This window comes from Salmo salar, chromosome 02 (genome assembly GCF_965601325.2).
Source record: "Salmo salar chromosome 02, fSalSal1, whole genome shotgun sequence".
NCBI classification, from domain to species: Eukaryota; Metazoa; Chordata; class Actinopteri; order Salmoniformes; family Salmonidae; genus Salmo; species Salmo salar.
In genome coordinates, this window is record NC_138292.1 from 64,408,579 (window position 1) to 64,479,759 (window position 71,181).

At 43.1% G+C, this 71,181-nt stretch overlaps 6 protein-coding genes across 9 annotated transcripts in view; 2 read left to right on the top strand and 4 right to left on the bottom strand.

Annotated features, from left to right (window-relative positions):
* Nucleotides 1–367: 367 nt before the first annotated feature.
* LOC106589218 (RNA binding protein fox-1 homolog 2-like) lies at nt 368–33,768 on the bottom strand. Of its 4 annotated transcripts, none has more exons than XM_045707478.2 (13): nt 32,496–33,658; nt 26,076–26,126; nt 16,749–16,958; nt 16,462–16,626; nt 16,092–16,145; nt 15,815–15,907; nt 8,930–9,020; nt 8,670–8,753; nt 6,549–6,696; nt 5,649–5,685; nt 4,138–4,229; nt 3,871–3,952; nt 368–3,717 (listed from the first exon to the last, which is right to left on the bottom strand). In XM_045707478.2, the coding sequence occupies exons 1-13, from the start codon at nt 32,751–32,753 to the stop codon at nt 3,673–3,675; spliced, it is 1,410 nt and encodes a 469-aa protein (XP_045563434.1). In that variant the 5' UTR covers nt 32,754–33,658; the 3' UTR covers nt 368–3,672. The 4 variants fall into 4 exon arrangements, 3 of the variants coding, with proteins under 3 accessions (XP_045563434.1, XP_045563431.1, XP_082822006.1); XM_045707475.2 differs by lacking the exon at nt 5,649–5,685 and adding an exon at nt 6,113–6,155 and having other exon boundaries at nt 32,496–33,646; XR_014381663.1 differs by lacking the exon at nt 368–3,717 and adding an exon at nt 6,113–6,155 and having other exon boundaries at nt 3,933–3,952; nt 32,496–33,768.
* A 6,547-nt stretch (nt 33,769–40,315) lies between these two features.
* LOC123737624 (uncharacterized) lies at nt 40,316–46,098 on the bottom strand. The gene is made up of 6 exons (XM_082965872.1): nt 45,626–46,098; nt 45,040–45,206; nt 44,419–44,537; nt 42,506–42,695; nt 42,322–42,434; nt 40,316–42,221 (listed from the first exon to the last, which is right to left on the bottom strand). Exons 2-6 carry the CDS (start codon nt 45,122–45,124, stop codon nt 40,446–40,448), a joined length of 2,283 nt encoding a protein of 760 aa, XP_082821998.1. The 5' UTR covers nt 45,125–45,206; nt 45,626–46,098; the 3' UTR covers nt 40,316–40,445.
* A 9,275-nt stretch (nt 46,099–55,373) lies between these two features.
* LOC123736108 (epithelial membrane protein 2) lies at nt 55,374–58,850 on the top strand. Its single transcript, XM_045713146.2, has 5 exons — nt 55,374–55,478; nt 56,788–56,867; nt 57,144–57,246; nt 57,830–57,970; nt 58,340–58,850. Exons 2-5 carry the CDS (start codon nt 56,793–56,795, stop codon nt 58,495–58,497), a joined length of 477 nt encoding a protein of 158 aa, XP_045569102.1. The 5' UTR covers nt 55,374–55,478; nt 56,788–56,792; the 3' UTR covers nt 58,498–58,850.
* Nucleotides 58,851–59,310: 460 nt separating this feature from the next.
* On the bottom strand, nt 59,311–64,223 carry f8a1 (factor 8-associated gene a). The gene is given in 12 exon segments (NM_001139659.1): nt 59,311–59,704; nt 59,884–59,939; nt 60,514–60,560; nt 60,697–60,778; nt 60,938–61,002; nt 61,130–61,222; nt 61,602–61,722; nt 61,933–62,001; nt 63,033–63,192; nt 63,421–63,493; nt 63,672–63,718; nt 64,144–64,223. Coding segments are annotated over 12 exon segments (954 nt in total). The 5' UTR covers nt 64,203–64,223; the 3' UTR covers nt 59,311–59,622.
* Nucleotides 64,224–64,431: 208 nt separating this feature from the next.
* Nucleotides 64,432–66,824, bottom strand: LOC123736109 (uncharacterized). The gene is made up of 6 exons (XM_082965881.1): nt 66,554–66,824; nt 66,014–66,301; nt 65,463–65,581; nt 65,212–65,322; nt 64,866–64,985; nt 64,432–64,657 (listed from the first exon to the last, which is right to left on the bottom strand). Exons 1-6 carry the CDS (start codon nt 66,615–66,617, stop codon nt 64,598–64,600), a joined length of 762 nt encoding a protein of 253 aa, XP_082822007.1. The 5' UTR covers nt 66,618–66,824; the 3' UTR covers nt 64,432–64,597.
* Nucleotides 66,825–68,498: 1,674 nt separating this feature from the next.
* LOC145862322 (uncharacterized) overlaps nt 68,499–71,181 on the top strand; it is a 5,175-nt gene continuing 2,492 nt past the window's right edge. The window contains exons 1-2 of the mRNA XM_082965884.1: nt 68,499–68,835; nt 71,097–71,181. The exon at nt 71,097–71,181 is cut by the window's right edge and continues 47 nt beyond it. Coding sequence (XP_082822010.1) covers nt 71,114–71,181 — 68 coding nt within the window. The 5' untranslated portion in view covers nt 68,499–68,835; nt 71,097–71,113. The remainder of the gene's footprint in view (nt 68,836–71,096) is intronic.

The following is a 71,181-nucleotide window of genomic DNA, read 5'->3' on the forward strand; positions in this document are numbered from 1 at the left end:
CAGCTTTAACCTCCAAGCCATAAGACTCCTGAACATCTAATCAAATGACTACCCAGACTATTTGCATTGCCCCCCTCTTTTACACTGCTGCTACTCTGTTTATTATCTATGCATTGTCACTTTAATTCTACCTACATGTATATATTACCTCAATTAACCGGTGCCCCCGCACATTGACTCTATATTGACTCTGTTATTTTACTGCTGCTCTTTAATTATTTGTTACTTTTATTTTTTACTTAACACTTATTGTTCTTAAAACTGCATTGTTGGTTAAGGGCTTGTAAGTAAGCATTTCACTGTTGTATTCTGCGCATGTGACATAACATTTCATTTGAAATTGGACACCAAAATAACAACATGATCGTCACAAACCACAACAAAATATTTTATATAAAAGATTTTATATGGACATTCACTAACAAAATAGCATAATGGCAGCCAAGGGATAAACATGACAGAGGGGAAGAGATTCGTAAAAGGACAGTCACTTCCATTTGGAACCTATAGTGATTAAGAACCACCTCACTGTATATCATACAAGGAGCCAAAAAAACATGACAAGGAATGAGCCTACTCCATGGCTCTGTTCCAATATCCACACAAGTATACTACTTAGTATGAAGCACTGTATCAAGGTATGAATTCAAAGTAATATGCTGGTATGGAAATTAGAACGTTGCCATTGTGTTCTTGCCTCGTGGCGGCCATTTTGTTTTGCCCATCACTGGGCCTGAGTCTTTGACAAACAGCACTGTGCTCTTCTTTGCTACACTAGCATCCTAAGCATAAAAAAAGGGCTAGCTGCCTAGCATTCTCAATGGTGTTTAGTGGCAAAAGATGACTACTGCAACCGAATGCTGTTGGAGTCTGATCTCAAAAGACAGACAAATCATGCAAAACAGTTAGGTCAGGGGTCTCAAACTCTACTTCCTGGAGAACGACATCATGCTAATTGCCCATGTTGATTGGTTCAATAGGTTGTCAATCATTTATCCACTTTGCTCTGCGTTTCTCAATTCGGTAACCATAGAAATAGGGCATAAATAACTCTTTGGCTGTATCTTTTCAGTTATTCATATTTCAGTCCACTTTTGCAATACATGATAATAAAGTCAAATGACCAGAGAAGAAGAGTTTGATCCCTGTTGATGTCTTAGATTAGGTTCACACTGAGAAGAGTGGTACACACAGCCAGAAAACCGAAGATAAAATGAAAAATAGAGCAAACATTTCAAAATAAACAATGACTGCAGCATTTTGAAATATTGTTTCATAGTAATTAGTTCATGCCCCACATAACATTTTCTTTGTAAAACTGCTTTGAAACATTTACCATTGTACAAACCAAACGATAACACTTACAACCTTTTGTATACTTGGATCATTCAAAACTGCATGCCCTTTAACCTAGACAGCACACGAGTGCTACGCTCTTCACATCCGTTTTAAACCTTAACCGACTAATTTCAGCACTGAAATGTTAGTTGTCTTTGTCTACGACAGATCGACTAGGTTACTTCACCAGGTCAGAAGAAGTGCTTGTCAGGCCACCATTCATTCCAAGGTATTTTTGTCTACTGTAAACTTTGGATTTGGAATAAATTGTGAGGCCCGAACATTTCAGCCTTTCCCTATTTTTTTGGGGGGGGAAATACTCAATCCAATGCTTGCCAACCCCCATCACCCTATTTCAGTCTGGACCAAAAACTCCCGTTTCTTCCATTGAGAATTTTTTTTGATAGTTTAGTTTTACATGCGTTCCCGTTTTTTCGCTCCATAGATATAGAACACTAGATAGGCTGATGTCATAGTGGCATTAGTAGCAGTAAAATGGTTCCCTCCCTCTTTGAAACTACCAAATAGTCCATTCCCCTCTGCCCAAGAAAACAACAATGGAGGAAAAAAAAAAATCAGATTTCAACTAATCTTGGAGGAAATGAAAATGTCACCTTACTTTAGGAGGAAGAACAACATTTACCAATAGAAAAAATATAACAAGAGCTAATGCAACAAATAAAAAGACAGCACTTATAATAATAACCACAATAACGACAATATATTTATCATACACATGACTAAAAGTGTGCTTTTCTACAAATCTTTGGAACACAAAAAAAAGGCAAAAACAACCACATTTGGAAATAGAGTATAAGGATATAGAAATATGCACAATAGTATGGTATTTTGCATTAAATATTTTTCATATTGATGGTGTCCCTCTTTCAACGCCTGTTGACAGACTCTCACTATCTATTACCAACGTAGCTATTCTCAGGAAGACTGTACTTGATGTTTACCTGCTCTTCTAAAAGACAGAACAAGTTAGGGAAATCAATCATATAGCCAAATAAAACATCTCTATCATAACTTTTCAAAGAAACATAACTGAATAAGTATTCTAGGTCACTAGGTTCTGGTTGTTTCAATGATAGTGATATATGTCTAAGCCTAACATTCACAATGCAATAAAAAGCTAGCCGGTACCTCTATAGTAGTGATGAAATATTATATAATTCTGAGTGATTTGTGTATAGCGTGAAGTATTGTGAGAATATGATGTTGTGCACTGGAAGTTTAGTTCGGTATAATATTGTGTAATGTAGAGGGGACGTGTAGTGTTGCCCACTGTAGTGAACGGCTTACAGATATTATCTACACTGTAGTCCTAGCCCCTAGACCTCGTTTCTAGGGAAGTGGAAAATGTGTTTAGAGGTGTGCTCAGCGAACCCCTAAAACTAACAATAATAACGCAATAAAGACAACGCTATAAATCAGTAATAATAATAATAATAATAATAATAATAATAATTTGGTAACTTTTTTTCTCTCTAATTTATTTGCATAATTGTAACAATAAAATGTTTAAAGGTTCGCCATTTTCACGGACTAAGAAAACTTTGAGGTAAGGAACAGCTATGATAATCCTTTTACTGCTCAGTTTGAAGTGAGTAATTTCTAATAGTGTTAAAAAAAACATCAGTCCATCCCTCTCTCTGCAATGATGTCATTTCCTCTCTCATACTCCTTCGCCCAACAAGAGGTGACATGGAGTCACATCCTCCATTTTGTTTGCAAATTGTCTTTCTGTTCCAAAATGCTTTTGGTGCTCGGTTGCTGTGGTTTCTCGCTCATTCAGGCTCCACAGACACTGGCAGTCACAGTTCTGTCTTCCATAACTAGGCTCCACCTCCATTCTTGATGTGTGAATTGTGTATAGTACATGCCACATTACACCTTGGCTGTTATACGTGTGGTAGGGGGTTTGTCTCAGTGTTCAGTTAACGGTCCGGACACCAGTTACATGATAGGCTCTGGAGGTACGCTAGCTGGGGGCGACCATTCTGTGTCTTGTGCTGCTGAGAGTGTCGAGAGGGAGAAACAGGGGGACTATAATACAGCCGTGCAATGGAAACAAGCGGCCATTTGGTTCAAATACAAGTAATTTTTTTCTATTTTCTTTTCTTTGTCAAGGCTTTCCACCAGTCTTTAAAACGGCATTCCTATTTTTGTTTGAAGCGAAAAAGAGTGGACAGCAGGAGATTTTGAAATATAAAGGTATCCATGGTAGGCTACAAACTTGCTGCAATCTCTGTCGTGGACAGCAGAGGGAGCTCTTTTATAGATTGTTCAAACAGGATGAGAGAGAGCTCCTGGGAAATATGGTTATCTTTAGTAGGGCGCAAATCTACTGTAGCCTCCCCTGTACAGTGTGGCCTGGTAGAGAGAGGAGAGGAGGTAAGATGGCAGTTAGTGGGTTAGTGAATGGCTAGATCTTTACCATAGAAGTAGAATTACTAGAATGGACAATCTAATTCTATGATCTTTTCTTTGTTGTGGCTAGTAATGTAAATAGACAAGCGTTCTTACCATAGCTCCTACACCGTAGGCTGCAGCTGTGGCAGGGTTTAGTGCAGCGTGGTAAGGGTCTGTCGTGTACACCCGTCCGTAGCTGGAGACCAGAGATTAGTATATTACAAACCCACAGCTGTGCAACCAAACATGTTCCAGAATAGAAAGTGAAGCAGGCCCACTACTTTTCATTTGAATATGTTAATATATGTTACCTATATATATATAGTCATAGTACGGTGTGCTACTGCTTATTTTGTGTAATATATTGTGTCTATCACTCACCCATCACTGTAGGCAGCTGCTGCGGCAGCCGCTGCTCCTGCAGGACTGGCTACAGCAGTCGGCTGAGCATAGCGATACGCAGCATAGCCACCCTACAGAAGGAAGGGACAGACAGACAGAGAGAACACGGTTGTTAGTCGATTTTTATCAACTGCCTCACACAATACCCCAGGAATGAATGATAGTGAAGCTATGTTACTTTATAACAGCAGAAAAAGGAGAGAGACTAACACAAGCAGCAACAACAGGTCATCTGGTGCAACATGGCATTCAGAGAATGTAGCAGAGGCCTTTTCCCCGTGTTGGTCTCCCTCCATGATCAACAAAAAATACTAGGGCCTCGGTTTGTGGCAATGATATAGGCCCTGCATCAAGTGTGCTGCAGCTTTTCTTCATTCAATTCATCTGATCATTGATGTTTTGTTGGAGATGGAGGGAGAGACAAAGACGGGAGAAAGTGTGCATAACCTCAGGTGTGAAATCTCCTCCTTCCCATCAAAAACACTCCGTTAAAGAAAGGGGGGATGAATAAACAGGTGATCGGGATCATTATTCCTTTAATGTGGAAAAACGGATGATGAACACACAGAAGACGGCCAGCCAATCCAATTAAGGGTGAGGGGACACATACGCACTCGCATGGTCACAACCAATCACTGACGCTGGACAGCATGCACCCCAAACTCAAAACAGAGCAACACACCACTGCCTTCTAACCTACAGATCAGTACAGGACCAAGTCCCAGTATTCAGTAACACACACATCTGCTGGGGTGAGGGGGTGGGGTGGGGGGGTTAGGGAGGGGATAGGAAGAGGAGGATACAGAGAGAGGAGAAGAGAGCAGGAGAATGGGGAAGAGGAGGGGAGAGGGGTATAAGTGTGTCTGCATGCCAACATTGATTCAGTTAGCATGCCACAGGTGGAACAGATATAGGGAGATACCGGGAAGGGGTCAGAATGACTCATTAAGATGAATATCCATGTCCCTGAGAGTCTGTGGACCTGTGTTGATCCTCAGATCCTGGAGATCCTCTGTAAGCCGTCTTTAAGCTACTCAGCATCAACTTTCAGAAACCATGTCAGCATTACTGGCAAAGTGTACCTCTCATTTTGGCTCTACTTCATATCTAAGGGTGGCCGTTATAAAGACTGCATAAGAATCGTGGCAAAATCCTATATTTTTATCTGTGTATATGATTTATTGTACTATTCTTTTTTTTTTTTTTTAACTGAACAAAACGTAAAAAATGTCTATGTTATGTCTAATTCCTTTAGAAGGTAATATTGTCATTCGTGTTATAACGATTCCCTTTCTCCCCCGTTCTGCAACTCCACCCATGTCAGAATCCAGTGAGTTAGTAATAGAAACAGAAATAAAGAGGCATTTCAATCTGGGATGGTCAATAAAACACCAGTAGCAGCAGTAGCAGTCAGTCAGTCAGTGGAACGCATAGTAATAGGATGGATGCACACTGGCTGATCACACAGTGACGTGATGATGGGACCCTACCTGGGGCAATCTGCTACTAATGTCCTGAAACACTATTCTACAGAGAGAACAGAGAACAGCTATGGTCAACCTGGTACCCCACACACACAATCACACTCCACACGCAGGCAAACAACGCATAGAGCAGTCTATTCATGAATGTATTGAACTATGAGGGCGTGTAGTATAGATCCTGGAAGATTGGACGTTGCACATGGCATGCACCGCTTCATATAGCAATATGATTCATCAATAACAAAATGTGTGCAGTGTGTGTAACAGCTTATTATTGATCTGTCTAATTAAAATAATTGAATGAATAAAAAAATAAAAAAATGTGTGTTAAATTGTAAAGTTTACTACATCACCCACATATACACAGCTCTGTGGATTTGGTCCATACACACACACACACACACACAGAGAGATGGAAGGAGGGAGGGGAAAGGAGAGAATGAAAGAGCGGAGGAGAGAGGTATACTTACATAGAGGTCTGCTGCACCGTAAAACCCTTCCTGATACATCACACTGAGAGAGAGGAGGAGGAGGGGAGGAGAGGAGAGGAAAGACAAGAAAAAGAGAGATGGATAGAAGAGAAGTGATGGATGGTGATTGAGGAGTGGGAGGAAATACAAGTTGTGAGGAGGAGCAGAAAAAAGAAGAGAAAAGGGGTGGGTGATTAATATACACACACGTGCAACATGCGAGATAAAATACCACTTCTCTTGTTTGGCCAATCATAGCCCTACAAGTCATATTGGAGTGATTGTGACCACTGTGCAGTAGACCGCAATATTATCTCATGTTCATACAAAGAAATGATATTTCAGTGCAGCAACAAACTAATGCAATTAATTCAAGTGCATTTGTTATATCACACCATGCAGTAAAAGTGTGTGTGTTTTATTGAGTAACACCTACCCTGGGTATGTAGGTATAGCTTGCTGGGGTAGGGCTGCCCTGACAGCACTGTAGACCGGCCGGCCACGACCCCGGAGGTGGGCGCCCCTAAAGGTCGCTGCCGCTGTGGCAGCCTGTGCAGCCGCCGCAGGGTACGGGAAACCAGGGACTGAGAGAGACAGGCCAGAGAAATCAGAGAGAGGCAAAAAATAACAAAGAGTTAGTCTACACAAAAGAACAAACAGTCTACAGAAAAGAGAAACAGGCTATTTTGATTATGATGGAGAGCCATTGTGGGGTGAAGAGTCCTAATATAAAGGAATACATATGGGCTAGTCATATCAACATCTCACCAATCTCCTATTCTGATGAAATTAGGATTTAAGATAACAATGTTAGCATCTCACCAAAACTGATGAAATGAGGACTTACAGTGCCTTCGGAAAGTATTCAGACCCCTTGACTTTTTCCACATTTTGTTACATTACAGCCTTATTCTAAAATGTATTCAATCGTTTTTCCCCCTCATCAATCTACACACAATACCCAATAATGACAAAGCAAAAACAGGTTTGTTTGCTGAAATATGACATTTACATAAGTATTCAGACCCTTTACTCAGTACTTTGCTAAAGCACCTTTGGCAGTGATTACAGCATCAAGTCTTCTTGGGTACGACGCTACAAGCTTGGCACACCAGGATTTGGGGAGTTTCTCCCATTCTTCTCTGCAGATGCTCTCAAGCTCTGTCAGGTTGGATGGGGAGCGTTGCTACACAGCCATTTTCAAGTCTCTCCAGAGATGTTCGATTGGGCCCAAGTCTGGGCTCTGGCTGGGCCACTCAAGAACATTCAGAGACTTGTCCCAAAGCCAATCCTGAGTTGTCTTGGCTGTGTGCTTACGATCATTGTCCTGTTGGAAGGTGAACCTTCGCCCCAGTCGGAGGTCCTGAGCACTCTGGAGCAGGTTTTCATCAAGGATCTCTCTGTACTCCGTTCATCTTTCCCTCGATCCTGACTAGTCTGCCAATCCCTGCCGCTGAAAAACATCCCCACAGCATGATGCTGCCACCACCATGCTTCACCGTAGGGATGGTGCCAGGTTTCCTCCAGACGTGATGTTTGACATTCAGGCCAAAGAGTTCAATATTGGTTTCATCAGACCAGAGAATCTTGTTTCTCAGGGTCTGAGAGTCGTTAGGTGCCTTTTGGCAAACTCCAAGCGGGCTGTTATGTGCCTTTTACTGAAGACTAGCTTTCGTCTGGCCTCTCTATCATAAAGGCCTGATTGGTGGAGTGCTGCAGAGATGGTTGTCCTTCTGGAAGGTTCTCCCATCTCCACAGAGGAACTCTGGAGCTATGTCAGAGTGACCATTGGGTTCTTGGTCACCTCCCTGACCAAGGCCCTTCTCCCCCGATTTGCTGAGTTTGGCGGGCGGCCAGCTCTATAAAGAGTCTTGGTGGTTCAAACTTCTTCCGGTTAAGAATGTCTGAGGCCACTGAGTTCATTCATTGCTGCAGAAATGTTTTCGTACCCTTCCCCAGATCTGTGCCTCGACACAATCCTGTCTCGGAGCTCTACTGACAATTGCGTCGACCTCATGATTTGGTTTTTGCTCTGACATGCACTGTCAACTGTGGGACCTTATATAGACAGGTGTGTGCCTTTCCAAATTATGTCCAATCAGTTGAAATTGCCACAGTTGTACTCCAATCAAGTTGAAGAAACATCTCTAAGATGATCAATGGAAACAGGATGCACCTGAGCTCAATTTTGAGTCTCATAGCAAAGGGTCTGAATACTTATGTAAATAAGGTATTTCAATATTTTATTTTTAATACATTTGCAGAAATTTCTAACAACCTGTTTTCCTTTGTTATTATGTGGTATTGTGATGTTATTATGGGGTATTGTGCGTAGATTGCTGGATTATTTAAAAAAAAAATCAATAATTAGCATAAGGCTACAACGTAACAAAATGTGGAAAAAGTCAAGAGGTCTGAATACTTTCCGTAGACACTGTAAGCTAACAATGTTAGCATCTCACCTATACAGATGAAATGAAGACTTAAGCTAACAATGTTAGCATCTCAAAACATCAGCTGTGTTGATGAAATTAGTCTAACAATGTTAGCATCTCACCTGTATAGAGCTCTGGACTGTACATGGCTCCAACCATTGGACTCAACTTCCACCCGGCTGTAGGGGAGTTGGCATTTAGTAGCCCTAATGTAAATTTGAGGAAAAAGAGGATAAGAACTATGAGTAACACTCAACATCTATATCTCAACAAGTTAAACAAACTATGCAATTACACTGATCACATGCAACTACACAGGAACTACATTGCTACTACCGTATTGGTCATATTCAGTAGTTATAACCAGCAATATTATCTTTACCATAAGGTAGAGCGGCGAGCCCCTCTCCTCCATTAGAATATGGGGTGACCATTTTCTTATTGGTCATCACCCTGGCTGTGGCGTTGTTGACCTGGGTGTCAGAGAGAGGTCAGAGGTCAAGACAACACGACGAGGGGTCACACCGGACCTGAGGGACAACACACGCCTGCTCCATGCACAAACAACATGGGCTCCTCCTGTATACCAAAACCCATAGAAATAGAAGGAATAGAACAGGCTTGGAACCTCTAACCCTGGAAAACTGACTATTAAACTCAAGGGTACACTCTCAATATCTGCCTGGTACTGTGATGTAATAATTTCCATGATAATGTAGACTATTCATTCAAATAATGCCAACTGATGTTGTGATGTGGCTCATGCAATTGAATGTACTGTATTTTTTGTAATGTCAGTTTTTTTAAATTGTTTAAATCACAGCACAGATTGATGGGTACACTTCCTGCTTTTACTTACTGCTTTGGTCTTATGGGTACACGTGCAATGACTGACAGTCCACCCATTATGCCATCACTGACTTGAATGGGGACATCCGTTCTAGTCATTCTATTTCTATGCCCAAACCACACAGTACAGGCACCAACATAACCTTCAGTACTACCGGAACAAATAGGCCCTAGATATTTGAAATATGAGTGCTTCAATACACTTAGAACTGGTTATGACTTTACTAACTCAGATTATTAATACATATGTAACTAACGCAAATAAATTGAGATTAGTAAAAAAACACTAAGTTTGTACTTGCCAACATTTATCTGCTACTGTGAGTCGTATGAATTGAAAAAGTGACAGTAGTGTCTACGCTTGGATAAGAGGTTCATTTTTCTGATGTAAAGTGATAGTAATTGATTGATACATGCGTTCTTTTGAAGGAAAAAAAACTAGGAATTTCTGAGTATTCACAATAATTTAACCATTGACAGCCCACACACACACACACACACACACACACACACACACACACGAAAAAATAAAAAAATAAAAAACACTTCAGATTAAGGCATTCAAAAAAAATCCAAGACCATTCCAGGCATTGCTACCTTTAAAAAGAGGGAAAAGAGAGGGTGAAGAAAGCTTCTGTTGAACACGATGCAAAACGTTTCATCACTTGAACAGGACATACACAGATTACACACAGCCAGTCAATCAAGAGCCCATCACATGACCAGAAGGTGAGCCAAACCAGCCAATCAGCAAGCATCAGATGCAGTATATATAGACCAATCAAAACATTCTGGCAGCCCTCCCAATCAAGTCACACACATCATACAGAGAGGGGGAGAAGAGAGAGCGGGATGCAGGAAGAATAGCCAGTCCACATTAAAAGACATGGGAACACATAAATGATGGGAGGTGAAGAGAGAGTGAGAGAGAAAGAAATGCAAAAATTATTTTTCTCATGAACAAAAAACAAATACCAAGATGCGGAACAAACGAATCAAAACAAAGAAAAAAACGTCTAACCGTTTGCCTACATATAAGATCCAATACATGAGCTGGGATAGAGAGAGGGATGAGACAGAGAGAGGACAGAATAAAGAGATAGAGGATGGGGGGATGCAAATGTCATTCCTCAAAAACCAAATCAAACCATGACCGTGAAACACTGTCAGGCATTGCAATTCAGTGTCGCACTACAAATAACTGGAAGCAGACGCCAATATAACACACCATCCAAAACCAAACTATTGCTCAACATTTTTAAAAAGAAACTCCGGGCACATAATCCAATTAAATACAATCCTATTGAGAGTCAGATGTGATACTGATGATGGTTTCAAGATGATCTTCTCTCTAGCGGTGGTCTCCATTTGTAACTAGTTTGAAGTATTTTATGTACTCTATATCAGTTGCATATCCTTAGCTTGTACAAAGTGTCATTTTACCTTCGTTTTAATGTGAAGAAGAGACTACTCTCTGCCCTTCGACATCAACAACTACAGCCAGCGCACAAAACCTACTGTCTAGTTACCAAGACTGAATTCTACAACAACGCATTCATGCTTTATCATGCCAATCCACTACTAGTGTACCACGCTATTGAATCAAAGCAATCTACCGTTTGGTATTCACTAAAGAAAGGTAGCGAATACATAACAGAGATGACAATGGCACTATATGATACAGACGACAAGAGATAGTCAACCATGCAGTAAGGAAATAGCTCTTGTTTGAATGCAGTTAGAATGAATGCATAAAGTGGTAGTCAGTTGAGCTTGCAGATGCGTTTTATATCAGGTTATCTTAATGTTACAGAAAGAGTCTGGAAGGCCATGCGGTCAAATGCCATTGGTTTTCTAATCAGCATTTTATTCGCCAGCTCCACAATCAATCACAGGATTAGCCAATCTGATCCTTTCGATCTAACCCTGCCGGGTCAAGGACACTTATCGTATTTTTTTGTGTGTAGGGTGCACTTTATCTTTATTTGGCGGATGGGGGGTGGGGGGGGGTCATTCAAAAATGATGCCATGTGTACACAACTTACCATTGCTGGGGAAATGGTGTGAGGACACGCGAACGGTTACCGTGGAGACTGACAACAACACAGAAATCATCAGGGGGAAATAGAGAAAATATAATAAGAAATTAACCAAAACAAAAACAACCAATGAGGTGATGAAAAGCAACCACCCCCACCCTGAGGTACACAGAGGAAGTGATGTCATGAAGTGATGTCACAGATGATTGGTCACCTTTTGACATAAAGCTGACCTCTATTGATGTAACTACTACAAATACCCAATACAACTGAGCAGATACAGCCATACACATATGGGAGACAGAAAGGGACAGTTGAGGGATCAATCTAGAAGCCTATGGGTCAGGGAGAAGTCACTGCCCAGCTTTCACTGATATTATAACAACTTTTCAACACATAAACAGTGTTGGGGGTAACACCTTACAAAGTAACGTGCTACAGTAATAATAATACTTTTTGTGGTAACGAGTAATATATCAGAGTTACTGTTCAAATTGGAGTAATAATATTAGTTATTTTTGTTATCATTCCCTTCCTATTACATTTATTGATCCAAATAAATGTGTGAGATTATTATTCTCTCTGTTGGTGCAATATATATACAATTTATAAAAAAAATCCTCTCATCATGTTCCTGTTTGTGCATGCACACACTACTACTAACTGCTTAAGTGAGGGCGATGGTAAAATGGCAGAAGCGTCTAAAACACTTACTTTCCCAGCCTGGAAGTACTCCCATTAGTTTAATTTGGTAGGACAAGATGACAAGAATAACACAGTAAAATGTCAACTCTGCCCAGGTGAGAAACACCTGACTTTGCTGCTGAAGATGACTGTGGGCCTACCTCATTCAAACAACCAAGGTTTGATTCTAATGGTTCAGGAGGACAGGCTGTAACCCAGGGATAGCTGAACCAGCTCGTAGCTGGGTATGTAGTAGGGGAAATGCTGCCCTTATCCACAGTAGATATTGTGTCTGTCATTATTAGGCTAATTGTGTTGGTGCATAGGCCTACGTAGGGTAACGTTGACATTGTTTACATTGAGTGAGGAAGCGCAGCGTTTTGGGGTGTAACAAAAGTAATAAAGAGAAGTGTAACTAATTACTTTTTCCAGGAAGTAATAAGTAATTCATTAATGTTGAAAGAAGTGATAGATAACTTTTTTTGTGTAAAAAACCCAACGCCGCACATAACAAAAATACTCTATTGGAGTACACTTAAAAATGAGAATGGACAGACGGAGAGAGGGGTATATCGACTAGGCTTGGGCAGTATACCATTTATACCGTATACTAGGGTATTTGGAAAAAGCCACAGGATGTTTTTTTCAATACTCTCAAAATTATTTATTTGAAGTTTTTGAATAAATTGGAATATTTGCAGTAACTTTTTAAGTTAATACCTGCAGTCAACTTGTGCAATACGTTCGGCGATAATGCAGATTTTCACCGGTCACATTATTTTACGTTCTGAGGTTTACCGCAGTTCCTCAGAACAGTTGAGCCAGTCAAGTGTTTGTTTGTAAATGGCAGAGGTGTGGACTTGAGTCACAAATATGATGACTTGCAACTCGACTTTGACTTCAACACCAATGACTCGTGACTTGAGCCTTATGACTCGACCTGACACCCTCCCCAAGCCCAAATATTAAAAATGCTGTTATTAAAAAAAGTGTGCAGCGCATCAACTCTTCAATTAACGGATTACAGTTTGAATCGGACAGCAGCCAATCAAATTGTGCCAGCTGAGGAAAACGTTGTGTGTGGCAGTGCAGAGGAACGTCGGCGGGTGAATTCAGATGGAGCCCTTGGAAAGATGATACCCCAAATTATTATTTTCGGATATAAAGACGACGCTGTATCAACAAAAAATGAATTGCAACTTGCAAAACATGCGGGAAGAAAATTACAGACGGAGGCGCAACAATTTCCAAAGTTGTTCGACATTTGAAGCTGCACAAAGAACGGTAAGTCGTGGCTAATATAGCCGACAGCTATATATTTTCTTACTTTACTGGTGTCTCATGTAGGCTAAAGTAACGTTAAATCAAATGAGCCTCCACACAGTCAGTCAGTGTGGGATCGGGATCATTGCACCCAGATTGAGCTACAACTGGCTAGGCAGTTGGTAGCCTAAATCCTGCCCGATGTTCCTAAAACAAGGTTGGGCGATTGTGGTTGGGCGATTGTGTACCCATGTATTTCCATGGAAATATAACGTTTATTTGGAAAGTAATAAATATATAGTTATTTTTAAAAGCATTCATGATTTGCGTAAATGTAATATACTAACTATTACTCTTGTTAAAAATATGAAATGGTATTACATTTGGTGAAGAGCACATTATAACTTGTTTAGGACTCGAAACTCAAAGTTCAAGACTTGAGACTTGACGGTCTTGACTTGGGACTTGAGTGCTAAGACTTGAGACTTACTTGTGACTTGTAAAACAATGACTTCGTCCCACCTCTGGTAAATGGCACAACACGAGACAGCGAGAGCTGGTGAGACCATAGCGTTGTATATCTATCGGCCAGTCACTGTTGTGCGCCGCACGAGGTAATGAAGTTACGCTCATACAATTCACTACGAAATGTTTGCCATCAGATATCTTATAACGGCTTTCTGCCGTGTGTGAGAAGTCAAAGAGCTCTTGGTTAGTTATCTGTACAGCTGTGCTTCCTACTAGCAGGGTTTTTCCTCCTCCGTTCTTCTCACCTCTGCTGGATCTTCTTTCAGAAAAGCATGCATCACAACTTTGTTCATTTGCACAATGTCTCTCGTTCACCTTCGCTTGTACAAGACCACACGCAACGAAAATGACATTCGGTAGCTACGAGCTATGACTGTATAACTTTATGAGCTGGATTTGCCGGTCTTTGCAATTAGTTTGTTGTTAGCATTCTAGTAATCGACGCCTAATGGGCTTTTTGTTGCGTTTTTAGTGCCCCTTGTGTGCTATGCCGGTAATACCGTAAATCCTGGGATGGCAGGTAGAACGGTATGAAAATCTGGATACCGCCCAAGCCTAATATGGACAGCTGTGGAGGGTCACAAACAAACACAGGTTGATATAAGGGGAGAAAGACAAACAAGGATAGACAGACCGACCGGCATGAAGATAGAGAAAGAGTGGAGAAAGAGATGGAGCAGAACAGAAAAGGGGGGAAAGGAGAGGAAGACAGCCGTATTATCGTCACTCTCCCCATCTCTCTCTCTCCCCCTGTATTTCTCTTTCTCACCCACACGTTTAGGCCCACATTCACACAACAGAGGAGTGCATAACAGTTGAGAGCATGCAGAAGAGCTCGAAATAAAGCATGGATCTAAAACCAGGAGCCAAAGCAATGGCAGAGCATGAGGTGTTTTCCTTCCAAGATCTTCCAGGTCATGCTGACAAAGAGAAACGTAGAGGCATCGCAGCGAAACTCATTCCCATTACACCAGGTATTACTCTTGGAAAAGGGGGATGCAAGTGAGGGTATGAGGTGTGGGCTGCCTTTATTTAATGAGTGATATATAGACCCCAAAAATCACCAGTGAATCTATAAGCAGCAGATCAAACACTTCACCACCACACTCCCTCAGGGCAGTCTCATACCAATACCTGCACCTGCCAACACCTAATGCATGCAGCAATGTCAACATACAGAAACGTAATCAAACTACTTCAATACTGTGCACTGACTCACGATCAAGCACACAGGTATCTGAATGTAGGGGAAAGAAAAGGCGACAATCTTTTATGATGTCACATCACCTGACCGGTCTTCTGAAACACGATTGGTAGCCCATGCAAGAGAATCGCTCACAAACACAAGCAAGCATGGTTGTTTCTCAGAAGAAGAAAATAAGGAAGAGAGGAGAGGGAGACGTCCCCTCTAAAATAGTGAACACCAATAAAGCCCGGATTCTGATCGTGGAAGTGATGATGGATATAAAGAAGGGGTGCAGCAGAGAAAACAAGATACTCCCTCTCGCATGCTGTGTCATAAGCAGCGTCCAGAGGTACAGTGTGTAAAGGTTTCATGTGAAAACACTGTTCCCAGACCATTTTGTTGCCAAACCACCCAGCATGCTTTGCAATTCAGGCAGACCCATAAAGCTGAAGATCAAAACGTGCAAATGGACAGTGCACGAAACATGACGTGATGTAAAACCAAGACATCGTGCGCATCAATCTTTCTGTGAGGCACCACCGCACCATGCTGGAAGGGGGTTATTATAACACTAAACACAAACAGACTCCCCGAAACCATTTGAGACAGTTCAACTGGAGATGGAAGAGCATAGTAAGCCAACCGGACCTCATTTCACTGCTGAACATGGGACAAAGACGAAAAACAAAATGGCCACTGTTCTTGGAGGGTAAATTACCTCAACCTTGCGTCCTTCCACCAGAGTTCCGTGGAGAGCGGCTCTGGCCTTCTCAGCGTCCGCGCTCGTCTCAAACGTCACAAAACCAAAACCCTAGAGGGAATGGTGTTTAGGGTTGGAAAGAGAAGGGGATGGAGAGAAAATGAGAGGGTTGGAATATAAGAGAAGGATAAGGGAGATGAAGAAATATGCGTGAGCTATGTCCATTCTGTGCAGAGTATTATGTAATGCAACTTAAAATGAACAGGTTTGGTATTTTGATGTGTACATGTCATACCTTCGATCCTCTCTCGTTGAATATGATCTCTACATCAAGGATCTTTCCAAATTGCTGTAGAAAAGGGGGGGGGGGGGCAGCATCAATAAGCATGGCACTGCAAACTACTGCATTGAAAATGAAATACAGAAATTGAACACAAGGCGTCAGTATTGTACACGACATATAAACTAGCAGAAATCATGCTGTACTTTTTAATGATCAGTTCTATTCCTCTTAATTCTCTGCTCTTTTTCCTGCTTTACTAAAACACTCACTTAAAAAGTCCTAAAATGGATGTAGCAATCACAGATTGCTCCTTTAAATCACTAACTAATCTAGAATGTCAGGGTTGTGGATGGTGAAAAGGACAATATTCCTGGTCTCGTACCCCAAACATCTGCCGGAGGTCAGGGTCTCTGAAGCGGAAGGGAATGTTGGAGACGTGGAGGCGTTTGGGGGTCCCCTTCTCGGAGTCGTCCCCTACGGACCCCCCGCCACCACCTCCTCCTGTACCCACCAACTGGTTATCAATCTGTGACGACACATCTGACTGCTGTGAGAAAGAGAGAGAGAGAGAGGGAAAGTAGGGATTTAATAGACACTTACTCCCTCATTCACAGCGTGAAACAAACTCACTTGTAAAGTTTGTGCAAATAAAAACCCCAACAAACTCACGTGGGTCGTTAAGCTGTTTGGGACGCTTGTCGGAGTGTTAAGGCCTGCCTGTCCGGCCTCCACCGACCCCTGGATGGCCCCTGCGGCGTACAGACTGGCCCCGTACTCCAGGGCCAAGCCGTTCTGGGGGGGAGGAGGGGGAGGAGGGGGGAAGGCGGAGAAGGATGGGGGGATGAGACCCTCTTGACCACCTGCTGCATCCTGAGAGCCCTGAGGATGGGTGGGAGAGAAAGAGAGCGAGAGGTGAGTGGTCTTAAGTAACTGGCTGGCTATACTCCACCGTATTCCTTTACCGACAGAAAGCCAGAGGGAGAGCCTGAGAGAACGTCGCTAAGGGTAAGACCACTTTCCCCAAGAGGTTCAGTTTAAAAGGCTTACAGGCACGGATATTATATTTCCATCCCCCCGGTGTGTGTGTGTGTGTGTGAATGTGTACTGTTGTCCATTAAATATTCACTTCAGCCCCATCTATTATTGAGGGGGTCAGCAGCTTCCACACAGAGAAGCAGCACAATGGATGGCGACGCCCACACACAGACACACACAGAGACACAGACACACACAAACCTCAACACACTAACTCTGACACGCAAACGCCCACATGCCTAAACATTCAAAGGCTGACTGTTGGATAACGGCTGTGCTATAATCTAATGCCCACAACTACCCGAAATACCCTCATAAACACACACACCACAGTGCATTCCTGGCTTACTGGCAGAGGGGCATCGCTACCCTAAATGGAAATGGTGAGAGTGCTGAAAGAGATGACAGAGAGACAAGAGGAGGAGAGGAAAGGGGGTGGGATATGGAGAGGGAAAGGACAGGAGATGTGAAGACTGACAGAAAAGTCCTGCTACTAATCCATGAAATACTAGATTCAACGTGTTTTATCATTTACTATATCAGACTGCTAGAAACAGGTTTGGCTTAGATTGTTGACAACATATAACTATATATAGTCTCCAAATGTTTATTGAAAACAAATACATTTGCACAATGAGCTCTTGTTGTCTCTCAAATACATTGTTAGTTGTAGGTTAGCTAGCTAGCAAATGTTTTACCATATCAGCATTCACATGAAATGAGTCAAAACAAGACACGATATCACAGCCGTGGTCTCATGTGGCTCAGTTGGTAGAGCATGGCGCTTGCAACGCCAGGGTTGTGGGTTCGACTCCCACAGGGGACCAGTACGAAAATGTATGCACACTACTGTAAGTCGCTCTGGATGAGGGCGTCTGCTAAATGACTTCAATAACAAGAAATCTATCAGAATGTCAGCTTGTTGTCATTGTTGATAGCTAGCTGACTATTTTTGTGACGTTGTCTATAGATAATGACAAGCATCAGTTGATATAATAATAATGGTGTGATATCTAAAACACAACATCTGTCTGTGTGTGTGTGTGTGTGTGAGATGGGGTGAAGCGTTTCCCTGCTGTGTGGTACAATACATCCAGAGTCCCTGAGGGAGTGTTAGGACAGAGTGTGTGTGTGCCATCTGTTTAAGCTCCTGACCTTTCGCTGCCTTGCACCTGTGACAAGCTGGGGACACTGGGCAAGCCTGGGTCCTTCTGACTCTTACAGACCAGAAAAATAAAAACAGGGCAACCTCCAAGCCCCTTCCCCAAGCCCCTTCCCCAAGCCCCTTTCCCAAGCCCCTTTCCCATGTTTCTAACCGTGGGTTGTTCTATGTAGACTTGGAAAAAACAATGCAGCTAAAATATTGGCAAATAATATCCCATTCTATTCCCTTGCTTTGTTTTTCAATTCTGCCAAACCGAAACTGAAAAATAGAGCAACCTTGAGCTTTCCATTTTAGCTGAACGACTGCATGACCTTTCAAAGAGAATATTAATGTTCCATTTTCCACACAGGCCATACACAGCCCTGATACTGCACAGCATGGGTATCTCCCAAATGGAGCCCTGTTCCCTTTATAGTGCACTTCTTTTGACCAGAGCCCTGTGGGCATCAACTGGAATGGTCTCCTGGTCTGTCAGGACCGCCTTGTTATGTGATTTAGACTAAGATGCTTTGTCATTCTCTCTGGATAAGAGCATCTGCTGAATACATACATAGATTGCGTAACGAAGAGAGGGATGGCTGAGAGAGGGATGGAGAAAGAGAGGGACGGAGAAAGAGAGAGAGATATTGTCACTGATGTGGGGTGTCCTGTAGACAGATATGTGTCACGCATCTTGTCAGCACACACTTGTAAAGGCGCGTGTGTGTGTCCCTGATTGTGTAAGCTTATGCCGTCAGTTCAGCGGAGCCCGTGATTCAGAGGCAGACGCTGCAGCGGACTTACTTTCGGGTCAGTTAGCACCGGCTAGCTAGTGTGTTTGAGGAGCCTGGCATGTTAGAAAATGCACTCCTCTGCCCTGTCTGACTGCAGCAGTGTCACTGTGTGCGCGTGTGTGTAGATAACTGCAGCTAACCAGGCCAGATCTAGGCCTTTTGACATGAATAATTACTTTTCAGGGACCTCTTTGTCTAATGGGTGTATGGCATAAGTCTACAGTCTAATTCTAAAGAACTGGAGTGTATGAAGAGTAGGGATAGGTGGCATTCAATGGATACTACTGAACTGTAGATGATGCAGGAATTGAAAGGTGCAGTTCTGTTGTCAGTACATTAGAGACGGAACTTAACAGTATACAATTCAAAATACTATTTCTTAAATTCTTGGCACGTTTACCAGCGATCTTTACATTCCTAACATAAAGAACTGCAGAAGAAACCCTTCCCTTCCTTCCTTGTTAAATAATTCCATCCTCCTAAGCCGCCCCCTCTCCCCATCACTCTCCTCCCTCCCACTCTCTCTCCTCCTGCTGCTGCTGTTCTCCCTGTCCTCCCCCTCAACTCCACCCTTTTTTTCCCTCCCTCGCTTCATTAAATCCAGACGGGACCCTTGCATCCACCCCCCCAGTCAACCTCGCTGCCAGGCAGCCTCGTAGCAACAGAACATTAGCTCGCCCCGTAAACTCCTCCCACTCCACATCTCCTTATAGGGTAACATGTCTGCTTGTCATGAAGCCCCTCTCACTCCGCCCCCACATCCATTTCCTTGTAGGGACTTATGCATGCTCCCGATTATCACGTGCACACCACGTTCTCTGTCATCTCTCCTGTATTGTGTCTGGTATTAATGGTCTGTTGGGCTCCAGTGCAACTCTTTATGAAAAGGTACACATTCAAGACAGACATGGTTGACAAGATCTGTCGGTCAATATTGCTTTACCGTACCGCTTGTCAACCATGCAACTATGCACGCAACCCCAGACAAACAAACAAACAAACAACACACACACACGAGTCTATTGACACTACATATGACGTTCCTCCTCTTCTAACACATTGTCATTGATCACGGAACTAGTTTGTCTTGTTCAGAAGACAGGAAGTGCTCAATACCAATCTGAGTCTCACATGGCCAACGTGTCCATGTGTGTACATAAGCTAGTGCCTAGATGACTGTTGTACTGTCAATCACACTGTGCACTGAGTGGTTGGAACAAGGCTTGTCGGGATTTCACATCCTCCCCTCTTTGGAAAGTGCATCATTAGTTTTCAATAGCAAATCAGTTTAGCGCTGCCAGAGAGTGGATACAAATGAACATTCAAAATGGACCTCCGCAAAGAAGACTTCCACGATCCCAATAGTAGAACGGTTTTGCAGTGTTAACTGGGCCCATTAAATAATCCATTATTATTACATTTGAAGCATGGCTCAGGACATTGTGTATCCTTCATGCCCATGTGGGCCTGAGCAAAGTTGTTACACTTCCTAGCGGCACTTCACGCCTACCTCGATCAATGAATGATCGTCATAGCAACAACACTAATAGACCATTTTGAAGAAAGGGGGCAGAATCATAAATCACCGGTACTGCCTTCGAAGAATGTCAAGAGCTTTTGACCTCCATAGTTTAAGAAAATGTGTGTGTGGTGAGCCAGGTAGGCGTCCCTCCCATGCCTTAGGGCACACGCTTGGGTGGGGCTCTGCAAATATTTCTCAATTTCTCCAACCCTCTCTCTTTCTCTCAGTGCTAGGCTATCCCTATTAGCACAAAGAGCTCTGTAGTAAAAGCACACCTTAAAACAGAAGCTATAATTTACTGTGCCAGTGCTTCTCCAGAATTTTTTTTTAAAAATCCCCCTTTCAAGTGAATTACAACTTTGGATCCACAGAACTGCGATGTCAGCGATTCAGCATTCTATTACGTCACGCAAAAAAATAGCTTTATCCAGTGAGCTATCCATCTCACTGTCTAGATTATATGTCCACACCCATCTACCTCCCTTATCCATATATATTTCCCTATCAGTCCATCTGTGTATAATCTATCCTTTAGGAACAACTATGACTCCTATGGGCCTTCCTGCAAAGACAAAAGGTGGGCTGTCTGTCACCTTTCATTTCAATTTACATTCTTCTGTTTCCCCTCTCTCTGTCCCATCCCCCTCTTTCTGGGGCTCTTAAAGGAAAACATTGAGATAACAGCTGCTTGGGCCCCAGGGAGAGGCACAGGGAAAAGAGGTCAAACAGTAAAGGGAGCAGGATTCAAAAGGTACTGCTGAAAGAAGTGTACAGGCCAACGCATGAATGCAGGCAGAGCACTAACCAGGGTCGTCACTCAGACACGGGTGGAACACACAGATGGGACCACTGAGTCACCCCTCAAATATAATGATATGACGATAGTCTGACACACACACGAGAGTCTCGACCTTCAACAGTGTGTGGAGAGAGAGAGAGAGTGTCTCTCAGAGAAATAAGAGAGTGAGGGTGTATTGGTTGAGAAAAAAGAGAGAGCAAGACAGCGAGAGAAACAGAAAGAGAAACAGAGAGAGAGAGAACTGTTCTTGGGGCACCTGTCCCTTTCGCTCAGAGCATAGAGGGATACGTATACACACAGCTGCAGAATTTCTTTACCGCCCATTTGCTCTCCTCCCTCCTATTCCCCCTCTCCTATTCCCCCTCTCCTATACGCAAACATGTCTTGAGGTTTACTCAGACCCCGAGGATAGTGCAGGCTAGAGGCCTGTACGTACACGGTAGTCTTATTCTCACACACGTACACATCCCTTTCCCTGTTCTCCAGAATTGCAGGAACAAATATTCCCGTCCATATGTGCTCCATATAAACATAAATGCTACGAAGCATGAATTGAGAAGCCAGAGTGCAAATGTAGCCAGTGAAAGTATCTGTTAGCACTAGAGGCCCAGGGCAAGAGAACAGATGCCATGACAATACGGTACTGCAAAGCTCACACAGCATATTATAATACAGATTCTATCTTCAAAGGCTCCCATCTCTGTCCCTCTCCTAGTTCAGCGCAGTATTCCAGTGTTGATTTCCTATTTACCGACGCTTCTGACTGATGATTGGGTGGAAAGCCATGCATGAAATGGCCTCACTAGCACACCGCTCAAGTAAAAGGGGTCAAACACAACGCTTGGCATTTGCGCCGAATTAAGAATCACTGCTGCTAAAGAACAGACAAACCTAGTTTATGTAATTTAATTGTTGTTCTTTTAAAAATAGCAACCGCAACACAGTAGAATAAACCTTGCAGAGGGGATTTCAAGATAGGAACTCACCGACAACACGGAAGGATAGTACAGTCCCATCATCGTATTTGTGCAAAAACTTGAAATATCCGTTTATCCTCTCTCCTTTCCTCCTCTCTATCCGAGTACGTGTCCCCTCTTCCAGCTCACTCTCCCGTCTATCTGTCGGTCTTCACAGATTCAAAATCTCCCTCCTCTTCCCTCGCTTGCTCCGTATACCATGCCAATCCCCCCTCCCCACCTCCTCCGCTCTCTCTGTCCCTGTCACTCTCCCTCGTTTACTTTTTTTCTCTATTGTGCTTTCCTTTCCCTCAACCCCCAGCCTTCTGTTTCTCTGTCGTGCCGTTGCCTGTTCACTGCTCATCCCTCTCTCTCTCTCCCTCCCTCTCCCCCCCTCTTTCACCCAGATAGCCTGATGCTCCCCAGCCACACTTCCTCCTCCCCTCCCTTTACGCCGCCTCCTTTCCCTTGCTGTCACACCTGCAAACTTTCCCCTCCCCTACTTCTCTCTCTCCGTGTCGCAGTATCTCCCTCCCCCATGTTCTCCTTCTCTCCATGTAGGTGAGTTAAACTGGGGCTGCTCGCACCACTGGGAGACTAAAGAGAGAGAGACTACAGAGTGAGCGAAAGAGCTTTGTTTCCCTCCTTCCTCTCCTTTCTGTTTTTCCTCACACTGTCTCTTCGTCTCCTGCGTGACACTCTCTAGGCTCTTCCATCGGAAAGTCTTTGATCACCTCGTCTCATGCTGTCAGTGACAGTTTAGCAGCTCTCCCCCAGGGAGCTTTGTGAGCGACTTCTCATCATCTCAAGTTTTTAACCTCTTCAGGCCAACATCCCCTCACGATACCGCCGTGGTCCAAATGGCTTTTTCCTCTATACTGCTTCCTTGAGGAAGAGTAATTTAAGAATGGACAAATTGTAAGTATTTTCAGTTAAAAGACACCATGCCATCGTTTTCCTTTAGCTGTCATTCCACACTACACAGAGGTATACAGTAAGTGGACATGAGGACAGTCTGTATTCTTCTATTTGGCCACAGAACAACAACCAAGGATATAGAGATGTATAGATAGTGGAGTGGAATGGGAATATCCATTCTAGTAATTCTAATTCCATGCATACATTGTCAACCATGTAAAACGTTCATGATGAATGATGTTACACGGCATCCGTAGCGCGAGGGAGCGAGGGATAAAGAGAGAGGGATGAGGGGATTATGGAAAGAGCATGGAGGATGAATGGAGGATAATCTGAGGATTACCAACACCAACTAAACCACCTAATAACACAATCAGCCTCTAAAACACACCCAGGTAAACACACTGGACATACGGTACACACACACATTTATGAGGTAGGCCCCTATGTATTTTTTTTATTGTCATATGGGCTGTGTTGACTGCAGGGCACACACACACGCAAACAGTTTGTATCTCAGTTAGTAGTGTTTCCACTAGGATTTATTTCAGCAGCGGTGGCAAATACTTTATATCTGGTTCAAGTTTACATTGAAAAAGACCCCCAAAATTATTTCAAAATAAAATAATTATACATACAGTTGAAGTCGGAAGTTTACATACACTTAGGTTGGAGTCATTAAAACGTGTTTTTCAACCACTCCATACATTTCTTGTTAACAAACTATAGTTTGGCAAGTCAGTTAGGGCATCTACTTTGTGCATGACAAGTAATTTTTTCAACAATTGTTTACAGACAGATTATTTCACTTATAATTCACTGTATCACAATTCAGAAGTTTACATACACCAAGTTGACTGTGCCTTTAAACAGCTTCGAAAATTCCAGAAAATGATGTCATTAGAAGCTTCTGATGGGCTAATTGACATAATTTTAGTTAATTGGAGGTGTACCTGTGGATGTATTTCAAGGCCTACCTTCAAACTCAGTGCCTCTTTGCTTGACATTATGGGAAAATCAAAAGAAAATCAGGCAAGACCCCAGATTTTTTTTTTGTGGACCTCCACAAGTCTAGTTCATCCTTGGGAGCAATTTCCAAACGCCTGAAGGTACCACGTTCCTCTGTACAAACAATAGTACGCAAGTATAAACACCATGGGACCACGCAGCCATCATACCGCTCAGGAAGGAGACGCGTTCTGTCTCCTAGAGATGAACGTGCTTTGGTGCGAAAAGTGCAAATCAATCCCAGAACACAAAGGACCTTGTGAAGATGCTGGAGGAAACAGGTACAAAAGTATCTATATCCACAGTAAAACGAGTCCTATATCGACATAACCTGAAATGCTGCTCAGCAAGGAAGAAGCCACTGCTCCAAAATCACCATAGAAAAAAGCCAGACTACGGTTTGCAACTGCACATGGGGACAAAGATCGTACTTTTTGGAGAAATGTCCTCTGGTCTGATTAAACAAAAATAGAACTGTTTGGCCATAGTGACCATCGTATGTTTGGAGGAAAAAGGGGGAGGCTTGCAAGCCGAAGAACACCATCCCAACCGTGAAGCACGGGGTGGCAGCATCATGTTGTAGGGGTGCTTTGCAGCAGGAGGGACTGGTGCACTTCACAAAATAGATGGCATCATGAGGAAGAAAAATTATGTATGAAGCAACATCTCAAGACATCAGTCAGGAAGTTAATCTTGGTCGCAAATGGGTCTTCCAAATGGACAATGACCTCAAGCATACTTCCAAAGTTGTGGCAAAATGGATTAAGGACAACAAAGTCAAGGTATTGGAGTGGCCATCACAAAGCCCTGACCTCAATCCTATAGAAAATGTGTGGGCAGAACTGAAAAAGCGTGTGCGAGCAAGGAGGCCTACAAACCTGACTCAGTTACACCAGCTCTGTCAGGAGGAATGGGCCAAAATTCACCCAACTTATTGTGGGAAGCTTGTGGAAGGCTACCCGAAACATTTGACCCAAGTTAAACAATTTAAAGGCAATACTACCAAATACTAATTGCGTGTATGTAAACTTCTGATCCACTGGGAATGTGATGAAAGAAATAAAAGCTGAAATAAATCACTCTGCACTATTATTCTGACATTTCACATTCTTAAAATAAAGTGGTGATCCTAACTGACCTAAAACGGGATTTTTACTAGGATTAAATGTCAGGAATTGTGAAAAACTGAGTTTAAATGTATTTGGCTAAGGTGTATGTAAACTTCAGACTTCAACTGTACATATACATACACACACACACATACATACATATAGGCAAAACGCTGTAGTATATACTCAAAACAAACTATTATGTTTTAGAATAGTGAGGGAGAAATTGAAGCTACAGGCAGGATAGCTCTTCTCCATCATCCATGCCGTATCCATGTGCTTATCTTGATATTGAATTGAAATTCCTACCATATTTTATGTCTATCCAAGGGCAAACAGGAAATAAAAATAAACCTAGAGCAACCATATACCTAATGTAAAGCCATATTTACAAAGAGTAAACTTAAATAGAGAAGGTTATTCAGGGGGGGTTGGGTTATGTGTGGAAGAAACATTTCAGTTGAATGCATTCAGATGTACAACTGACGAGGTATCCCCCTTTCCCTTATATGAAGTTGTCAGGCTCCCAATCAGAAATGATCCGAATCCACATCACCACCTTGTGGCTTGAAGATCTTAGAAAATAACTTCAATATGTCGTTGCCCATATATGGAAGAGGACAACGGAGGACATAAGATAATGAAAATATATCATACAATATGCAAATGTCTCACATGTATGCAATTATGTTAAGGAGACTGTAGTCTTACCTGACTGTGGGTTGGGTATCCATGGTAACCAAGGGTCAGGGGGTCATTGTTCTGAAAGAGAAGAGAGCAGACATTTAAAAACAAGAAAAATGTATTTATTTAGTCTGTCTGGCCGAAAACAAAAGGTCACCAAAATTATTATCATTTTTTACATCAACGTTTGACCCGGTTTTTTTTGTGTCCGTTTTAAGTTGTATAATCTTCACTCCTTTATTCTCTCTTTCCAGCCAATCATCGCTCTCTCCTCACCAGTATATTCCATGTTCTAGTTAATTGATGCATTAATGGCCACACTAATCAAATTAAATCTGCCTGTGCCTCACACACTCTTGTAGCTAGCTCCTCCACTCATTGTCCTGGTGTGTCCTCTTCCTCTCTCTCCTCACGCCAGTGGAGCTATTGTGTGTTAGTTAGGAGAGATAAGAGGACAGGAAGAGAAAGAACGAGGGACGAGGAGGGGGAGAAAAAGAGAGAGACTCACCGCAGCGCTTAAATCAGAAATAGGTCACAAGTGTCATGGAGTATACTGCCTCCCTCACATCATCTGCCCTGATGCAACCCGCTGTCAGATTCCTCTCATTTATTTGCTCCGTTATAATTGGTGGGGGTGGTGTTGCAAGAGAAAGAGAGAAAATGGAAAGAGAGAGATGTAGGCTAGCTACCAAATATTTGGTGAGTAATTGCCTAGTGTCCTCATTAAGCTTTCCTATACCCCCCCTTGTGCTATCAGTTAATGTTAGGTTACCCGATGTTAATTACACGCATAACACCATGTACTGGCATTTATGCAGTGTTCTATCAAAATACGGGATGAGTTGGTTTTACAGCAATTACTATACGCTCGGTTTGAGGGGAATAAAACATAGGCTTGGCTGTGTATCGCTACATCAAAACCATCTCTCATTTCTGTTTTCCTCCTCCCTCATCTCCCTTTCATCTGGAACCAATGTCCCTCGCCTGTGTTGTCCCTGGAGGGAGCACTTTGCTCCACGCGCATCACAACTTGAGCCCTCACAATGAACGCTGTAGCCATCTACCTCAAGCCACAGGCGCTGTTACACAAACACTCCATCACAATACTTTTTATGAAATTCAAAAGTAGAAAGTAGAGTTGCTATGCTCGTTCGCTGCCGTTTGAGTAAGTGTCCTGGAGAGCCAAAAATGTACTTAGCGAGAACAGACTTTTGAGGCAACAGTAAATTATTAATTGCCTTTTAGAAGCCTGACTAACATGAATAAAGTATAAACATCTATTTGAAACGGAGGGTAAATTCCCTGAACTGTGTTGTAGTCATGAAGGCAGACATGCAATAATACTAGTCAAATCCAGACACATTTTTTAAGGGGCACCGCGTAATCGGATAATTATGTTGAAAGATCTATGGGGGAAGGGCCGGGGCGAGACGGTAAAAATCACATCTGGAATAAATATTTCTGGAATAGCTCAAAAAAAGGAGGGCGATCGAGGAGAATGAAGGGATGAAAAGGAGGGAGGAGTGGAAAGTGAGGGAGGAACCCGGGCTAGATGGAGAGAAATGGGGTTAAAAAAACAGTCCAAAGGAGACAAGGACTCCGTGCCAAATAGCACCCTATTCCCTACAAAGTGCCTATGGCCCTGGTCAGAGCAGTGCACTATATAGGGTGCCATTTGGGATGCAAACAAGAACAAAGACAGTAAGTCATACATAAGCAGAGTCATGCACTTAATTTCCTTGAGGAGAGGAGGGGGGAAAAGGAGGGGGAGAAAAGAGAGGAGAGAGTAGAGAAGGAGGGAAGAGGAGGAGGGAATAGGAGAGGGGGAGAAAAGAGAGGAGAGAGTGGAGAGGGGGAGAAAAGAGGAGAGAGTAGAGAAGGAGGGAAGAGGAGAGTAGAGGAGGAGGGAAAAGGAGAGCTGTCTGAACGGAACATGTCCACTCAGATAAACACTAACACAAACGCACACTCACTCACATTCAGACACGCATGCACACACATGCTCTCTGGATAACAGCTTTGCTATAATCTAAAAGCACACAACGACCCAAAATACTCTCATAAATACACACACACACACGTTGTGCTATCCCCACACATTACAGTTAATCTACTAGACTGACTCCATCTAGCATCTGCAGCCTTTTAAGAAACCATCCAAGTATGTAAATGCTTCTTCTACTTATGCCTTCTGTCTTTGTCAAATGGACAAATTAATGGGCTATTTCTGTTTAGAGGAGAAGCTGAATAAAAGCAGAGGACAAACTCAAGGAGGGAAAAAGAGAGTGAGAGGGAGAGAGCAATCAGGAGAAAGTAACAAGATGTCTTGAAGTCAACAGATGGTGAAAGGAGGGAGCGGAAAGGGGGACTCCGGGGGGTAGGGAATGGGATAGGGCTTGATGGAGGTGAAAAAGGACCCAAAACAGAGGTATGGGTTGAGAAGGGCAAGGTGTGTGTGTGTGTGTCAACGTGAACAGGAGTTCAGTTACTTCCAATGGTCCAAATTTCTCACTCACGTCACCAGTTCACAGGATTGTGGTAATCCCTTGTACACATGGACCCAGTGCCCTCCCAAAACCACAGGGCGTGTGTGGTGGCGATGCCTTCATTTCACAGGCCACCTGGTTATTCACTCATTTGATACAGGATCACTTTCTTACGGAGTCGACTCCAAGTTGAAACCACATCAAATTTTATTCCATTTTTCCCAAAGAACTAGAGGGCCAAGAAGGCATGAGGCACTCAGTAGGATGTGACTCCATTTTAACCACAGAGCCCTTACATTAAGCCTCATAGCCAGCCAGAGGATCCAATAGTATATTCTAGCGCTCTATACTTCCCATTCTTGTCCCTTGACACAGAAAACCTACACTTATAGTCCTATGCTTTTAGAGGGGCTTTAACTGGTTTTAGTGGATGTTGCCTGTATGTGCAGCTCTTGGATCAGTTTGAACTGTTACTGCTGAAGGTTGATGCTAGAACTGGGGCAGAAAAATCTGATTCTAGATCAGTTTATCAAGACAATGTCGACCTGTAATACACTGATAACAAATGAACCCCTGCTACACAGAACCCAAAATAAACAACTTGGGGTTGAGTCAGTGAACCCGATGGAGGAGACCGTCATCATCCTCTCGGAGAGAAATGGGACCAAAACTAAATAAATATTCTCAAACTCACAGCAGGAGAGAACATTTTTCTTGCTGACGTTTCATTCTATTTCGGTCGGGTGGACTGAAATAAAAGTACATCTAAGTGCTGCTGCTCACTACTCTGCTGACCTGGGTTCAAACACTATTCAAAATCATTCCAATTTCCAAATCATTTCATCTCTGCTTGACTGAGCTTGCCTGACTTTAATGGACCAATTGAATAGCCCCAAATGTGTAAACCCGGCCCATCTGTCTCTCCGGGCATGACTAGAGCAAACGCATAAAGCATTTGAAAGATTTCAAATCGCTTTAAACCCAGGTCTGCTGCTCTGTGCTCCTCCACCTACATTAATGTTGTAGTCCAGTCATTCATCCTGGCCGCTGTCACCCCAGGTGTGTCCCTATTAGGTTCGGGACCCGGGTCGTAAGCTGCGTGACAGACGCAGGGAGCTCTGCATACGGAATCAAATTTTATCCGACAACCTCGTCATCTCCAAAATCTCAATTTGCTGTTCTTATTCTAATTCTAACCCATGCATTTTGGATTGCAGCCAAAGTGAAATATGAAGGAGGTTTTCAAAGACCTAGGCAGCTGCAGGGTAAGAATATGAAATAGCAGCTTCATAAGTGAACTACCCATTCAGGGTTAGAGCTTTTATTGTTATGACTGAACTAGATGAGATTAATGATAAGAACTAGATGAGATTAATGATAAGGACTTTTGTGACTTCAATGTGTAAAACAGCACAAGCACGCTATTCCCTATTAGGGAATAGGTACCAAAAGTCAAAAGTAGAGCACTATGTAAGGAAATAAGGTCCCATTTGAGACACACACACTAACTTTAATAGTGTCTATGACAAAGTGTGCAATGGCTGACGGTCCTCTGTCGTGCGATGGTGGAAATGGATGGCTTATCACCATTATCACCACATCCCATTCTACTGGCATTAACCAGAGGTCAGAGGTCATGACGTGGTGTGATGAGCAGCGTGCCAAACATTCTGTGATAACACTCAGTAGGGGGAAAGACAGAAAGAGAGGGAGAGAAAGAAAGACAGCGGAAATGTTGAGAGAACGAGATGAGTGTGAGACATGTCCAGTTACTTGTCTCCTTAAAAAGGAATAACGTCACGTATAAACACAACACTTTCCATGATTCATCCTGCCCATGGGGGAGAGGCCGGGAGGGGGTGAGGCCGGGAAGGGGAACGAAGTTAGATTTGGAGAAATGCAAGCATGCATTTATGAAGTCATTTCTTGGAAAGCTTAGCGCCACTCTCGTTTAAGGAAGGAGCGTTTAATATCTCTTAACCTACTTTCAGCTGAAATATTAATGGAGGCGTCATGTCAGGGGAATAGGAACACAGCACCGGTACCAGGTATTCACTAAGTGGAAAAGTATTAACAGTACTCAATCTAATGTAGTAACAATGAACAGTCTGCATGATAATACTGTGAAAGCCTATTGATTACAATAGACAATAGGAATTTAAAGCAACGGCAATAAATGTACATCACCGGCTTTTGTAGCCAAAATATGATACTAAGCTCTACCGTCTGCATTATGCAGTGTGTGTGTGATTAATCCTCCCCCTGTAGATAGGGATCAGTGTGGTTCTAATGCCCCCTCCTGAATGAGCGGTGATCCCGTTAGCCTAGCGGAAAAAAAGCCTCTTTACTGCTGGTGATAGGGCAAATCTGCTCCCTACTACCAGGGAGGGGATCTACGAGGGAGGGGTGGAGGGGGATCTACCAGGGAGGGGATCTACCAGGGAGGGGATCTACCAGGGAGGGGATCTACCAGGGAGGGGATCTACCAGGGAGGGGTGGAGGGGGATCTACAAGTGGAGGGGGATCTACAAGGGCAATAGCAACCCGCAGACTTTCAATACCTTTTTAGGAGCCACGGGAACATTGATCCATACCCCTCCCTCACACACACACACACACACACACACACACACACACACACACACACACCACCTTCCATGCTGTCTGTTTTAAGTGAATTAGAGCTATAAGATTGTCTTTCAGCACCCCTGTAGGAAAGTATAGTGGTGAACTGCCTCTAAAGACAGTCTCCCCCACTATTACACGAGGGCAGCAAACTGGCCAATTCCCCTCCATTACCGCTACTTACAATGGCAGAGAGAAGGGCATTTTACCTTCTGATGGATTGGTTAACTTCCCGCTGCAACTTAATGCAACGTGATACATTTAGTGTGTCACGTGACATCCTGCCTATGTATTTCTCTAGAGATGTGGAAATGTGGGTATTTGACAACAACACTGAAAATTACTGGGTAGCTGGGTCAATTTGATTTGGTTGAAATAAATCTGTTGTGATGATACTGGCAGTTCCATCAATTGCATCATTAAGTGGTAAATGTCACCGCCAAGTGCAATAGACCTAAAGCATGTGGGTTTGACTTGTTACAGGAGGACTAAATACACGAAAGGCAGTGATTGTATCCCAGTCATGGAATGGGACGTCTTTGTTTAAGGACCCCCACCCCAACCCCCCTAAATCACACAGGCAAACATTTCACTCCCATTATAAACCAAATACTATTAACACCAAGACGCCAGACGAAGTACGACTGTTTTAGCATAACAAAGGTTACTTTAGTTTGCATTCCTGCTCTTTGAAAACATGCTTTTCTCAGTGATAGAGGCCAAATGCCGCTGCTTTCGACGGAGCATAATAATGTACCGCTGGAGAAAGAGCATAGCCTGCATAACTAAGTCGTTAAATAGGCCTACAATAACAAAGGACATCTGAAGCATTGTATCGTTTCAGGAAAATGTAAGTTTTGAGTACACTTCAAAAGACATGGCAACATTGTAGCAGCCTCCGTAGTCATCGATATTAATAGGCTATATATTGCTTGCCGAGTCCGCGGAGAGCTAAAATGCAGATAGGATACTGTAAACTACTAGTAGGCTATTGTGCGGGCCAACTCGTACACCGATCTCTCTCTCTGGCGACACGCTAATTAATCACACCAATAAATAGATTAAAATGGTCGGAAGATAATTAGCCTAGCGACCTCATTCGAGTGCTAGATTAAATAGTTTGGGTTAGCATGATGTTTCCTGTGCCATGTGTGGTTATGTCTACAGTAGCGAATAATTAGGCTATTAGCAGCCTTTCTGACATGAAAACACCAGTTTGAGATCTATCTATAACAGCGCTTTGCTTTGTGTTTTGGCTGTAAAGCATGCCAGTGGGCGTATTAATTCGAAAAACAGAGCAATTCAAATGCCCACTCCTCTCTCGGTTCCTTCTCACCTGGCCGACCTCTGCGACTACTCCAGATCCGTCAATCCGGGGACGCTTGCACTCTGCCCCGGCCGATTCCACAAGAGCTGCCGACGTCTGCGCGTCAGATGCTGGGTCTCCTCGCTTCATTCCCCGGACAGCTGCGCCAGAAGCCCCGGTCGAGTTGGGATGCACCCCGGCCATTGTGTCCTGGAGCTCTCGATCCCGGTCCATGATAGCCCGAGATACAGGCAGCATGATTGATGTTGTGTCGTTCGACATTAACATTTAAAAACGTCTGATGTTCCCTGTCTAATGCTAAAATATCCACCTATCCTTTCTACCTTGGCCTCTGTCGAACTCTTTTCTGTGGTCAAAATTATGTTTGTAAGAAACAGTGTGGTTTTATATAGTCTGTCCCTATGTAGCCACTGTTATGCAACCCTTGATATTAAAAGATGATCAGATGTATAAAATCTGATCAAGAAATTCGATATAACTAATAACTACTTGTTTCTTTAAAATTGTAAATGTGTTGCCCTTACTGCCATTGATACGATGCAGATTACAAATAAATTCTATACAAAATTAGTTGTTAACGTTAATTTTCACCTGTTCATAGCCTTGTTTAGGCCTAGCCTACTAACGTTACAGCAATATTCAGTCTGCAGAAGGCCTAGGCTATTTCATCGTTTTGTTATTAACCTAAGTAATTAACTAGACTACTTCATAATGATACTGCTCCTGGAATAATATGCCCATTCACCGTTGACCCCTTATTTGTGCCAGAGAGAGCCATATTTTACGAAAATACATCAACATCCTACCTCAAGCGCAGGACTAAAATCACTAAACATGTCTTCCCTGACTGCTATTGCCTTTTTCAGTCTACTCGCCAGACTTTTTCGCATGTAGAGAGGGTTATTGAAAGTCAATCCTGAAGAACCATCTCCCCGTGTTTGTCTTCCGTTCTGTGTTAGATGAATTCCCAAAACAAAAGACAACAGGGCTGCGGTATTTCCTTTACCGTCTTCCCTATGTAATTTTTCGTCCTTATCCCGGTGTATTCTTGCGGCGTGTACACTACAGAAAGGAAATGATCTTCCCTCCCCCTCCGTGCTCTCGTGTAGGTCCCTCCCTCGTTCCCCTTGGACGTGCGCCCTCCTATCTTCCGTTCTCTCCCTAAAAAAACCGCACACTAGCATGGCAGCCACAAAAAAAAACGCAGTGTGCCGCAGTGCTTATAAACAATTAAAAATGGGGGGCATGTGAGGGCCATGTTCATCTTCACAGCATTTTGAACCTGGACATCTTTAACCAGCGGAATATTAATGACGCATGATTCGCGTGCTCCTCCTTTAAAATAGGCCTCTAGTCTACTAACCTGTGCTGTAGAATAAAAAAAAACATTTCAAAATGTGACATTACTCATAAAATGTGCCATTGAGGTTATAACACGGTTGCGCACCTCAGGAGGCCTTCTCTATCCTGGTTTAGAGCTTGGCTGACACCCAGTGGTCAAAACGAATGATCTTCATGGGAATTAATGACTATAGGCTGATATTATGTATGCATGTATGTATGTGCAATATGGAAGAGGTCTGCTAACTTATCTAAATACTAACCTATATTCAAAACAATGTATGGAGCAATATTGGATATCCAGAATGTTGATTCATGCCGTTGTCTAGAACCTCCATAGGCGGAGTCAGTGTGAACATAAACAACTGAGTACAACACTCGTGGAGTCAGCTTCATGCCATCCAAACTAGACTAGACTGCCTGGGAGCAAGAAACACAGTCTCCTTTTAAGGGGTTTTATTAGTAGTGAACGAGCAGCCTTGGGCCTGGAGATGAAAACAGAGGGAGGAAAGAGAAGTTACAATGGAAATGTATCAGTAAAGTTGAATCTGTTCCACTGACAAAGAAAATCCTACCAGTTAATCTTCCATGACTATTGCTTTCTGTCCATCTTTTCTCTGTGGAACAGAGACAGGAAATGCATTAGTCCTCTTAAATAATTCAAGTAGCCTTAATTACAAAACCATATTTTTGCTGTGTGGCACCACACGTCAGCCATTTGCTCCATTTCTGGGAATTAAATAATTAAAAATATATATACAAATCTGTGAGTTATGGATGCATCCCAAATGGTACCCTACTCCCTATATTGTGCACTACTTTTCACCAGGGCTCTGCAGTAGCCATAGCGGCTGAACATTGTGTCCGTGCGGTTCCTTACAGTCACTGGCCAAAGCATCCCTCTACACACAGGCTGCCGTCCAGCGGCGAACACACTTCAGTAGAACACATGAAGTAGATCTGAGGGAAGGAGAGAGCGAGAAGAGGAAAAGGGAGGGTCAGATGAGAAGCAAGTCAGCCACACCTACAGAAGGTGCTGCTTTACTAGCCTCTTTTTTGCCTTTGGCTAGGTCTCAAGACTCCTGTTGTTCATGACCATTGATAGATTAAAGGGCTAGATAAGTGAAATTAATGGCGGGAACCTGTCATGCCCTGCCAGATCACTGAGAATGGAGCAAAGAAAGAAAAAAAATAAAAATAAAGAAAAAACAGGGGAAGATGGCTACTTTAAAACTTAAAACAGCCATTGGCTCCAAGTTAAAGGTCTAGTGCAGGGGCAGCCCTCACCTCTTCATGGTCCTCCAATGTCTGGGTCTGTCCAGAGGTGAGGAACTGGAAGGTGGAGATGGTGAACCTTCGTATCTGGCCTTGGTGGAAGGGTGGGGGTGGAGGAGATGGGTGAGACTTCTGAGAGGCCGGGTCCAGATGGTTAGGACATCTACAGAGGCGAGAATGTGGTTATTCATGGGAACAAGAAAAGCTCTTTCTGAAGATGCTTCCCTTTTCCTCCATCCCTTTGATGGTCTGCCCACTGACGTGTGCAGTTTGTAAATGTAAAATAATATAAAATGAATTACTTGAAATTGTACCCCAAACGTTAGTGAGCTACTAAAGTTTTGGAACAGTGACCTTTGTTGTTATGAAATGAACGATTCAATGACTGAGGTTTAAGTGAAGACTGTCAGCTTTAATTTTAGGGTATTTTCATTAATATCAGATGAAACGTTTGATGAACAGCACTTTTTGTACATTGTCTCCTAAATTGGGGGGGGGGGACAAATTCACTTGTGTATTAAAGTAGTCAGTTTAATATTACATCCCATATTCCTAGCACCCAATGATTACATCAAGCATGTCACTTCAAACTTGTTGGATGTATTTGCTGTTTGTTTTGGTTGTGTTTCAGATGATTTTGTGCCCAATAGAAATGCATGGTAAATAATCTAGTGTGTCATTTATTGTTATTGTAATAGTATGAAATTAGCATATCTTGGGGTATGATATTTGTGCGTCTAACTTTCACTTACGATTCATTCAGGACTATCCATAACCATGGTAGCATCCACATTAATGTAGAAGTGTTTAGAAACATTCTATTCTTATTTACAATTAAAGTGAAAGTACATTATTTATCATTCATTTCTATAGGGCACAATATAATCTGAACAGCCAAAACAAAGAGCAAATGCATCCAACAAGTTCAATGTAATCATTGGGTGCTAGGAATATGGTAGAAAATACTTACCTGTTGACTATAATACACAAGTGAATTTGTTCCAATGCTTTTGGTCCCCTAAAAAAAGGGGGAGATTACGTGCAAAAAGTGCTGTAATTTCTAAACGGTTCACCCAATATGGATGAAAATACCCTCAAATTAAATCTGACAGTCTGCACGTTAACCTCATAGTATCAATCCAAAGTGCTGGATTACAGAACCGAAAAAATATATTTTACAATTAAAAAAAAAAAAGTTTCACTGTCCCAATACTTTGAGCTCACTTGTTGTTGAACACAGACATGTGTGAGCCTAGAAGGTCAAAGGTAACCCTGCAGCATACCCATTATAGAGGAGTACCCAGACAGTCTGTCCTGATCTGGGGTAGGCCACGCAGTAGTGTACCAGCAGGACCACTTTGTCATCTGGGGGGGGTTGAGCAGACGCACCTCAAGGTGTAAGGGTTTACCCAAGAGCATCTGCAGGGGCCGGTGGTACTGGGGGGTAGAAGCTACTGTACTGCACGTCTGGAGCGGAAGTGGGGAAAGGGTGTTACTTTAATGTGTAATATAATAATCTTCATCCTTTACAGGTGCTTGACAATGTTTCTTGGCATTCAAAGCAAATTGACATACTGTTAAACGCTCTAAAAGTGATCTTTCTAAGTTTACATGCAAGACTGACCACTACCACTTGGAGTGTGGAGTTCGAGAAACCGACAGCAGCAAAATGAGTGAGACGTGTGAGCAACCAAAGCTGCGTAACTGTGGCAATCCTGAGCTGGACCCCCAACACACCCTGGGCCTGAATGGAGGGGCCCAGGGAGGGGGTCTTGACCAGGAAGCCAACACTCACCACAGAGCCAGGAGTGTACTGGCACTCTACCAGCAGCCTAGGAGCAACAGGAAAACAGCAGGTAGGGAGGTCACAACTCAGATTACAGAATTAGTCAGATACTTCATGCAGTCCGGCACTGAAAAAATATAAACTCCATTCCTATGGAATACAATGCGTCACTCAATAAGATAATGCATTGAATTATTGTTGTTGTTGTTCTCGTTTGATCGGTATGCGTTTTTCTTTGCCAAGTAACAGTGAAATGTGAAATTAACAGCCTATAAACCCCAGTGGGGGTTTATAACTGACCTGATAGGAGAGTCTCTGGTGATGGTCCCATAGTCGAGGGTGATTGACTGGACCGTGTTGATGATCTCCACCATGTAGATTACCGTTTGGCCTACCTCCTGTTAGAACAATAGGGTCCAGTTCAGTAGGGAGAAAACATTTTAAAACTGAACTTGTCCAATTACAAACACAGATTGATGTTGTCCACTACAAAATATTATGCTACATGAACCCTACCCAGATGTTATCAATCACTGCCTGACTTTACCAAGTAGAACTGTTAAAAGAAAACAAAATCTGAGCCATGTTCCATGGGTCACTTCATGTTTTCATGTGCATCTACATTCTTAATCAGAAACTCATGCAGAAATACAGCCGCATCATACGTATTTGAAAGTTTTATATCTTGAAAACTTGATTGCTGACATGCAAAACATTGTGGGACTGTATCAACTGTAGACTAATGAAACAAATACCAAAATATAGTTTGACTGAATGTTCCTTTAAGCCCAGCGCCCTTCAGAGCACACAAATTGATTCAGATTCTGACATTTGAGAGAAATGTTAATGAAGTGCACCCATTCAGTAACCCATGAGGCTTAATGGAGTCCCAACCATTGCTAATCAACTCCGACTTCAAAAAATGAACTCAAACTGTACAAGAAGATAATTAGGGGCCACTCGCGTATCTGTGGGCCCCGCAGCCACCCAGTGGGATCTTGAACAGGGCGTAGTCTGCAGTCACCCTCTGAGGGGCGCAGGTGGGGTTGCCAGCTGCAGTGAGCAAGGCGGGGGGGACAGAGGGGGGGTCCGTGAGGGAGGCGGGCACCGAAAAGACAAAGTGGCGGTCCAATGTGCATTCTGGGGAAAGGACATATATACACTCTGGGTTAGCTAAAGGTTATATAAAGGTCATGGATCTAGAGTGGCGTTCCCCAAGGTTTTGACTGATATTGGGACCCTATATATCTCAGACAATTAAGATTCATTGCAGGGGTGAATCTTAATTGTATTTTCTTGATTCCTCGTGTTCTCTCCCTGCATTGGAGAAGGTCAGGAGGGGACAAAAGAATCAAGAAAATACAAATTGTGATTCATTTGGGGTTATACTTACCATCCATGGAGTAGTAGCAGGCAGAGGGCTTGGTGCTGTAGCAGCAGCCCAGAGAGAGACACTCTGCCTGGGATAGAGGGCGGCGGCCGCAGGGGAGGCGCTGGTCACTGGGAAGGTTACACTCTACAGGGGATACACAGGAAATGTCAATGGACAGGAGTGATCAGCAATCTGAACGAGCTGGATATAACATCCTACATATCCCCTTATTTCCATTCAGACAACACAGGACAAGTAAGGCTCAATGCTCGCTCACCATTAAAAACAAATGAAGCAATTGTAAAAAGACTGACGTGTCAGCCATCAAAGCATTCATCAGAATGAGGATAACCGGTTATGTTTCTACCTTGATGAGAAACTGGTATGGAAACTGGACAGGACAACTGGGCCTTCCCTTTTTGTCCGTTCAACTGGGAGTAAATCACATCCATGCGGTGCTCTTTACCCTGTTAGGACCAAAGATCGGAGTCAGTTTAGCCTTTTAGATCATAATGAATGAGAATACATGGACAGGGAGGACCTGATCCTTATCAGCACATAAAACACACCTGGACAGTCATGTGACAGGAGTTGAAGGGTGATCATGCCATCCTTTCCCTTGCTTGCCACATACCCACAATGCTTTGGGGCATCCATCAGGCTCATCTCATTCCCTTCGATGTCTGAGAATGATTTGTAGCCATTATTGCACAATCACTAAGACATTTTGAAAATAAAAAGGCCCATATTTGGTCTAACAAAGCCATTATTTGCATTTAAGCCCAAGCTGCAGTTCTGGTGAAACAGCGTATGGTACTGCACAAACCAACACATTTTCCCCCCCAACCCAATCAACTGAAGAAAAAAAAAAGCGTCCGTCCTCTCAACCATGTTAGAATTCAACTCATGCAGGGATGACAACCATACGCACCTGAAACACACACCATCCCAACAGACACACACTTACCCTTGACAACGATTCCAGATATGGGACCTGGGGGAAGCTCCACCCTCATGTGGCGAGCAGAGCAGAAGACGTGTGGCTTAGGGGGAGTGGGAGGCCTGGTGTGGGTCGTGGTAGTGGTGTGGGGTGATGGGGTCACAGTTGACGGGCAATGGAGCTCCAGAGTTCTGTATTGCCCCAGGACTGTGTCCCAAAACTTCAGGGGGAGGGAGAGCTGGTGTGGGTTGAGGGCCTGGATGAAATAAATAAATAATATATAAATAAAAAAAGAGGAAACATTGGGTTTAACAGCCAAAACCAACAACTTCAATGGGCCACATCAAAATAGGAGACTGAGGTCCATTTTCACAGCAAATACTTAAAAATGAAAACAGGGTTATATTCACCAAGCAACAAATGGAAGAAAACTGACAAACAGGGAGGGACTATCTGAACCTGTCCAATAAGGAACTCATTTCCCGTTGCAAAACGCTTTGCTTCATTTTCTACTCTGTGCAGAAATGAATACAACCCAGAATTAAGTTCTGGGGGACTCACCATAGCCTGGCTGTGGCAGGCAGGGAGAGGGGAATGGAGGATCACTCCACCACCCTTACTCATCTGCAGGATGTATCTACAAGCCGCCGGGGCACTGGAGATAGACACCCAGCCATTCAGCTGATCTGAAAAGAGCAATGCAATTCACATGCAAGTCAGTGAGCATTAATGTAATAAAAGTGAATCATGGGCCCGTGTGTTCTTCCTGATTGGGTCATATGGTCAATTTACACAGCAGCTCACGTCACAATTGGAGGAAAGACAGGGGTCTAAAATCCATTTCTTTATAGATACACAATGAAGCAATCAATGCAGCAGTTAGTACATCAAATAAGGGAAGGCCCATTGTGTTTCTGGACATCACTAACACCGACCATGTGGCGAGCAGAGGGACATTCTGACCTTTGACCTGGATGGAGTCCAGGAGAGCAGAGGGCAGCGACACCATCATCTGTCCTGCTAGACAGCGGAGGGATGGCCGAGGGGAGAGCCCAGGAGAGAGGGAGGGCTGAGGGGGGAGAGTAGGGGTGAGGATGGACATCCAAGGAGTGAGAGTAGTAGTGGTAGATATGGTCCTGGAGGAGGGTGAGGGGGTGGTTGGTGAGGTCTGGGGTGGTTGAGTAGCACCAGGCAGAGCTGTACCTGTGGAAGGAAGGGCCGGGGTGGTCAGAGGGGGGCTGGGCGTCAGGTAGAGAGGATATGGATGGTGTGGCTGGTAGTGTGGCACATCCACGGGATATGGGTCATAGCTACAGATGGTATGGGCAGAGGGAGAGCAGGTGACTGGCTGAGGGTAGTGGTGGGGTGGGTAGACTGTGGGCATTGTAGGGTCCTGAGGACCTGAAGGGAGAGTCTGGGGAGGACTAGCCATGACTGGGCTAGGCCCTGGGGTAGGTAAGGGGTAGTAGATGGGTATGAAGGGGTAATGTGAGGACCAAATGGGGGGTAGTAAGGACCATAGGGGTAATAGTATGGACCCACAGGCCATTTAGGAGGTTGGGTATAGGGATCCGGATTGGGGCTCCCAGTAGCAGACATGGGCTCTTCAGTAATCAGGGCCTGATTGATGGTCATGTGGACCCCATATGGGTCATTTGGATCTGCAGGTGGTTTTGGAGGTTGGAAAACAGGTGATGAAGGTTTGGATCCAGAAGGGGGAGGAGGAGATCCGGTAACAATGGGGTAAGAACGACGTTCAATGGCAGTAGGTGTTATAGGAAGAACAGGTTCAGTATCAAGAGGTGGAGGTTGTTCGGTATAATATGGAGAAGGTTTGGTATAAGCGGCGGGAGGAGGAGAAGAAGGTTTGGTATAAGCGGCGGGAGGAGGAGAAGAAGGTTTGGTATAAGCGGCGGGAGGAGGAGAAGAAGGTTTGGTATAAGCGGCGGGGGGAGGAGGAGAAGGTTTGGTATAAGCGGCGGGAGGAGGAGGAGAAGGTTTGGTATAAGCGGCGGGGGGAGGAGGAGAAGGTTTGGTATAAGCGGCGGGAGGAGGAGGAGAAGGTTTGGTATAAGCGGCGGGAGGAGGAGAAGGTTTGGTATAAGCGGCGGGAGGAGGAGAAGGTTTGGTATAAGCGGCGGGAGGAGGAGAAGGTTTGGTATAAGCGGCGGGAGGAGGAGAAGGTTTGGTATAAGCGGCGGGAGGAGGAGAAGGTTTGGTATAAGCGGCGGGAGGAGGAGAAGAAGGTTTGGTATAAGCGGCGGGAGGAGGAGAAGAAGGTTTGGTATAAGCGGCGGGAGGAGGAGAAGAAGGTTTGGTATAAGCGGCGGGAGGAGGAGAAGGTTTGGTATAAGCGGCGGGAGGAGGAGAAGGTTTGGTATAAGCGGCGGGAGGAGGAGGAGGTTTGGTATAAGCGGCGGGAGGAGGAGGAGGTTTGGTATAAGCGGCGGGAGGCAGTGGTCGGATAGCTATAAGAGGAGTAGGATAGACAACAGAAGGACGGTGGACACCAGGGGTGATTTTATTATAATAGTGAAGCATGGGATCGTGGGTAGGGGGCGGGGAGAGGTAAAAGGAGTCACGGTGGTCTCCAGAGGCGTAGGGGTGAGTCCCAGGCCCCATGGGGAAGAAGGGCTGCTGGCCTGGGTATCTCCCTGGGAGAAGCTGATGGGAGCCAGGGTATGGATCGTGACCAGGGTGGAGGAGAGGGTGATAACCAGCTCCACCGTAAGGGAAATGGGGATACATGCCATGAGGGAGGTGGTGGGGGAACGCTGGAAGTTGGGGCATCTGTTCCTGGGCTGGGAGTTGAGTATATGGGGTGATGGGAGGAGAGGTAAGGGGAGGGCTGGTGGAGGGAGCAAAAGTCACAGGGTCAGGTATCTGCTGCTGCGGGTCACCATGAGAGAAGGGTTGAGAAAATGGAGGCGAGGGAAAGAAGGGAAATGGAGGTGGGTGGTGTGAGGGGCAGGAGAGGATGAAGTCCTGGCCGTCCAATAGGACCAGTCGATGAACTCCATTCTGGAAGAGGAAACATTTTATTTATATATAAGCTCAATTCAATGCTAGAGTGGACTCGAAGTTAAATTGAATGATTGAGTATCAACTTCCTACAACTTACTCCGATGGTCACACATGGGGCTGTAAAGGGAACATAAAAGATGAGGTCTTCTGAGTGGGACTCCACTTGGTAGGCACACTCTTTAGACACAAACGGCACCCACTCGCCGTTCTCTGTTAGGGACAGAGAGAGAATGAATCAGTCATAATCCAAATGGGAACATGAGCAGATCAAGCCAACTCACCTATGACCTGTAGTGTGTGTATGACCTCCTCCCCTCCGTGTATCTGGATGGCCATGCCAAAGTGGGAGCAGAGTACTGAGGGGACAGAGTTTGGGGGGACAGGGTGGGGTCGGGGGTCAGGGTGGGGGACTGTGCAGATGATCTTCACAGGGCTGCCCCACCACAGCATGGGCAGGACATAACTACCATGCTGATGGGGGGGGGGGGGGGGGGGGGGGGGGGAGTGAAGAAGAGAGGGAAGAGAGACAAAGAGCACAGACAGTGATTAATCTGATGTTCTAGTATGTACAAAAGCAGGGTGGATTGTAGAGTGAATGGACAGGAGGCAATCTGACTGAAGGTTTCTATGAGGAACAGAGCATCAAGGCCAGGCACCACAGGCTGAAAGGACATTTTTGCAGCTACCTACAGTATTCATTTTGAGATGTTGATATTTTGGTTCATTAATATTAGTATTTTTAAAAAGTAAAAAATAAATGTAAAATTCTCTTGAGTTTATCAAACTACAGTAAACCTTAATTCATTTTAAGCACTTAAAATGGACATAGGTCAATCATTTCAAATCTCATTACTTTAAATTACACAATTTAAAAATCCATTTCATAGAGTGTTACAAACTGGACTATATTTAGTAACTTACTTTGAAGAGATTGTGATTTGGTCTAAATAGGCATTTGGCAGTCTAATTTCAGTGTACTGACTAACTGCCATTTCTCGAAAGTCAGACTACCCACACGCCAACTCACTTTTCTCAGCTTCACCGTAGGGATGGTGCCAGGTTTCCTCCAGACATGACGCATGGCATTCAGGTAAAATAGTTCAATCTTGGTTTCATCAGACCAGAGAATATTGCTTCTCATGGTCTGTGAGTCCTTTAGGTGCCTTTTGGCAAACTCCAAGCGGGCTGTTATGTGCCTTTTACTGAGGAGTGGCTTCTATCTGGCCACTCTACCATAAAGGCCTGATTGGTGGAGTGCTACAGAGATGGTTGTCCTTCTAGAAGGTTCTTCCATCTTCAGAGGAACTCTGGAGCTCTTTCAGAGAGAGACTAATCGGGTTCTTGGTCACCTCCCTGACCAAGGCCCTTCTCCCCCCGATTGCTCAGTTACCCTTCCCCAGATATGTGCCTTGACACAATCCTGTCTCGGAGCTCTACGGACAATTCCTTTCATCTCATGGTTTGGTTTTTGCTCTGACATTCACTGTCAACTGTGGGACCTTATATAGACAGATGTGCCTTTCCAAATCATGTAGGTAGACATCAATTAAGTTGTAGAAACATCAAGGATGACCAATGGAACCAGGATGCACCTGAGCTACATTTCAAGTCTCGTAGCAACAGGTCTGAATACCAATGTAAATAAGGTATTTTTAATACATTTGCCAAACCTGTTTTCGCTTTGTCATTATGGGGTGCTGTGTGTAGATTGATGAGGAAATTTCTTACATTTAATCCATTTTAGAATAAGGCTGTACATAACAAAATGTGTAAAAAGTCAAGGGGTCTGAATACTTTCTGAATGCACTGTATAATCTCCAGACTTACCCAGAGAGAAATTGGTGATGTTTATAAAAAAATATAAAAAAAAAAAACAAAAAAAAAACATACATTTTTCATTGGAAAAATAGACAATCTGCTCTGGACAGAATGTGCATTTTTAGGCTGACTTCAAGTTGTCCAGAAATGTATTTGCACGATATGCAAATGCGTGCATATTTCATGACAACACGTCATTTGCACATTTTAATACAATATTTTCGAACATTTTAATACAAAAAAGGTATAGTTGGGTCTACAGTCAACTGGTAAAAGTGGATTGTGATATGATTGGGGTGGGGGGGGGGGGGGGGGGGTTACCCTTTCTTTGAGGGTGTGGGGCCTGGCTTTAAGCAACCTGGGGAAAATATTCTACCTCCTGCATGATGTAGCATCCATCGTATGGTGCCATCATCACCATCTCTCTCCAGGTAGTCTTCACATGGTAGCCACAGGACGGCGGCAGCTGGAACAGGGAGATGGGAGAGGCGCCCGCTGGAACGATAAACAGGGGCATATTCAATATTCAGGAACCTATCCGAATTTATCCAATATAAACTCTCATTTGCCTCATAGAAACAGTAAATGGTTTCCATAATGAATACTTAAGGGCCAGGAGTTTCCAGACCACATGACCTTGCCAGGAAAAACTACTGGGGTGTACTCATTTAGTAGATTCCGTTGCAAAACGTTTGCAACAGAATTAGTTCACTCTAGGAACCAAATGGGAGGAAACAGCGCAAATTAAACAAAACGGGGTGGGACCTACATTCAATTTGTCCAATAGAAACTCTAGTTTTCATTGCAAAATATTCTGTTTTGAGTAAATGGTTTCCGTTGCAAAACGTTTTGCAACAGAATTTGCTAAATAAATACACCCCTGGCCCCAGACACAACTAAACTAACAATCCCATTTAATTATATTCCATAAGTCACTGATGCTTTCACATTGTGGTAAAGGTCTTTAAGAAATATTGGGTGGGTCTCCAACGCTTACCTCTATCCACAAGTAGATGCGTGTATCCTCGTCCAGATGCAGTGAACATCATGAGGTTGTCATTACACTGGACCAGAGGCCTCATCGACAGCCATTCACTGGAGTGGGGGGGTTGTGCTCAGCTGATGGACCATAGACCTTCCCTTGAAAACCGTGGCCTTCAAACCCTATTGGATAAAAGGAGAGATCTTTATCCATGCCCAAACACCAATTTAAAATGCATATACTACTGATAAGATATCCTAATATATGTGATATTAACCCACGACTGCTTGACCTCACGCAGTTCCAACTCCATCAAATTTGCTGACGACACGACAATAGTAAGCCTGACTACAAACATCGAGACGGCCTACAGCTCCCCTGGCCCTCTCCTTAACAGACATGTACCCTGCCAATGAACATTTACCATTGTTAGTGTTATGTATACATTTTATTTATATTCTTTATTATTACATTTGTTTTAATTTCACTTTGACCTGCATTGTTGGAAGTCAGAGTTAAAGATTCACATTACAGGGTGCAGGTGTAATTACAAGGTACATGTGACTATTACACTTTAATCTAACAATAGAAACAGATTCACCTTTTAAGACTGCCTGATGTCCAGCATTGTAATCCAGAGATCTTTTCTGGACATTGAAACCATTACGCACATTCAAAGGCGCCCGCAAATCAGTTGACTTTAGATCAATGTTGGGTTGACTCGAATAATTTATATAGTTCTCACTAACGTCAATGGACTCTGCACTCTGTTCTTGAATGCTGGACTTATTAACAGTGGGTCGAAGACTGCGCCGAAGAACGGCCAGTCCGCCCAGGTACTCAGGTTTGTGTTTGGCGTCTTGTTTTGTGTTGATCCTCGGCTCTCTGTCAGCATTTGACGCCTTTTCATGATCCGCATTAAAACCATTGAGAATCGTAAACTTTTCTACACTCAACGCACCACAGGACATCAAGTTAGGAAAAAGCTACAGTTATTATACATAAAAACACAACTATGTTTCTCTTCTGTTCGGAAGACATCGCCAGATTGATGCTTCTGCGCATAGAGGCCAACACGCAGGTAAAATCAACTGCAGGGCAATGAATTAGGTCTAATTAGTGAGGACCAATCAGATGGCAGCTCGTTATGAAAAGGCTGATTCCGTCTCAATCAACCTTATTACAACAAAACGTTGATAAGGAATTTTCCCAACACTTTCCAAACAAGTATCTCAACATTTCCAAAAAGCTGTCGTTCCTTTTTGAAAAAACATGCAAGTCTATGGCTGTGTCTACACTTGACCCTTACATGTGACTTCTGCTATCAGAATCGCATTGGAGATTGAAGAATCCATTGAAAAGACATGTCTAGACGCACAAAAGTCGCATTGTGTTCAAGGGGTCAGGGATGCATTGGCACTCTCTAGTAGGAGCAGTCCTCCATTGGAATGAATGGAATTCGACAGTATTTCAATTAAATATTTCAAGGACAAAATTACATGTATTTAAGTATTTTTTGTTGTAGTGGGGACAGTAACATTAGTACTCTCTAAAAACAATACTTTAAGAAAATGTTTTATATATAAAAAAATACAAATAAATAATGTTTAGCTCACATAATATAATTGAAAAGAATGTATTGAAGTGTCTGTAATAGAATAAACGTGTCAAAAGAATGTAGACATGAATAAATTACTTTCTATAGATTCCTAAATCTTTTTTTACAGTTTACATCTTCAATATGACGCCTCCTTTCAGTCATCCAGGGTTTATGCACGTCATTGGTCTGGACGCAATCAGCCAACCGAAAGCGCGTACAGTCGGTGACGTCGGCAACACTCTGCCCACAAGTGTTTTGGGAGAAACAACCCCATTCCCAGTGTATGCGGAACGTGTTTGCTGGCTTCATAAATGCTAGCTAGCTTATTTAGAGTTGTTTTAGTTATGCTAACCTGTTTGCAAACCTTTAGCTTTTCTGGCTAGTTACAGAGGTTAGCTGACCAGTTAGCTTCAGTAGTTGGTTAAAGCCATCAAGTTGTTATGTTATCAGATTTAGCCTGTTCCACCTTTTGCAGAATGCACTATAGAGCGGGAAAAGGGAATCCCGCCACAATGTGGACACGGTAGACACATTTAAATGTAGACGCATGACGAGTTCGTAATTCCATGATCAGAATAACAAAGCTGCATGAACTGTCAAGTCTAGACACAACCTACTGCGTTTAGACAGGCAGCCAATTAAGATTTTTTTTTTTTTTTTTTACATCAATTGGTCTTTTGAGCAATCACATCAGCTCTGAAAAATTGCCGTTGTGAGACGATCTGATGTGATTGGTCAAAAGACCAATTACTGGGAAAAGATCAGAATTGGGCTGCCTGTCTAAACGCAACCTTAGTAAAGCCTCAAGGGGGCTTCATGTTATGAGTTTCATACACACATTAGTGATTTACTAGGCCTCAAGTTATATGCACATCTCAAAGTTTGTCTAGGCCTATGGGTTCAGGAGCTGGGGCATGGAACCTAGGGTTATTGGTGGAATTGATATGGAGGGTAGTGATGTTTGGAGAGTTAGAAGGAGCTGGAGGTGCTACATACTTCTGATAGTGCTGTAAATTGGGGTCAGGGACACTGTATTGCTGGTAGAGATGAGGATGAGAGCCAGTGGTAGGCTTACTGGGACTACCAGGCTGAGAGTGTTTGTAGTGGTACATGTATGAATAGTGGCTGGGTGAACTAGGGTGATGGTGTTGAGGTCCAGAGGGAAGACACGGCCTATTCTGGTGGGGTAAGGGGGCTGGAGGGACATACTTAGAATATTGGTTTTGGTGCTGGACAGCCTCCATATGGGGGAGTTGTGGAATCTCTAGATCCTGTGGTGTGCTTGTTGGAGGAACAGGGGCAATATGCTTCCTCTGCAGGTGTTGATGCATAGAGGGACTGATGATACTGAGGGAGGAGGAGGAGAGAGAGGAGGACGAGGGGCAGCGAGAGTAGGTGGTTGAGTGACAGGTCTGGTGTGTTTGGTTAGGCTTCTCTTGCTGGGGAGAACTGGGGTGATTAGTGCCAGAAACAGTAGGATCATATGTCAAAGCCACAAACGCAAGTTGATGTTCCACATGCACGTATTCTTGGTACTGCTCAACCCTTTGACTGTGTGATGTCTCAGCAGGCTGAGGTGGTATGGGAAAACTCAGGGGAGAACTTGAAAGGAACTGGCTTAAAAGGAACAGGCTTGATGGGGGGTGGTGGGTATCATGTGTAACTCGGGATTGTCGTGGATGAAGGGAAAGCAACGGGGGGGGGGGGGGGGGGGGGCGCTTAGCTGGGGACTTGGTGGAGGTGAGCGGTTGGGAAGGGGTAACAACAGCCTTACCCCTGGTATTCTTTGAGGTGTCGGGTAACTTCCGATGTTGTACTACTGGGAGAGGGGGTTGAATGGTGAGAGGGGTTGGGGAATGGGTGGGTGTGAAATGGTTTGTGAGGCAAAGAATACATATAGTCTGGAGATGCATCAGGCTCCTCATAAGAGTCATAGTGGGGTTTGTTGGGGTGTTGTAGGTAAGGGGTTTGGAACAGGCAGGAGAAAGACAGGTCCTTTTCCCTGGATTAGATCTGTATTGTTTACATGCCATTCTATAGGAGAGAGGAAACAATACCCTTACGTAAGGCATACATTTTAAAATAAACTGACCAAATAAGCGTAATAAAATCCCCTCTGGAATTGCCGGTAACAACAGCTCACTCATTTATCCCCTAATCATAATGTACAGGAAGCCGTTATAATCAGGTGAGTAACATTAATGGTAGTTCCATACATAGATTTAACTTCACTGTAGTCCCACAAGTTGTGTTGGGAACTACAAACACCAGAGGCTCAGTAGTGTCTTCAGTGGGGTACCAGCACCGGGACACAGCATACAGGAGCGGCACCCAGTCACCATTCACTGATGGGGGCGAGAAGGTCAGAGGTCAAAGACATTGCTCAGTGACCCCTATTCAACTGGTTTAGGCTGCATCCTGATTCTCCGACCACCCTTCTCCCAAATCGTACACATGCACACTCCCTGTCATGGATTTAACAATGGTGAAAACTCCCTTAACCATTTCTTGCACCAATGCATTTGTGTGGAGAATTGGGATGCAGCCATAGTCAAGATAGATCATGTCAATTTACCATGGCATGAGGTCAAAATTCCTGTACATACAGTACTTACTCCACGGTCTCCTCTCCATAGATCAATAGATCCATCTCAGATCCCAGACATGTGACCTGGGGAGAGGGCACCCTGACTGGATGTGAGGCCCTCACTGGAGATCCATACCAATACACTGGCAAAAAAATAAATATTTAACCTTTATTTAACTAGGCAAGCCAGTTAAGAACAAATTCTTATTTACAATGACGGCCTACACCGGCAAAACCCGGACGACGCTGGGCCAGTTGTGCGCCGCTCTATGGGACTCCCAATCACGGCCGGTTGTGATACAGCCATGACAATGTAGTCAGTTCCCTGCAAAAGGAATGGATGTTATTATGAGCTGAAATGTGGAAAACTCATTCTAGAAAGCTGCAATGCAAACAGTCATTATTCACCTTGATTCGCAATGTATCCATCAATAGAATTCCAAGCAGTAGAGACTAGCCAAGACTATTCTGAATTGTTCAGATGTATTACATGCCAAGGAATGATCCAAGACCAAACATGCACAGAATGTAGTCCAAAACAGATTCAAGACCAAACATACACAGCATGTAGTCCAAAACAGACCCAAGAACAAACATGCACAGCATTTAGTACAAAACAGTCAGAACAGAAATCCACGCAGTCTTCATAAGTGAGAGGGGCAGATGAGAAAGGACAGGAAATGAAGAGTGAATACCTCCTGGTGAACAAAGCATCCATTGTAGTGTACCATCAGGACTGCCTCTGTCTGAGGTCTTCAGCTTGAGGCCCTAGCCCGAAGGGAGGTGGGACAGGGCCAGAGGAGAGGCTGATTGGGACAGGGCCAGTGGAGAGGCTGATTGGGGACAGGGCCAGAGGAGAGGCAGGGACGTCCACAAGGAAATTAGAAGTAATGACGGTAATAAGAAGCAGCATCATTCACTGACTGGTAGTGACAGGATTGATTAAGTCAAATACTACTGTCTGGACATTATGTAAGTGCTCAGACCACCTGGTAGCTAATTTATACCTAGTCCTAAATGGCACCCTATTCCCTACATAGTGCACTACGTTTAACCAGAGCTCTATGGGGAATATATAGGGAATAGGGTGTGATTTAGGACAGACTCAGATTTAGTAAGTTTAAGACCAGTACAGTATTATCATAGGTTTTCAGCCATCCCAATAACCTGACTGACTAACTGGTCTTGAGTGAATGGATAAAGATCTTTATTGAAAAGCAATGTTAACTGTGTTAAGCTAGAAGCTCCATATGACTTCCAGAAGGCCTACGAGTGTTACAATATGACTTCCACAAGGCCTAAGAGTGTTACAATATGACTTCCACAAGGCCTACTACAATATGACTTCCACAAGGCCTACTACAATATGACTTCCACAAGTCCTACTACAATATGACTTCAACAAGGCCTACTACAATATGACTTCCACAAGTCCTACAAGTGTTACAATATGACTTCCACAAGGCCTACTACAATATGACTTCCACAAGTCCTACGAGTGTTACAATATGACTTCCACAAGGCCTACTACAATATGACTTCCACAAGGCCTACTACAATATGACTTCCACAAGGCCTACGAGTGTTACAATATGACTTCCACAAGGCCTACTACAACGTGACTTCCACAAGGTCTACTACAATATGACTTCCACAAGGCCTACTACAATATGACTTCCACAAGGCCGACTAAAATATGACTTCCACAAGGCCTACTACAACGTGACTTCCACAAGGCCTACTACAACGTGACTTCCACAAGGCCTACTACAACGTGACTTCCACAAGGCCTACTACAATGTGACTTCCACAAGGCCTACCACAATGTGACTTCCACAAGGTCTACTGCAGTGTGACTTCCACAGGGCCTACTGCAGTATGACTTCCACAGGGCCTACTGCAGTATGACTTCCACAAGGACTACTACAAAATTACTTCCACAAGGACTACTACAGTATGACTTCCACAAGGCCTACTGCAGTATGACTTCTACAAGGCCTACTAAAATATGACTTCCACAGGGCCTACTGCAGTATGACTTCCACAGGGCCTACTGCAGTGTGACTTGCACAAGGCCTACTGCAGTATGACTTCCACAAGGACTACTACAAAATTACTTCCACAAGGACTACTACAGTATGACTTCCACAAGGCCTACTGCAGTATGACTTCCACAAGGACTACTACAAAATTACTTCCACAAGGACTACTACAGTATGACTTCCACAAGGCCTACTGCAGTATGACTTCTATAAGGCCTACTGCAGTATGACTTCCACAGGGCCTACTGCAGTATGACTTCCACAGGGCCTACTGCAGTATGACTTCCACAAGGACTACTGCAGTATGACTTCCACAAGGGCTACTGCAGTATGACTTCCACAGGGGCTACTGCAGTATGACTTCCACAGGGCCTACTGCAGTATGACTTCCACAGGGCCTACTGCCGAATTTCTTACACAAGGCCTACTACAGCATGACTTCCACAAGGCCTACTGCAGCGTGACTCCCACAAGGCCTACTACAGCATGACTTCCTCAAGGCCTACTGCAGTATGACTTCCACAAGGCCTACTGCAGTGTGACTTCCACAATGCCTACTACAGCATGACTTCCACAAGGCCCACTTCAGTATGACTTCCACAAGGCCTACTGCAGTATGACTTCCACCGGTCCTACTGCAGAATGTCTTCCACAAGGCCTACTGCAGTATGACTTCCACAAGGTCTACTGCAGTAAGACTTCCACAAGGTCTACTGCAGTATGACTTCCACAAGGCTTACTACAGTATGACTTCCACAAGGCCTACTGCAGTATGAATTCCACAAGGCCTGCTAGTGTTACAATATATGGCTTTACATACATCTGTCAATTAAGAAGTTTGGAATGTCCTGTTTCTAGAATGTGAACATCAGGATGTCGTTCCCACAATGGACAGTGGGGTCCACCGCTGTATAGCATGCCTATGATGTCCCTTCTGGGGTCCGAGGCCAGGGTCTGGAGAGTAGATCTGCTGTTTAACTGAGGCAATATCTTCAGGACATAGGGTTACATTAGAACAGACTCATTATCATGTGTAAGATAAGGAAATGCCTGTATTATTTTGTAGCCTAAGACTAGAAATACACCTATATATTTACTTACTTGAAAAGGTGTCATGGTCAGGCTGATATTGCTGTTGGACATCACCATGGTACCCACTGTGCATCCTGTAATTGACAACACAACATTCCCCAAGACTTGTCCAAAGTAGGCCTACCTACTGTGCAAAAGGATAGCTTTGAGGTGAAAACTCCCATCTAGGAAAAGTGGAACCACTGTAAATTTGACCTCAGAATGTGAAACTCTTCATGCGAAATTCGATTATAAAGCCAAATCTGTATATCAGACCTGACAGCTGTAATTCCAAACTGATTATGCAAATGTGGAGCGCTTCTCACATGCGCAGTTAATTAACTCAGACAAAACATAAATCTGGTTGGATTTCATCATGGAAGAAAAAGAGACATACAGTAGAAAGAATTTGTTAATACCTTGACATTTTGAAGGTAAAAAAGTAGGCCTATAGGCTGTTCAACCTCTCTTTCGTGTCGTCTGAGAATCCCAAAGATTGGAAAGCAGCTGCGGTCATCCCCCTCTTTCAAGGGGGACACACTCTTGACCCAAACTGCTACAGACCTATATCTATCCTACCCTGCCTTTCTAAGGTCTTCGAAAGCCAAGTTAACAAACAGATTACCGACCATTTCGAATCCCACCGTACCTTCTCCGCTATGCAATCTGGTTTCAGAGCTGGTCATGGCTGCACCTCAGCCACGCTCAAGGTCCTAAACGATATCTTAACTGCCATCGATAAGAAACAATACTGTGCAGCCGTATTCATTGACCTGGCCAAGGATTTTGACTCCGTCAATCACCACATCCTCATCGGCTGAATCAACAGCCTTGATCTCTCAAATGATTGCCTCGCCTGGTTTACCAACTGCTTCTCTGATAGAGTTCAGTGTGTCAAATTGGAGGGCCTGTTGTCCAGGCATCTGGCAGTCTCTATGGGGGTGCCACAGGGTTCAATTCTTGGGCCGACTCTCTTCTCTGTATACATCAATGATGTCGCTCTTGCTGCTGGTGATTCTCTGATCCACCTCTACGCAGACGACACCATTCTGTATACTTCTGGCCCTTCTTTGGACACTGTGTTAACAACCCTCCGGACAAGTTTCAATGCCATACAACTCTCCTTCCGTGGCCTCCAACTGCTCTTAAATACAAGTAAAACTAAATGCATGCTCTTCAACCGATCGCTGCCTGCACCTGCCCGCCCGTCCAGCATCACTACTCTGGACGGTTCTAGAATATGTGGACAACTACAAATACCTAGGTGTCAGGCTAGACTGTAAACTCTCCTTCCAGACTCACATCAAACATCCCCAATCCAAAGATAAATCTAGAATCGGCTTCCTATTTCGCAACAAAGCATCCTTCACTCATGCTGCCAACCATACCCTCGTAAAACTAACCATCCTACCGATCCTAGACTTTGGCGATGTCATTTACAAAATAGCCTCCAATACCCTACTCAATAAATTGGATGCAGTCTATCACAGTGCCATCCGTTTTGTCACCAAAGCCCCATATACTACCCACCACTGCGGCCTGTATGCTCTCGTTGGCTGGCCCTCGCTTCATTCTCGTCGCCAAACCCACTGGCTCCAGGTCATCTACAAGACCCTGCTAGGTAAAGTCCCCCCTTATCTCAGCTCGCTGGTCACCATAGCAGCACCCTCCCGTACCACGCGCTCCAGCACGTATATCTCACTGGTCACCCCCAAAGCCAATTCCTCCTTTGGCCGCCTCTCCTTCCAGTTCTCTGCTGCCAATGACTGGAACGAACTACAAAAATCTATGAAACTGGAAACACTTATCACCCTCTCTAGCTTTAAGCACCATCTGTCAGAGCAGCTCACAGATTACTGCACCTGTACATAGCCCATCTATAATTAGCCCAAACAACTACCTCTTCCCCTACTGATTTATTTATTTATTTTGCTCCTTTGCACCCCAGTATTTCTACTTTGCACATTCATCCACTGCAAATCTACCATTCCAGTGTTTTACTTGCTATATTGTATTTACTTTGCCACCATGTTCATTTATTTATTTTGCTCCTTTGCACCCCAATATTTCTACTTTGCAGATTCATCCACTGCAAATCTACCATTCCAGTGTTTTACTTGCTATATTGTATTTACTTCGCCACCATGTTCATTTATTTATTTATTTTGCTCCTTTGCACCCCAATATTTCTACTTTGCACATTCATCCACTGCAAATCTACCATTCCAGTTTTTTACTTGCTATATTGTATTTACTTCGCCACCATGACCTATTTATTGCATTTACCTCCCTTATCTCACCTCATTTGCTCACATTGTATATAGACTTATTTTTCTACTGTATTATTGACTGTATGTTTGTTTTACTCCTTGTGCAACTCTGTGTTGTTGTATGTGTCGAACTGCTTTGCTTTATCTTGGCCAGGTCGCAGTTGTAAATGAGAACTTGTTCTCAACTTGCCTACTTGGTTAAATAAAGGTGAAATAAATTAAATAAAAAATAAAAGTAGAAAATGACATCCATAAACTATGTGGATGGAGATGACGTGTGCAGTATGTCATTACCCAAAACACGAATAGGTAATGGCTGTTGCTATTCTATTACTCATATTTTGGGTTGCTGCTGCGATACTGCGTACAGAGGGGAATTGGGTGTTGTTGTTTACTTATATGAATGTGAGGTAAAATACTGTATTTCTCATGTGTTGAGAGCTCATTGTAAAAGGGAGAGGTGTAGCCTACATATTGCTTTGAGGGCGGGAGAGGGGGGGCTAGAGTGGAGCGCAGCATGTTTGTTTGGTTCTTTTTAGAATTAAGAATATACTACAAACTGGGACTATTCTGCACACATTCTGTACACAGTCGTAATTGTTACTCCATTCATTCAACGAGCTCCTTTGAAGATCACTTAGCTTCACGCAGTGTTTTGACAGAGGGAAACGTTGCCTATTTGTCATAGACTTTTAAAGTCCCTGACTTTAAAGATACGAAAAAGTTTGAGGATATGGGTGGGGTTTGGGAAAGGGAAAAGGGAGGGAAGGGGCCGAAGAGAAAAAAAGACTGATGTGTAGGCTATGAATTCGATGCTGGGTGGGTCTAACGTTACAGCTTTTCAGAATTGCAAATAACTATCGTGCGTAAAAGCTCCTTCACAGGTAATGTTTATCAGCCTAATGTGGTTTACAATTTCTATGCAATGGGATTGGTGGAGGGTTGGTACTGTTTAGCGAATTTTTTGAAGGCTCTGTGGGCGAAAACAATAGTTTTGGGGAGGTATTTAAACGTTTTATACTGGAACTACATTCAGTTGATAAGGACGCTTTGGAAGGATTACATGGATTTCACGTTTGCGAGCGGCAAAAAAACGTGAACACAGGTTTACTTTATGCATAGTATTATAGATCATATTTTAATAAAGATGTTGTATTCATTTATGTATAACACATTTGTTTCATAGACTCACTTCTGTCGTCGTATTCTCGCGCTCTTTTCTCATAGCCTGTGTATGGGGCCCGTTGCAACTAACGGATATAGCATCCATAACAAATAGTTATGTGCAGCCTAGTAGTCCAGTTAAAATACATGGCCACGTTGAATAGCCTATTATTTTTCTTTACTGAAACTTGCAATTGAGTCAAAAAAAATGTATGCATATATTCAGGTTAATAATTATTAGTCTGCACTTAAACGAATAGTCTAAACTTTTAGGCCTAATAACTTTATACACATGAGTAACTTTTTAAACAATGTTGTGATGGAAGACCTACAGAAACGACAATTATTACTTTACCCTCTAAGCGGTCTAATTGTAGTTGATAACAAATAAACTAATCTATAAACTCCTTTTATAGGCTAAACTTGAATGAGAAATCGAATCCAATGATTTGAGTCGTATTTCGAAACGAGCCCAATTGACCATTTTAGGTAGAGCGCTCTTCTATCCTAGGCCTGGATCAAAAACACGTCAAATACTTTCATGTGTGCTTGATTTATCTGGGAGCTTGCACTTTTGGGTCAATTTTATTATTCCCATTGTAGGCAAACCAATTCAAGCACAATACAAGCATTTTAAAGTATTTTACATGTGTTTGACCCAGATCTGGTTTTGCCTCGTATTTAGTAAGATAATTAACCAATAAGACCCAAAGGTAGTGTGGTATATGGCCAATATACCACGGCTAAGGGCTATTCTTAAGCACAATGCAACGCGGAGGGCCTGGAAACAGCCCTTAGCCTTGGTATATTGGCAATAAACCACAAACACCCGAGGTGCCTTATTGATGTTATGAACTGATTACCAACATAATTAGAGCAGTAAAAATAAAAGTTTTGTCATACCCGTGGTATAGGGGCTAATATAACAAGGCTTTCAGCCAGCATTCAGGGTTCGAACCACCCAGTTTCTAATACGCTAATAAGCCTACTCACTGTATATCTTTCCACAACACATCTTTTCTCCGTTAGTCACAATGTTGGTCCTGGCTGGAATCGTTGTTCTTCACATTACCGCCATCATCCTGCTTCTGGTGGCAACCATTGATAATGTAAGTAAATAAATATCCCCTCTCCTTTTTCTTACTTTCACATGCTTCCAATGTCACCTCAATGACCCCTTCTGTCCCATCTGTTCTCCTGCTCCATATGAACTTCAGAACGTCTTTATGGACACCATAATAAATACAGGGCTAGAACAAAAATGTCCACTGTTGGGCCTAAGTATCCAACAATGAAAACATGGTTACAACACTGTTATGAGATGATATAGCTGTACGTTTTGTTACAATGACTTTGCTACTCTTCTCCTGTGTTGTTTTCTGCAGGCCTGGTGGTTCACAGACTCAGTGGCCACAGACGTGTGGGGTCGGTGGGAACTGGAAGGCTCAGCTTGGCACTACACCAACCTCAAAGGAGACTATGCTGAAGGTATAGTACAGATGCCGTATCTTAATTTGATGACCCTGTTGTTGCAGGAATTTTCCTGCACAGCAGGAAATACAAACTTGTGGTGTACTCAAGGTTTGAAAAGGCTTCAAAAGTTTGTAATTTATACTTTAAAATGTCTGACTTGATTTTCCCAACAAAAAATGCATCAACCCCTACAAAAAATGTAATTCCCATTTCCTGTTGCTGCAGGATTATTTTCCTGCTGGTTGAAACTGGCTCACATTAAGATACAGCATCTGTGTGCTAACCTCTTGTTATGGATAGACAGTATTAGCTTCTACCAAAACAAGATAGAGTGGACATGTGCATATGCTTATACTCGCTCGGTAGGCAGGGGTTGAATTAAGCTTCCAAAGTGAAACTAATTTTGATGTGTTCATTTTACTGTGGTGAGTTCTCAGAATATTTCTACCCCAGCTGGTAGGCCTACATGACATGGACAAAAAAATATATATATTTTGTAATTATTATTCATTAAAATAAATGACTGTCATTGTTCTGTATGACAAGAGTGTGCATCTTCCCATCTCATAGAGCCCTGTTCTCTCTGTATCCCCTATAGAATACCTCCAGGTAGTGCAGGCCGGGGCCGTGCTGGCCTGCATCTTCTCCATCCTGGGCCTGTTTGTGTTCGTGGCTCAACTCTTCACTTTGTCCAAGGGCCAGAGGTTCACCTTCTCTGGAGCCTTGATGCTCATCTCCTGTAAGTAGCTCGGGTCCCTGTATCTGCATCTTAATACTGTATAATCTATGTAATGACATTGATATAAACACAGTGGATATGTTTTGTTGGAGTCCAGCACTAGCAAACAAACTAATAACTGATGCAAACTGATAACTAATCATCCACTCTTTGAATGCACACCCTGTGGGTGGGTCCCCATGAGCATGATTGAAAAACACTATTGTTTATTGCTATAACTATCACTGTTATTTAAGTTCAGGTTGAAATAGTCTCCTCAGCAGTTGTGTCTACAGCCCTATGAGTGACTTTGAAGTGATGTTTCCAGTACAGCACATAACTGTTATTAACCTAACAGGTGTTTTTAAATCTCCGCTCGTCTCCATCCAGGTCTGTGTGTAATGATCGCTGCGTCCATCTACACGGACATCTTCCACAAGCAGGAACAGGGCCGGTTCGGACACTCTTTCATTCTGGCCTGGATCTCCTTCGTTCTCACCTTCATACTGGGCGTCATCTATGTGGTCCTGCGCAAGAAGAGCGAGTAGAGGAACAAGGGATGAAGGGGAGGAGAAGAGGATTGTAAGGAAGGACAGTTTTTATTACGTTTTTGCAGTGTGTTGGAAAGGGATGGAGGGAGGGTAGGGGTCTTAATTAGTTTATTAACAGTCCCAGTATTCCGATGTTTCTTGTGAGGAGGAAGGTGGTACAGAAGGGGGAGAGCGGACCCCAAAGAATTGTATGCACAATCAATTTCTATGCAGACTACTGCATGCCTGTTCAAATGGGAGATTTGTAATGTGTAATTGATATAGTACTGTATATTTCAAGGTATGCTACATACCTGTTGCAGTACTTGAACAATCAGCAAACAAGCTTTAATTTCCAGTACATGTTTTAAAAGGAATTTTAATTTTTATATTTTTATAACTGAAGTATTTTATAACCAATTGTAATTGTTTTTTGATCTAAATACAATGTAACCGTTTGTTGTGTAATTGCCGTAACGTGTATTCTAAGTGCATTTTAATCAAGTGTGTGATTCAGAGTTTTGGTTGGCTTCTATATCAAAATACATTTTAATCACGTGTGTGATTCTGAGTTTTGGTTGGCTGCTATATCAAAGTACATTTTAATCATGTGTGTGATTCTGCGTGTTGGTTGGCTGCTATATCAAAGTACATTTTAATTTGTACAAGTGAAAAAGGTAAACCAGGAACAGAGGTAAATGCGGTATATGTAATATCACCATTTATTATAATGCAGTAGAGGGATTCTGTTTTGTAATTACATTGGAATTTAAGCCATGTTTGTTCAGACTATACAATTTATTAACAAAATAAAAACGCTACAAAAAAAAGCACATTTTTCATTCATATTTAATCTATTCAACATATTTCTAATAAATAACTATTTGATGCAAGACTTCACCACGAGAGCAATCCTGCGACCACTAATAGGCATAACAGGGGATGCAGTAAGATGTACAGTATGTCCTTCACAATGACATGCTTGGTCCAGTTCCCACGTTTTTAGAAAAGACGCAAAACGTGTTTGTGAATGCAACCCCACCAAAACATTATTTAAGAGGCCCTACAACAGACCAAGACAGAGACAGGAATGTTCCATTATGTGTCATTCCGAGGGGGTGTAGTGAGTTGATCTGGACTGTACTAAATCCCCTGTCCAGAGGGGGTGATCCGCTCTTGCACCACTAGGTGAAGGAGGTGGTTCTGCTCTGCTGAGAGAAGAGGCCTGAGGCATGAAGAAGAAGAATTTACTGTCCATTTTCCTTACAGTCTACGGAAATGTTCTTAATAATTTAGAGACAAGACATCAATGAGAAAATCACAAGGAAAAAAACTCAATTGAAATGTGTATTGCAGCTAAATAGCTACCACATGACTGAGATTTTATTATTTATTTTTGCTTACCAGAGTTCAGGTTGAAGAGACTTGAGGGACTCTATGTCTTTTTCCTGGCAGGCCATCTGCAACAACACAATGATAGACTGTTATAGACTTAAGACTTTGAAAGCCCAGCATAACCACGAAAATAGATCAGCATAAAGCCAGAATCCTTAAATCAAAAAACAATAACAAAGCGTCACCATGCCTTTGTTTTTGTAAAATGCTGAGGGATGGGCCTGGAGAAACACAACCACTCTAATTCATAAACAGAGCTATGGATGCAAGGGCTGACCATCCATGATATCAACATTATAGTTTTAACCATGTTGTTAGGCTGTACAGTTTTTGTTTACATTTGCATTGTTTACAAACATTGGAGTAAAACAAGCTCATATTTTGGGTTCTGATGGGGTACGACAGTTGAACTAAGCTCATGAGCCATTTATAAAGTTATATTCTTCAAGACTCAATAGGTATATACCATTCATTCATAAGATGTAGCAACAATGGTTTCTTGCTTTAAAGTTGACTCAGTCCTACAATTATGCTCCTATTAATCCTCATGTGAGACACTGGATCTTCTCACCCGGACATTAAGGGCCAACACATAACTATTTTGTATGATATAGTCTAGTAAGGAAATATGCCACATACCACAACTGACTGCAGGAGCAGGAAGACATTCTCAGGTAGGAAGGTCACTACAATGAGAGGTTTGGAAATATATGTTTAAAAATATATAATTATGAACTTCGTTCCTCATCCCAACCTTGCTAGTGCTGTGTGTATGAGTGTTTAAGGTCAGTCAGGTTAGACTAATGGCTGTAGTGTAGTTACCCTGACTATGAGGGTCAAACGACTCCCAGGCGTATCTCTCCAGGGTCTGGGCATGCTCTGGCAACAACTTCTGGGGAGGAGGCTGCAAAATACATTAACATTCGTTCTCAGCTTTCAGAGAGATAACGCAATTTAGCAGTGATAAATCATCTGTAAGTGTTTGTAGGAAGGAATTGAATACAAGTGACGTGAAATGTAATGTTATAAGAAGGGACAACAATCTTCGCTATGCTATGATTACCTCAAGCAGCATGAGCAAAAGTACTCTGGAAATCTCACACTTGGCCACAATGTCCAGAAATGCACCTAAGAAGACAATGAGCAGAGGAAAAGCATACTGTTATCAGTTTCAGAATAGTTCATGAACTTCCTGCTTTAACACAGGAAGTGGTGAGTTAGCCACAAGTGTTGGGCCAGTCCATTATGGCCTCACCAACGGGGGTGCTGGTGCCGGGCAGCTGCAGTCCCCTCTCCTGACACATCAGCTGCATCTCTGTCAGCACGGCCAGCGCGCCGTCATAGTCACCTGACACACAGAGAACAGACGATGTCTATTACAGTATCATGATGTTGTTGTTAGGATTAGAAACACAAACACCAGAGTTTGGGTCAGTTCAATATCAATTCCAGTAAAGGCAGAAATTGAATTGCACTCCTCTGGAGAAATTCCATGTCCAAAGCAACTTACTGGAATTGACATGGTTTTGACCCCAACCCTGGTATACTCTAGACCCCAACACATGTATACGCTTCAACTGACATCTGGACCACATGAAGGTAATCCCCATACCATAACCCAATTTCCTGGCCCTGAGTTCCATACGGAGTTGAAAACAAAGAATAACACAAATCTTCACCTATGGTCCAGACCCATCAACCCCCACACATCCCACCACTGTACTCACGGGTGAGTATTTTGCAGGTGGCCATCTCTCCCATAGACAGCAGAGACTCAATGGGCTGCTGTGTCTGTAGTTCTGCTGCTCTCTGGTAGTGAACTATGGCCTCACCTGGTCTGTTCATCTCCTATAGATGAAGATGAGAAGAGAGAGGAAGAGAGAGGAAGAGAGAGGAAGGGAGAGAGGAAGGGGGAGCGAACAGAAGACAGAGAAACAGAGAAAACAAAGAGAGAGAGAAGATGAGAGGGATGATCATATGATCTTAATTCACCACACAGACTGACATAGATTGGCAACCATTCCTCTTCTATCTTTTGTGATCAGTTTGGTCCATTACCTTGAGGGCATTGCCAAGTTCCAGAGATAGACTGGCGGCCATGACAGGCTGGTTCATCTCAATGTAAACCTGAAACACATTTGTAAAACAGCATTATACTACTGTCTCCAGAGGAATCTAAGGGAAAGGCCAGGGAAAATGGGTTGTTGGTATGTACAGTAAAATCTCCAGATGCTTGGTCCATCTCTTTGTAGCTGTTATTTCAGAAGGATTCAACTATATACTAAAGAGGATTAGATGATCATTTAAATGCCCTAGAAAAACCAATAAAGATATTCTGATTGATCATTTTCCCTTTCACAGCTGTTGTTCACCAAACCTGATTAAACTAGACTGAATGCTGCGCACACTTTTGTCTCACTTCCTGTTCCATCTGGTTTAATAGGGAAGCTTATATTCATGAGCTCGCCTTGACTGGCAGCTCTTTGAAACGCCTCTGTCAAGAAACGTGGATGCAGTGAGCAGTGTTGCAGTTAAATCATCTCAAGCAAATTTGGTGAAATATAAAGCAACTCAATAGAACATTGAAATTACATCAATGATGTGTTTTTTTTTTAAATATGTTTTTATACATCTATGTCTCTTGTGATGCAGTTCACAGCAGCACTGACAGATGTGTTGACATGACAATTGCGTCAGAGTTTTGAATGCCCTTCCCCCCCTTTTGTTCCATGCTGGCTGAAGACCAAGCTAGACTGTAACTAACACCAGACACAGATGGAAGTATCTTTGCCATAGATGAAGAGTAAACTTTTAATTATAGTTGCTGACACCCTACAGTCAAATGATGCACTAGTAAAGTAGCTATCTAGCTACTGTATATAAACCATGCCTCTCTGCAAACACGTGCTGTCCCCCATCCCGTTAATAATCCCACCTCCTGAAATAAAAGTGTTTGACATGGGGGAGGAGACCAGTAACTTTATGATCAAAGTTGACCAATGTAGAAGCAACAGTCATGTTTCATACTTTGATCTGGTTTTATCCAAATATAATCAAATTTCATGAAAAACATGATTTTGACTGTTCGTGACCTTTAACTTATGACCTGTTTGTGTATCTCAATTCTATTATGTCAAACATTTGTAGTCTTTTTTTACCTTGATGGCGAAGCTGTAGCAGTTGAGTGCGGCCTGCAGGTGCTCGTCGAAGCCTGGGGCTTGTAGTGCTCTGTTCTCCTTCTCAGAGAGCAGGAAGAGCCGGGCAGCATCGGTCAGGGCCAGGGCCTCCCCAGGTGCATTGAAAAGAGTCTGCTCACACCTGTGGGTTCAGGTAGGATATAACAGGTATAGATTATATATTGTAATGTGAGATATCTAATTTACATTATAATAGGTAGTAGGAAATAATGTTGGTTGTAGGATACTTACAATGGAGGAGAAAGGGTAATACTGATCCATCATTCTATGCTACCCATGTCTGTATGATATTAATAAGGGCAAACAATATGTTCTGATTAGGGGGCAATAGTTAGAGATGGAGACTTACCTTGCCATTGCAAGGTCACAGAAGGCTGCATACTGAAGGCAGTCTTGCTGCTTCAGCTCTTTAGCCAACTGACCTGCAGCCAAGCAGAAATACTGGGTGAGATGCAAGCCACATAATCAACAGAAATGTGCAAATGGTGTACTTAATAGTAAGGGTCATCATCTGAAAACATGAACATATGAATGAATTGCTGATATGTTAGAAACATGGTTATTAGTCATCATTTTTTCTAGGAAACATTAGCTACTCACCAAACTGCTCACTTGCTTCTGCTACATTGGGTTTCCGAAGAAAACGTCTAACGTGGGCAAAGTGAAATTACAACTGAATGTCATACATGTTAAGTTAGCTAGTTACCGTTAGCCTAGTAACCACTGCTCTAGTACCTGATTAGCTACAACGCTAGAAAACTAACGTTAGCTAAACAATCATTATCATTCAGGGATGAGGATTCATTTGAAACAGCTAACTAATTATCTATCTAGTGCCAGCTAGTTAATGAGTTTAGCCAAAACATGGTAAAAAATAGTAAAAAAATAAAAAATAAAACGCTCTTGGGGCTTTTCTTTGGACCCATGGACCTGACAGCAAGTTTAGCTGGCTACCGTTAGCTAGCTAGCTGTGAAATCCTGGCTCGCAATTCAAAAGATTAGACGATCATGCATTACACATAGTCACTCGAATGGATACCTAGAACAAAGACAAGAACGTAATAAATCGTACTTTTTCAATTTATTTGATACAGCACGATATCTCATCAGAAAGTCCCCCTCCGCTGCCATGGTCAACAATAGATGAAAAACGTAAATAAACCAAACCAGGAAGTAGAGATGGGAGACGCGTTTCGATTGGTTCTTACTCCAAATAGCCTAATAGTCTCATTGGATACAATCTTATTATGGTGGGACTTTGGTGTACATGGGGTTCTCTTTGCAAAATCTCTCGCTAAAATGAATCTGACATATTGCAGATATCTGTTAATTAGACAAAATGACAACCAGAGACATTCCGTGATGATAACAACCAGAGACACAGCAGTTTATTTTCAACAGAAGTCACGAAGTTGCAGGGTAAAATACATACGTGATTTTAGGTCTGTGTACAAAAACTAGAGAGATTGCTAAGGCAGGAAAATAGAGGCATATAGATTCCCAAACACAGTGCAGATGCCAGTAGGTCAGAAATTCTCATAGACGCATTCAAATATTCCTTCTCCTTTCGGCGTTGCATTCTCCATCTGTGGGAGAGAGGTCAGGACAGTAGCATCCGCATTAACTCGAACAGCTCTTTATCATCATTATTGGTCTATAGGTCTACTCATATCTATTTTGGGGAATAGAATATACTAGAAAAAAATTGAATACAATTAAATATAATATATCTGGAATGACAAATCCAAGGCTTTAGTAATTGATATTTCCTGGTTAGTGCATGTTCACACTGACCGATTCCTTTGACTTTCTCTTGACTTTTCCTTTCCTCTGGACAGATTCACGGTTTACTGCTGCTGCTGATGCTCCTGGGGTCAAGACCTCATAGACAGATGCTGGCCGAGACTCTAGACTCTGAGAGAGGAGGGAGTTCCAGGTGAGACACATTCATTCTTGTAGTTTGCATAGGGCCTACAGTGGATGTGAAAGTTCATCAAAACAGTGAATCTTTGTTGATGATATTCTTTTGATGACCCACACACAGCTTTGACATGTGTCAAGGTGGCATTTTTTTGTTCAACTCATAAAATCAATGTGATATAGTTACAGCAAGTCAATGGAGATAGAGAGATATGCTTACAGCGTAAACTGAAGCAGAGGCAGCTGCATTCACTGATGTTTTACTGTTCTCCTCCTCCTCTTCATTCTCACATCTATTCCTTCTGCTTACTCCACTACCGGTACTTCCATTCTTCAATATAAATTGACCATGGAAATCACAAGTTAACACACACACGGACTGATACAATGACAACATACCAACCACAACAGAAGGGTACAAAAATATACAGTGTTGCAAAACCTCCACCAAACCTTTCTCAAATCTCTTACCGATTGGCTTTTGAACAGATATATGGAGCCGATCACACTGAAGATGAGGAGGCCTGCGGTAAGAACCCCCAACACGAGGAAAAGGATGAAACCAGAGTAAAGCTGCCGGTACCCCTCGTCTGAAAGAGAGACAGAGACAAATACAGAGACACAGAGATACAGAGACAAATACAGAGACACAGAGACAAATACAGAGACACAGCGATACAGAGACAATAAACATAGTACCATTAGAGTTTGTCCAGTGTCAGTCAATGGCTGAACACTTTGGTTGGAAGTAGATTAATGTCAAGTGAAAAAAAAAAGAGTTAGAGGACTTTTTATTTTCATGATGACAATCATGCGTGTTGTTGATGGTGGCATACATCCGACATTCAGCTGACATCTACAGTATTTGTACCAAAAAAAGGTCCCTTTTAAAAAGGGATTGTGTTTTCACTATCATGTCAACAGTTCCTGTTACTCAACATGTGGATAACAGAAGTTTCACTAACTGACTAACTGTTATCTTTCTATCATCCCTTCATTTTCTTTTTCTACCACACACTCACCTTTCACCAGAAGGGTCCAGAAGATCTCCACATTTTTATACTTGCAGTTATACTCTCCTGAGTATGAACTGTTATATGCTGTTATTTCCCAATTAAATGTTCTTGTATTTGTTTCAGGAGGAAAGAGGATCCTCCATTCTTTTATCTTCTTTTGGTCTGGAGGCCCAGAGCAGACTAAGTCACTGGTGCTCTGATTCATTGGGATGGTCACTTTGAGTTTGTAATGGACCGTTTCTCCTGCCAGAGCCACCCTGATTCTGTCCGGCATGGAGATGGTTGGGTTGGCTTCTAAATTACACAGGGGGATGTAGAGTAAGCCTCAATCTGACATCGAAGAACCAAATAGGCAACTTACTTATGTATTGATTTGCAATACTTTGATATAGCCCGCTAAAAATACATTGATATACAATGTTGATGAGAAAAGACAATTCTGTAAATGACAACAGGAATTTCTATCATATTTCTAACTTCTAACATGAAAAATTTAAAGTATCATGGTATTGGTATTTAAATGTTTTGTTAATTAAATACCCTTACCTTGAGCCTGATGATTTCCCAAACCCATCAGGACACACAGAACTCCAGCCATCCAGATGCACATTTTGAAGAGACACCAAAAGTTGAGTTCTTCCCCTCTGTTTCTATTTCTCTGTGGTCACTTGAGATAGGAATACCTGTATCAGTATTGGAAGGATTTCGTCGAATTTCCCAAACAGTGTATGAGTGTCACTCCAAGCCTTTCCCCTGTTCAGATTGCCCAGAATGTGTGTGTCTATATCTGTTAGTCTTGGCCTCAGAGAGGTCGCAATACTGGGGTTCCTGTTTTGCCCTGGCCACTTCCTCAAAGTATTAATTCTTGTGAGCCTTGTAAAATCCCCAACCATCAGACATAGAATGACCAAGATACTGTACTGATCTAGGAGGCATAGGCTATAAACAGATTATGAATGAAGGCATGAAGCATTTACAGCAGACAGATATTACAATATGTACTCTTGTGTATGTTTTGTTGTGATACCACAGGCAGCTACTGTGTTATTATTGTGTTTGTTACGTCACTCACCCTATCCATCCCAGATGCAGTGTTGAGTTTCTTCCACTGTGAGACAGTGTTGGAGAGACCCAGAGTTAAAGTTCAAACCACACGTGAGCACTAAATGAGAGTCTGGCCCTTCAGATGAAAGAGAGAGAGAGAGAGGAAAACATCTGAGAAAGAGAGAATGGAATTCGGGGGAGGTGACAAATTGTCTATGTTAATGCAAACCAGGTGAATGTACATCCGTTTGACTTCTCCTCAACTAATGCTCTCAGTCAGTGTGGAAGGAAGAACTGCACAGCATTACAACACCTCTGCACGTGCCTATGCCTCTTCCCCTCTTCCCTTCTTCCCTCTCTCTCTATTCCCTTCTTTTACAAACTCTTTCCCCTGTTATCCCCCTTTCATTGGCAGAGCTAGAAGCCAACTCTGACCTCACAGCAGCCACTGCACAAAAACAGACTCAGAGAGAGAGAGAGAAGAGAAATAACATCTGGATACCAGTGAATAAACATTATGTTCATGTAACCGATGTGAAATGGCTAGTTAGTTAGCGGTGGTGCGCGCTAATAGCGTTTCAATCGGTGACGTCACTCGCTCTGAGACTTGAAGTAGGGTTGCCCCTTGCGTTGCAAGGGCCGCGGCTTTTGTGGCGCGATGGGTAACGATGCTTCGTGGGGTGTCAGTTGTTGATGTGTGCAAGGGTCCCTGGTTTGAGCCCAGGTTGGGGCGAAGAGAGGGACGGAACCTACACTGTTACATTGGTGCCGTGACCCGGATCATTGGTTGCTGCGGAAAAGGAGGAGGTCAAAGGGGGGGTGAGTGTAACCGATGTGAAATGGCTAGTTAGTTAGCGGTGGTGCGCGCTAATAGCGTTTCAATCGGTGACGTCACTCGCTCTGAGACTTGAAGTAGGGTTGCCCCTTGCGTTGCAAGGGCCGCGGCTTTTGTGGCGCGATGGGTAACGATGCTTCGTGGGGTGTCAGTTGTTGATGTGTGCAAGGGTCCCTGGTTCGAGCCCAGGTTGGGGCGAAGAGAGGGACGGAACTTACACTGTTACATTCACTCTATTTCATACCATTCCCCCTCTCCTTATCTATCTCTAACTCCCCTCTGACCTTAAATCACTTTCTTGCATTATTTTACCTGGCAGGGCAAATCCACTGTCAAAAGTATGGAAGGTATTCACCTGGATTTGGTCAGTTGATGTATTGGACTGAACTTGGACGATAACCAGAGCTGGATGAAATGCGTCATCATTTGAGGAATGTGGAGAATTTGCTGTTATACTTTTGGGTTCTTGAAATAATGTTATAGCTCATAGGATAATGATCATTCTTTACCTCCATCTGCATCAAAGAGAAGGGAAAACAGAGGGGCGGGGAAGGGGGGGGGGGGAATGACAGGAAGACTAAAAAGAAAAGTGAATATGAAGAGAACACGTACGTTTGGAAACAGCTGGAACCCAGAAAGAGAGGGGGAGAGAGAGAGAGAGAGAAGAGAGAGAGAAGAGAGAGGGAGATGTGTACGTTCCTCAGTCCTCTCACAGATCCCAAATAAAGAGTTCTTAAGTGGGTCCGCACTGCCCGGCCACATTCTCCTGCTAATCACATTACTACGGCAGGGACAGAGAGGAGAAGAGAGGGAAGAAGAAGAGGAGACCAGGGCATTGGAAGAGTGGAGGAGAGAAAAGGGGGAGATAATACTTCAAATAAAGTGAAGGCACCAAGTTCTATTGAGTGACAACTTGGACCTGCTAAATTAAACCTAATTCCCTGAAGGTGTAAGTATTGTTTCATTCACTCATTTAAAACACGCAATGTACTTCTTATCCAGCAAATGCATTGGTTTGTTGGCCTTGATTCAGTTGTTTGGCACTGTTGTTTTACCGTTGACAATTTAACTGGGATACATACAGAACCTTATCTTCCTGCATGTTTCTAATTTGTCTGTTTGGTTCTTGATATTTTTATTGAAACAGCTCCACCATATTCAAGTTTCACGTTTCAATGTTTATTCGCCACCTGCACAGGACACCACAAGTGTAAAACAGTACGGTGAAATTCTTACCCTGAGAGCCCTTTCCCAACATTGAAGTGATAATAATATACTGTAGATAATAATAGAAAATATATATATTTTTTTAATTAAGAATAAAAACCACACAAGAACTACAATGACAGTTAAAGAAACGAGAATCCAAGTACATACAGGTCAGTACCAGTACCTTATTCAATGTGCAGGGGTACTGGAGTGGTAGTACATATAGGTCAGTACCAGTACCTTATTCAATGTGCAGGGGTACTGGAGTGGTAGTACATACAGGTCAGTACCAGTACCTTATTCAATGTGCAGGGGTACAGGAGTGGTAGTACATACAGGTCAGTACCAGTACCTTATTCAATGTGCAGGGGTACTGGAGTGGTAGTACATACAGGTCAGTACCAGTACCTTATTCAATGTGCAGGGATACAGGAGTGGTAGTACATACAGGTCAGTACCAGTACCTTATTCAATGTGCAGGGGTACTGGAGTGGTAGTACATACAGGTCAGTACCAGTACCTTATTCAATGTGCAGGGGTACAGGAGTGGTAGTACATACAGGTCAGTACCAGTACCTTATTCAATGTGCAGGGGTACTGGAGTGGTAGTACATACAGGTCAGTACCAGTACCTTATTCAATGTGCAGGGATACAGGAGTGGTAGTACATACAGGTCAGTGCCAGTACCTTATTCAATGTGCAGGAGTACAGGAGTGGTAGTACATACAGGTCAGTACCAGTACCTTATTCAATGTGCAGGGGTACTGGAGTGGTAGTACATACAGGTCAGTGCCAGTACCTTATTCAATGTGCAGGGGTACAGGAGTGGTTTAGGTGGGCTCATACATAAAAAGTGACTGGTAGTATGATATACATGTAAACAAGGCTGAAAAGTGACTGGTAGCAGAACGGGAGCATGGAGAACAGTCAATGTCTCGGGTGACCGGAGTCTTTGGCAATTTTTTGTGCCTGATATGGCTTCCCTGTGGATCAGTTGGTAGAGCATGGTGTTTGCAAAGCCAGCATGGTGCGTGCAACGCCAGGGTTGTGGGTTCGATTCCCACGGGGGGGCAGTACAAAAAAATGCATGAAATGAAATGTATGCATTCGCTACTGTAAGTTGCTCTGGATAAGAGCGTCTGCTAAATGACTAAAATGTAAGTGTTATGTAATGGCTTTTAAAGCTTGTTTCTTGTGAGGATAGGTGTTAATTTGTCTATTCCACTCTCCCTCTGGTCTGGTTCCAACTGCAACACGAGACCCTCTTATGAAAGCATTTACAAGACTTCTTTCATGAGTCATCATCTAAGATATCAAAAACATTCCAAGTGATTACCAATCCTTCTCATGGTCTACGTTCTGGCTATAATCCCCTTCCTGCTCTTCATATTTCCTTGTTTCTGGAACCAGTACGATACAATCAAGGTCTTCAAACTGTTTGCTGGTTGGTTGGTTGGACACATGGTCATTCTCCTTCTATCACACCACTGTCCCTCACACAAAATAGATTTTCTTCAGGCTTTGAAATAACCTAATTGAGTTTGCTCAGTCCAACAGGTCATAAGACTGTCTGACTCCTGTCCTTACAACAAATGAATGGCTATGTTACCTGTTTTCAGTTATAATATTGAAAACATACTTGTACATACTTTGAGAGACTTTCAAAGAGCGATAGGTAATATAGAGGGTTTCTACGATGACCTATACCAAACCAACATGTGAACATGCACGTGGATCTGTTTTCAACTCTTAACTGGGCCACGGAGAGACTGTTGGCAGACTTGTGTGGAAAAAAACAACTTTTTCTTCACTCTTCTCTCTCTCTCTCTCACACACACACTCTCTCTCTCCCTCTTTCTGGTTCTTCTCTCTGTCTCTGACTTTCCCTATTTCTTCTGAAAGTAGTCAAATTGTTGTAATGTCACAGTGAACTGATTTAGGCTAATTGGCAGATTCTTTTCAATCATTCTTGTTGTGTTTTCCCTTTCTTTTTCATAAAGGGCTGTGTCTTCTCATCATGGCCCCTCAAACTGTGATGCTGCTGCTGCTTCTGGCTGCCATAGCGACCGTGGCCCAGTCCGTTGG

Coding starts and splice junctions, on each gene's coding strand:
- LOC106589218 (XM_045707475.2), bottom strand. CDS start 32,753: ATGTTAATGTCGAACGACACAACATCAATCATGCTGCCTGTATCTCGG. Junction 6,156..6,548: donor GCTATACCTACATACCCAGG/GTAGGTGTTACT, acceptor CCTCTCTCTCAG/TGTGATGTATCAGGAAGGGT. Junction 3,953..4,137: donor GCAGCTGCCTACAGTGATGG/GTGAGTGATAGA, acceptor TCTGGTCTCCAG/CTACGGACGGGTGTACACGA.
- LOC123737624 (XM_082965872.1), bottom strand. CDS start 45,124: ATGAGGCCTCTGGTCCAGTGTAATGACAACCTCATGATGTTCACTGCA. Junction 42,696..44,418: donor GATGCTACATCATGCAGGAG/GTAGAATATTTT, acceptor CCCCCCCATCAG/CATGGTAGTTATGTCCTGCC. Junction 42,222..42,321: donor CCCCATGTGTGACCATCGGA/GTAAGTTGTAGG, acceptor TTCCTCTTCCAG/AATGGAGTTCATCGACTGGT.
- LOC123736108 (XM_045713146.2), top strand. CDS start 56,793: ATGTTGGTCCTGGCTGGAATCGTTGTTCTTCACATTACCGCCATCATC. Junction 56,868..57,143: donor TGGTGGCAACCATTGATAAT/GTAAGTAAATAA, acceptor TGTTTTCTGCAG/GCCTGGTGGTTCACAGACTC. Junction 57,247..57,829: donor CAAAGGAGACTATGCTGAAG/GTATAGTACAGA, acceptor TATCCCCTATAG/AATACCTCCAGGTAGTGCAG.
- LOC123736109 (XM_082965881.1), bottom strand. CDS start 66,617: ATGTGCATCTGGATGGCTGGAGTTCTGTGTGTCCTGATGGGTTTGGGA. Junction 66,302..66,553: donor GGGAAATCATCAGGCTCAAG/GTAAGGGTATTT, acceptor TGTGTAATTTAG/AAGCCAACCCAACCATCTCC. Junction 65,323..65,462: donor ATCTGTTCAAAAGCCAATCG/GTAAGAGATTTG, acceptor TTTATATTGAAG/AATGGAAGTACCGGTAGTGG.